This window comes from Henckelia pumila, chromosome 1 (assembly GCF_033568475.1).
Source record: "Henckelia pumila isolate YLH828 chromosome 1, ASM3356847v2, whole genome shotgun sequence".
Classification (NCBI taxonomy): domain Eukaryota; kingdom Viridiplantae; phylum Streptophyta; class Magnoliopsida; order Lamiales; family Gesneriaceae; genus Henckelia; species Henckelia pumila.
In genome coordinates, this window is record NC_133120.1 from 74554087 (window position 1) to 74626175 (window position 72089).

At 36.6% G+C, this 72089-nt stretch overlaps 4 protein-coding genes across 7 annotated transcripts; 3 read left to right on the forward strand and 1 right to left on the reverse strand.

Moving 5' to 3' along the window:
- The first annotated feature begins 20583 nt into the window (after nucleotides 1–20583).
- On the forward strand, nucleotides 20584–26931 carry LOC140892905 (sucrose transport protein SUC4). 3 transcript variants are annotated; one of them, XR_012152972.1, is made up of 7 exons: nucleotides 20584–21296; nucleotides 22257–22996; nucleotides 23405–23468; nucleotides 23541–23584; nucleotides 24074–24233; nucleotides 25259–25386; nucleotides 26170–26931. XR_012152972.1 is itself a non-coding variant. In XM_073302018.1 (6 exons), exons 1-5 carry the CDS (start codon nucleotides 20765–20767, stop codon nucleotides 24230–24232), a joined length of 1539 nt encoding a protein of 512 aa, XP_073158119.1. In that variant the 5' UTR covers nucleotides 20584–20764; the 3' UTR covers nucleotide 24233; nucleotides 25259–25743. The 3 variants fall into 3 exon arrangements, 1 of the variants encoding a protein (XP_073158119.1); XR_012152943.1 differs by lacking the exon at nucleotides 26170–26931 and adding an exon at nucleotides 25750–26163; XM_073302018.1 differs by lacking the exon at nucleotides 26170–26931 and having other exon boundaries at nucleotides 25259–25743.
- Nucleotides 26932–27067: 136 nt separating this feature from the next.
- On the reverse strand, nucleotides 27068–53706 carry LOC140892768 (uncharacterized). 2 transcript variants are annotated; one of them, XM_073301793.1, is made up of 27 exons: nucleotides 53355–53706; nucleotides 48566–48725; nucleotides 48053–48145; nucleotides 47515–47617; nucleotides 47182–47353; nucleotides 40990–41164; nucleotides 40443–40571; nucleotides 39732–40325; nucleotides 38985–39626; nucleotides 37647–37712; nucleotides 36460–36564; nucleotides 36152–36388; nucleotides 35379–35426; nucleotides 35090–35239; nucleotides 34104–34268; nucleotides 33948–34010; nucleotides 32225–32335; nucleotides 32055–32138; nucleotides 31930–31977; nucleotides 31058–31132; nucleotides 30531–30626; nucleotides 30079–30159; nucleotides 29933–30004; nucleotides 28787–28831; nucleotides 28577–28660; nucleotides 28384–28487; nucleotides 27068–27798 (listed from the first exon to the last, which is right to left on the reverse strand). In XM_073301793.1, exons 1-27 carry the CDS (start codon nucleotides 53558–53560, stop codon nucleotides 27705–27707), a joined length of 4002 nt encoding a protein of 1333 aa, XP_073157894.1. In that variant the 5' UTR covers nucleotides 53561–53706; the 3' UTR covers nucleotides 27068–27704. The 2 variants fall into 2 exon arrangements, with proteins under 2 accessions (XP_073157894.1, XP_073157969.1); XM_073301868.1 differs by lacking the exon at nucleotides 53355–53706 and having other exon boundaries at nucleotides 48053–48126; nucleotides 48566–48703.
- A 9188-nt stretch (nucleotides 53707–62894) lies between these two features.
- LOC140865318 (uncharacterized) lies at nucleotides 62895–63380 on the forward strand. The gene has a single exon (XM_073269920.1). The coding sequence runs from the start codon at nucleotides 62895–62897 to the stop codon at nucleotides 63378–63380; it is 486 nt and encodes a 161-aa protein (XP_073126021.1).
- A 7824-nt stretch (nucleotides 63381–71204) lies between these two features.
- LOC140865324 (uncharacterized) lies at nucleotides 71205–72059 on the forward strand. Its single transcript, XM_073269933.1, has one exon. The coding sequence runs from the start codon at nucleotides 71205–71207 to the stop codon at nucleotides 72057–72059; it is 855 nt and encodes a 284-aa protein (XP_073126034.1).
- The last annotated feature ends 30 nt before the right edge of the window (nucleotides 72060–72089 follow it).

Below are 72089 nucleotides of genomic sequence, written 5' to 3' on the forward strand. Positions count from 1 at the left end.
TGGTCCGCCGTCGCCTGTCCGTCGCTCCGCCGCCGTCTGTCAGCCGCCGCCCATTGGTCCATCGCAGCCGCCTGGACAGCCCGTCGTCGCCGCTGATTCGTGGGATCGAAACTCTAAGTAAGGGAGTTTCGCGCTGGTATATTGGCTTGACCTTGAACAAATTTTATTGCTTAGTAGTAGGCGCTGGCCGCGGATTTAGGTGCTGGGATTACGTGCTGATATAAACCTAGGACTTACGTGTTTGCTAGTTGCTTCCGGTGTGTTGGCTGAAATTTGTGTGTTTGCTGCCTGCTGGTCTTGATTTATAAGATTTCTGTGTGAAAATCTTTTCTGTGTTTTACTGTTTTTATGTGTGAAAAATTTGTTGGTTTTTCCCTTTGTTATTTTTCTGTGTGAAAAGATGCCTTTGAATGGATATAATCTCGTACCTTTTAATGGTAAAACAGATTTTTCAATATGGCAACAAAATTAAAGGAATTTTGATTCAACAAAAAGTTTTCAAAGCAATAAATTTTTTATATTCTGCCATTGAAACTGATGAGAAAAAAGCCAAAACAGATGAATTTGCTTATTTTTCGATAATCTTGAATTTATCTGACTCTGTGTTAAGGAAAGTTGGCAAACTAAAATTGGCTAAAAGAGCTTTGGAAAAAATTGGAAGAACTTTATACTGAGACCTCGTTGCCTAGTAATTTATTTTTGCTTGAAAAATTTTTCCGGTTCAAACTTGATTTGAATAAAGACATAAATGAAAATCTGGATGTGTTTACCAAACTTGTTCAAGATATTAAGCAAACTAAAGATGAGCATATTGATGATTATACCCCTATTGTTCTTTTAAATTCTATTTTCGATTCTTACCATGATGTGAAATCTGCCATTAAGTATGGAAGAGATAAGATTTCTTTAGAAACTGTTGTAAATGGTTTAAAAATTAAAGAGATAGATTTAAAAATTAATAAGGGTGATAATAATTTGGGTGAGGTTATGCATGTGAGAGGAAGGTCCACAAATCGTTTTCAAAGATCTTCAGACAATCATAACCAATTTTCTGTTGAAAATCGAGGTAAAAGTAAGTCAAGATACCAGTCGAGGTTTAGAAAATGTTATAATTGTGGTGAAATTGGTCATTTCATTAGAGATTGTTCTAGGCCTATGCAAAACCAAAAACAAGATTTGAAAAATCAGCATGATGATAATGCTAACATGGCTTCTTGTAGTGAAAATTTGGGTGATGTTTTTACGGTGACTGAGATATGTGATGTGAACTCTGTGCATTCTATTTCTTTGAGTGAAAATGAATGAGTTGTCGATTCTGCATGCACGTTCCATATGTCTCCTTTTAAAAACATATTTTCTAATTATCAAGAAGTGAACCATGGGTCAGTTTGTATGGCGAATGATAAATCATGTCAAGTTGTTGGTCTTGGTGACGTCTCTTTGAAATTTGATTTTGATTATGTGTTAACCTTGAAAAATGTGAGACATGTGTCTGATTTATGCCATAATATGATTTTTTTGCTGCATTAGAAGAAGATGGTTTGCATGGTAAATGAGGTAGTGGAGTGATGAAAATATTGAAAGGATGTTTAATAATTTTCAAAGCCTACAAAATGAGATACTTATATGTTTGCCATGCTGAATTTGATTCTCGTGTTCTTGGTAGACAATCTAGAGTTAAGTTTCTCAATTCCCCCATTCTCGTACCTGCCGCTGATCCAAGCAAGGTGAAGCACTTGTCTGGTTTATGTTTTAATTCTGAAAATGTTCAGAATGTGCCTAGTGTGGATGAAGTGCCTGAAAATCTGTGTGAAAATGCTATTGATAATTCTGATGTACATGAGGACATTGTTGAAAATGTGCCAAAAAATGATCTTTGTGATCTAAATGATTGTCAATTAGCTAGGGAGAGAGATAGACAGAATGTTAGGCAATCACAACTGGCTGAAATATTTTCTCCTATCATAATGTTTACTATTATGAGTATTATGCATGCATTTATGCTTCAGATTGATTGGGAGATGAAATATTTTGATGTTAGATTGCAGTATCTTCTTGACGTTGTTGAAAAAGGTATGATTTATATTGAAAAATTCTTTTCTTATATAAGAACTGTGTGCTCTTATCATAAGTTGAGATTCTGTTGGGAAATTTGTGAACTTTGTGTTGTAGCTTGTAGCTTACTTTGTGTTTGCTACATGTCTTGATGCGTACTAACTTTATGTTCTGTTGTGGGGCGATGATGATGCTTTAGGTGATTTCCCAAAACCAGTGAACCGATGTTGGGCCAAAAGGTGGAGATTGGTTGGGCTTTGACCCAACTTATGTTATTTCTCAGCCCATATCTTAAGCCCTTATATTTATTCCCTCTTGCCCTTGTCTTATGTGAGTGAGCCGCCAGAGCGTTCCCTTTTCTTCTGCTGCCGAGAGATCGAGAGAGTGAGAGATTGAGAGAGAGCTTGTGAGCGAGAGGATGAGGGCGTATGCTGAGTGTCTATTCTTCTCCTAGCTTTGTGCTATTCTTTGGGCTGCTTCTCTTTTCTCTTCTTTTTCGTTGGGCAGGGATTTCTCTACTGTGTAGGAGACTTGGGGCAGTGATCGTGAGTTTGAGCGTGGGAATCTTTTCTGGTCTTCGTCGTGGATTGCTAGTGTTATTGGAGAGATCGTAGCGTCTGAGCCCCGAAAATATCCATCTCGTTATTGTTCTTCTTCTTTGGTTTTTTCTGTTTCTTTGTCTTTGGTTGTGCAGGTTCAGATTAGATCCAAGAAATATTGAAGAATGTCGGATCGTGGTTGGACGACGGATTCCTAAAAAGATCTACCCTAAATAATAATACTTTTCACATAAAAAATAATATTTTTCATGAGACTGTTTCACAAGAGTTCGTGTTTGTGCGTAGAAAATTATATTTTTTATGGGTGTACCAAATAAGGTATGTGTCTTACAAAATTGACCCATAAACCGTTTTTACAGGAGTTTTTGTGAAAAATATTTTAAGACCATAACTTTTTTTATTATTATAATGTACTACATTGTCGTTTACACGATATAATTTGACAAGAAAAGAAAACCTCGTAATTTTCCATATTTACTAGTTATCATGTGCATGCGATGCGTACTGACATAGTTGGAACTTGGAATAATTATATTTGTATTTGCATTTTTTTTGTTATGAATGATATATAAAAAAAATAGTGTTAGATAAAGATAAATAAGCACTTTTACAAATTTAAAAGATATTTGAAAGTAGATAATATATTATATCAAAGACATCACAGTTAGTTTTTTTTTTTTTTTTTGAGAAGCACAGTTGGCTAATTTTAAGGCTTTAAAGCTCTCATGTTTTATAATCAATTAGTGTATTGGTGCATGCGATACGTGCTTATACATTATTTTTTATTAAGGTGATGTAAAAATTATCGATAGATTAAATTACAATTATAAAAATTATCGAGTGACTAAAATGCGATTTAAAATATTGAAATTTAAAAAAATAATAGAGAAAGAGCAATTTTGGTAAAATAAAAGATGGTGTCAAAAGAAAAGATTCTTTATATATAGGAAAATATTAATAATACACGCACGCAACTTTTGCGTACATAAATAATTTATATTACATCTAAAATAAATAATATTTTTTATATTTTAAAATTGAGAAAATAAAGTTGAAAGATTGTAGTTTTAAGTAGGGGTGGTTCGGTACGATATACCGCGGTATTGAACGAATACCGCATACCGTACTGAAAATTTTGGTACCGAAATTTTCGATAACGATACTGTACCGAAAATTTCGATATACCGACATGATTTTAATATGACATAAATCCATATCGATACTCGTGTATACCGATTTTTTAAACTGTTTTTTTTAAAAAAAATGTCGATATACGCGGTATCATACCGATACCATGTATACCGACTTTCTTTCGGTATACCGAAATACCGAAAATTTGAAAATCCTATATCGATACCGATACCGAAATTTTCGGTACGGTATATACGATTTTTTTTCGGTACGATATAGACGGTATTGGTTATTCTGAGGTATTCATGCATTATTATATAGTATAAAATATAATATATAGTATATATAGTATAGTCTTATAATTAATATAGTATTGTATATATCATAATAACTAGTATGTGTGTGCACACATTGCGCGCATATCTAGTCAATTTTCTTTTATATGTAGTTACTTTGTTAAAAATTTTGAAATTTAAATTAAATTTTATAGATTTTTTTTCATAAATTTAATTTTTCGTTCACAATATATATATATTTGTATCCATTTAAATTTAAAATTTTCACACGAAATTAATTAATTCGCTCCATTATAAAGATCTATATTTAATATATTGATTTAAGAATTATATTTTTCGAATAATGAACTCGAAATTATATTTAATATATTCGTAAAAAATATATACAATTTTTTGAAAATGTAAAACTTATATTTTACCAATAGATACTTGTAACATCTAAATTTATTTGTAGTTTAGCCTTTTAGGCTTCGGTTCTCTCTTTCGCTATTTGTCAACTGTTAGGATATTATTGCTCATAAAAATGTAACTTTATTCTGATTTCTGACCTAGTTACTAATATTTAATTTGAAATTGATTTTTTAATAGGCAAGCTCAACATTTCAAAAGTCAACATCGGAATTTTTTTTCCGGATAAATGTAATTTATGCCGCTATTAGACTATAACCTTATGTTTAAATTTTTAGGTTAGACTCAGATGAATATCAAATAAACAAGTACCTAGTATCTAAAAATGAAGATTGTTATTATTAAATGATACCCACGAGTGGGTCCATCAAATGCTTGAACCCAATGGAAGCCCATAAACCAATTAGGACTAAAGTTTGAATGTCACGCTAAGGGATAGGGTCGGTCCATGGAGGTAAAGGCTAAAGAAGTTGGCTCTCAAGCCTGAAGGAGAGCCTCATCAAGTTGGGCCCTAGCCACGGGGGTCTGTAGGTGAGTCAAGAGCTTATGCCAATATGTAATAGATATGTGAAATTAGATGTGGGGAGTGTAGAGGAAAGAAGTGGAAGAGGAGATCGACCAAGGTGGGCAACTCCTAGGGTGGATGAGCACTAAGAAGATAAGCTTGACTTTGTGTCTTGGGTTATCTTGGGAGGGCGAGTCCTAAAGGAGAGGCGCGTGAACGATATGCTCGTGGTCCTCTAAAAAGTGTTTGTGGTACCCTATCTTGCCTCCTATAAATACGGGTTTACTCTCTTTATTTGGAGCTCATTCACTTTTATTTTGAGGGGCGCCCAAGCTCTTCCTTCTTTTATTCGTTTACGTATCTGACTTGAGAGTCGGAGAGGCTACGCCGAGACACCCTCCTGACCCCCTTCTTACACTCTTTGTTTGATTTCAGGTTCATCTCTGGACTTAAAGCTTTGGGCTTGAATTGGATCCGAACCATTAAATTTTAGTGAGTATCATTAAAGGAGCAATTCTTTTATAATATAGTATCACACATTTGAAATGTGAGACGATGAGAGCTTTTGTGTTAACGAAATTGGATACTTAAATTAAAGAATAATAGATGGAGGCTCTCCATTAACTATGCCAAAGATCTAATGGTGGTGGTGGTGGTCGTCGATAAACGGTATTCACAATTCATTTTTTTGTTAAATACACTTAATCATTAATTTTTATATAATAAATTGATAATGTTGTTATTCAGTTAATTGTTATTTATATTTAGTAAATCATGCAATAATCTCAAATTCTTAAAATAAGTTATCTAAAAGTTTAATTACTCAAAAATTGTGAGAATTACATTTTTCGTCATGTTATTTGCAATTTTTTCCCTTTTTTGTCATGTTAAATGTGAATTTGTATTTTCATCCCAGTAACGTGCATGTTTTTTTTTTTCATTTTTGGTTTTATTACGATGAATTTTCATTTTTAGTCTTGTAACAGTGTAACTTGATTCATTATAAAATTCTTATCAGAGTATAAGTGTTGTAATCGTTTTAAAGAAGAGCCTTATTTTAGAAGTCTTTCGAGTTGTCAAGTCTTTGTAAGTTCTAGAAGTTTCAGTAGACAGTAGATAAGCTCTACTGAAATGGGTTTGTACTAGAGTGAGTGTATAAATCAAATCTTTCAGTGATACATTCTAGAAACAAAAGAAGGAGAGACGTAGAAGGTGTTATCCTTCGAACTTTCATAAACAAATCTGTTTTCAATATTCGATTTATTTTTGGAGCTTCAACAAACTCAGTAGTCTGTTTTCGCACTACTTCAGTAGACTACTGCTTTGTCATTGAGAACGAGATTCGCCTGCATTGCTGCTAGCACCAGTACCGATCCATTATCAAAAGAAATTTTGGGAGTGTTCATTCACCCTCCCCCCTCTAAAAACTCCTCATTGATCCTAACAAGTGGTATCTGTAGTAACCCGTATCCAGAATTAATGATTAATGAATAATTAATCATGTAATAATGTTTGGATTAAGTTAAACATGATTAAGAAAATTTCAAATGGATTAACGGAGTCCAGAAATGGATCCAGGACACTCAAAAATGGTGGGTAAGGTTCGGGTGGTTCGGACGATCCGAACGTGAACGGAGCCAAGGTTCGGAGGCCCGAGGAGTTCGGACGATCCGAAGTCTGATCGGACGGTCCGAACAGTAGCCAGCCAGCTGTCATGAAATATTACGTCATGGGTGATGTCACTGATGGGACTTCGAAGGATCCAAAGTCAGGATCGGAGGCTCCGAAGTCAAGAACGGAGGATCCGAAGTCGAGTTCAGAGGCTCCGAACTTTGGCTATAAATAGGAGGTCCGAGAGCTCATTTCACTCGCACCTCTCCTCTCTTCTCTCTCTATTCCTAGATCGACAGGAGCGTGTTTTTAGTGTGGTCAGGAGGGGCACATAAAGAGAGATTTTCCTACTCTTTTGGGAGCAGCTGGTGGCTCTGAAGGATCCCAGGCGTCAGTGCAGCAGCCGCAGCAGCAGTATCAACAGCCTTCTCATCAGCAGGGCCAGCAGTCACAGCCGTCACAGCGACAGACTTCTTCTCAGGGTCATTTTTCCTTACGGTCACGTGTTCAGGGGCAGGTCTTTGCACTGAACCAGGAGCAGGCGGAGGCAGACAGTGACCGGATGATTGCAGGTACCTGTAGTTTGTGTGATATTTCTGCTTATGTTTTGATTGACACTGGTGCGTCACACTCATTTATTTCGGCACGATTTGCTAAGATGCATAGTCTACCCTACATTCCATTAGGCGTATTGCTAGTTGTTTCGACTCCTATGAGTCAAGAGGTTTTAGCTAAGCGTCTAATTATGGATTGCATTCTGGATTTCAAGGGACATCAACTTAGTGCTAACCTGATGGTTTTAGCCATGAAGGATTTTGATTGTATCATTGGTATAGATCTTCTGACTACCTATAGAGCGATAGTGGATTGCTATCAGAGGTTTGTACAGTTTCATCCGGAGGATGGCGATACGTGGTACTTCTATGGTGAGGAAGCACGACCCCCGATGCCAGTGGTTTCTGCTCTGAAAGCCCGACGCTACGCCATTGATGCATCCTTGGAGGGGCCAGACATTCAGGAGATACCAGTGGTCCGTGATTTTTCCGATGTGTTTTTAGAGGAGATTCCAGGCTTACCCCCCCCCCCCCCCCCAGTTAGGGAGATCGAGTTTGGCATTGAGTTACTGTCAGGGACATCACCGATTTCCAGAGCTCCTTACCGATTAGCTCCTTCAGAGATGAAGGAATTGCAGAAGCAGCTTCAGGATCTTCTTGAAAAGAGCTACATTCGGCCGAGTGTTTCGCCATGGGGAGCCCCAGTCCTTTTTGTTAAGAAGAAAGATGGATCGATGCGTCTTTGCATAGACTATCGACAGCTTAACCAAGCGATGGTGAAGAATAAATATCCTCTTCCGCGGATAGATGATCTGTTCGATCAGTTACAGGGTACTTCTGTTTATTCGAAAATTGATCTGCGGTCGGGATATCATCAGTTGAGGGTTAGAGAGGAGGATATCTCCAAGACAGCATTTCGTACACGGTATGGTCACTACGAGTTCTTAGTTATGCTTTTTGGTTTGACGAATGCTCCAGCAGTCTTCATGGATTTTATGAACAGAGTGTTCCGCGACTTTCTAGACAAGTTCGTGGTGGTGTTCATCGACGACATCCTTGTATATTCTCGCAGTGTCGACGAGCATGTTTTCCATCTCCGCACAATATTGCAGATACTGAGAGAGAGACAATTGTATGCTAAGTTGAGCAAGTGTGACTTCTGGATTGACCGAGTTATTTTCCTTGGTCATGTGATTTCACGAGACGGTGTTTCCGTTGATCCTAGTAAGACAGAAGCCATTTTGATTGGTCGCGTCCGTAGACGATTTCAGAGATTCGTAGTTTTCTTGTGATGGCGGGCTACTACCAAAGATTCGTGGAGAATTTTTCTCAGATTGCTAAGCCTTTGACGTAGCTGACGAGGAAGGATGTGCCTTTTGTTTGTACGTCAGAGTGTGAGGAGAGTTTTCACGAGTTACAATGCCGTCTGACTACAGCTCCAGTGTTGGATCTACCGTCTGGATCAGGTGGCTTTCTAGTTCACACCGATGCTTCTCTCCAGAGGTTGGGATGTGTGTTATCGTAGAGAGGTCATGTGATTGCCTATGCCTTTAGGCAATTGAAGACTCACGAGGAGAACTATCCCGTACACGATCTAGAGCTTGCGGTCATTGTCTTTGCACTTAAGATATGACGTCATTATTTGTACGGTGAGAGGTTCGAGATCTTCACTGACCATAAGAGTTTGAAATACTTGTTCACTCGGGCTGAGTTGAACATGAGACAGCGTCGTTGGATGGATTTGCTGAAGGACTACGATTGTGAGATCAATTATCATCCAGACACTTCTAATCCAGTTGCGGATGCTCTTAGCCGCCAAGTGTATGTGAGTTCGCTTCGTACCAGCTCGGTTGCACGAGTGGTAGAGGAGTGTTGTTCCTTGGGTTTAAATTTTTGACACAAGAAGAAACAGCAGGGAGTTCGCGTTTCATCAGTGCTTGCCGAACCAGCCTTGTATACTCGTATACGTGAGTCGCAGACCGTTGATCTGAAGACGCAGAAGTTAGCTCATTTGACTCAGGATGGGAATACTTCTGGTTTTCATCTGCAAAATGATGGTCTGTTGTGTCTCTCTGGACGTGTGGTAGTTCCTAATGATTCCACACTACGAGATGAGATTCTGTCACAAGCTCATCGTAGTAGAATTTCTGTACATCCAGACAGCATAAAAATTTATAAGGATCTACGTACTATGTTCTGGTGGAAAGGGATGAAGCGCAGTGTTTACCAGTTTGTATCTCGATGCCTTGTTTGCCAGAAGGTCAAGGCAGAATTTCGATGACCCGGTGGATTGCTCCAGAGTTTAGAGATTTCTGAGTAAAAGTGAGAGCATGTGACGATGGATTTTGTCACCCACTTGCCTATGTCTTCCAGGAATTGTGATACTATTTGGGTTGTTGTTGATTGATTGTCGAAGTCCGTGCATTTTTTGCCTTACAATCGGGACTTTACTTTCGACAGGATGGCACGTCTGTACGTGCAAGAGGTTGTTCATTTGCATGGAATTTCGTTGAGTATTTTCAGCGACAGATATCCGAGGTTTACCTCTAGGTTTTGGGGTAGCTTCCAGCGAGCTATTGGCAATACTCTGAGTTTGAGTCAGCTTACCACCCGGAGACCGACGGGCAGAGTGAGAGAACTATTCGTACCCTCGAGGATATGCTTTGAGCGACATTCATGAATTTGGACCAGCGTGGCATAACCATTTGGCGTTGGTGGAGTTTGCTTATAACAATAGTTACCACAACAGTATTGGCATGGCACCATTCGAGGCCTTATACGGACGCCGATGTCGTTCGCCTTTGTTTTGGGACGAAGTTGGCGAACCAAGTCGAAGGTCCATAGATGATTCAGCAGATGATGGACGCAGTGGATATGATCCGTAAGAGGACTAAGACAGCCCAGGATCGGCAGGCAAGCTACATCAACACTCACCGTAGGCCGCTACACTTTGAGGTAGGAGAGCATGTGTTCCTGCGAGTGTCACCTTTCCGGAAGGTGATGAGGTTTGGAATCAAGGGCAAGTTGTCGCCGAGATTTATCGGTCCGTTCGAGATTCTTGAGAAAGTTGGAGATGTGGCTTATCATTTAGCTTTGCCACCGTATCTTTCCAGTATCCATGATGTGTTTCACGTGCCCTTGCTGAGACAGTACGTGGAGGATGAGTCGCACATCTTGCGTCCGACTCAGGTGCAATTGGATCAGGATTTGTCCTACATGGAGAGACCTCTCAGGATTCTTGACAGGAAGGACAAGATACTTTGCAACAAGATCATACCTCTAGTAATGGTGCAGTGGCAGCGTAGAGGAACTGAAGAAGCAACTTGGGAGTTGGAGAGCCGGATGCGAGCCGAGCATCCATAGTTGTTTTGATGTTTTGTATTTTTCTTGTAAGGAAGATTTGTACCTTATAATTTTCAGTTGTAATAAAGAACATTTGGTTGACTATCCGTGTTTTTCCTCTAGGCTTAAATTTCGAGGACGAAATTTCTTAATTGGGGGAGAATGTAGTAACCCGTATCCAGAATTAATGATTAATGAATAATTAATCATGTAATCATGTTTGGATTAAGTTAAACATGATTAAGAAAATTTCAAATGGATTAACGGAGTCCAGAAATGGATCCAGGACACTAAAAAATGATGCGTAAGGTTCGGGGGGTTCGGACGATCCGAACTGAGTTCGGAGGATCCGAACGTGAACGAAGCCAAGGTTCGGAGGCCCGAGGAGTTCGGAGGATCCAAAGTCTGATCGGACGGTTCGAACAGTAGCCAGCCAGTTGTTCTGAAATATTACCTCATGGGTGACGTCACTGATGGGACTTCGGAGGATCCGAAGTCAGGATCGGAGGCTCCGAAGTCAAAAACGGAGGATCCGAACCGGATCGGAGGATCCGAAGTCGAGTTCGGAGGCTCCGAACTTCGGCTATAAATAGGAGGTCCGAGAGCTCATTTTACTCGCATCTCTCCTCTCTTTTCTCTCGATTTCTAGGCCTTCTAACTCAGATCTAGGGAGATCTAGGCGTCCTATGGGGAATTCGAAAGCGGCATAACGATCCAGGTAGACCTGGCCACGGGCCGGGTCCGGTTCGGCAATAGGACGACCCTTAACCGGCCCGCCCGTGGCCGGTTCCGGTTCGGGTCTCGAAACTGCCGGTTCCTGTCCAGGTCCGGGTTCGGTTAACCGGCGGTTCCGGGTCTAGGTCGACCCTTATTTTTTAAAAAAAAAAATTGTACAATTGAACTTTAAAAACTCTATCAAATATTTTCTTATCTCAATAAAAAAGCTATTACATTTATTAAATAAAAAATATATTATATTTCAACTTTTAACATCTTATAATATTACATTTATTCAAGAAAAAATAAATGGCATTTCAAATTTCAACATTGTATATTAAAAACTCTATTTAGTTCAATAAAAAATATTATATTTATTAAATAAAAAATATATTACATTTCAACTTTTCACATGTTATATTAAAAATTATATGTATATCAATAAAAAAATTATTATATTTATTCAATAAAATTATATATTATATTTCAACATCTTATATTAAAAACTCTATTTATCTCAATAAAAAATATATTACATTTCAATTTCAAACATCTTGTATAAAAAATATTATTACATTTAATTATATTCAATCACATTTAAGTAGCAAATTAACACTTGGCCTAGTGGCAAGAATGAGGTCCTAAAATCATTTGGTTTTGAGTTCAAATCTCACTCATGTGTGGGTATCAAATATATAGTATTATTTAAAATTTAAAATAATATTTTAAAAAGATAAACCCGTTGTGTCAACCCGGCAAACCCGCTGGGTCGGCGGTTTTCCAAAGGAAAAATCGGGGTCCGGTCCCGGTTTCGGGTTGGACCCGTTGACCCGGTTAACCGGCCCGTTGACCACGGGCCGATTTCGGGCCCAACCCGGCCTTTGGCCAGGTCTAGATCCAGGCGTCGTAGTGAAGCTGTGGCCTAGTTTTGAGGCAAGTGGCAGCAAAAGGCTGACAACGGACGCAGGTATAGCTTTGACCTCCTAAAAATATTTAGGAGTATGAAATAGCTTAGTTAAAGCTTTTAGAGCTTATTTAATGATGCATGGATGTTTGCATTGTAAACACCTTAGTGTGGACTTGTAGGCATGAGATCTAGACCAGTGGTGCTAGGATTTGCCTGCAGTGTTAGAGGTACGTAAGTACTGACCGAGATAGCCGACATGATATATATTCTTATTTGTTGCATTAGTATGTGCTATGTGTTTTACCATGTTTTACGATTTTAGCACATGCATGTTTTTACGGTAGACTGCATCTGGTATGATGTGAGTCATGACAGTTTCCATCGGTGATGAGTTACTCCTTATGGATTTGTGTCTGGGGAGACTCAACTCCTGGTTTTGCTATCACTAGGAGCGACCACGACAGTGGAGTAGATGTTATAGTGGATAGGGGAATACACGAGTACCCCACGGAGTCGCTCTCTTAGCACGGTACTGTGTATTCATGGCGCCCTGAGCAGACTGTTTTACCCAGTGTTTTAAAGTCAATTGCTTGCTGCATATTAGTTTATATATCATTGCTTTCATATTGAGCGTTGTCGCTCACGCCCCTGTGTTTGGTATTTTTTTGGTACCTTGTGGCGTGGTAGGTTTGAGGCTAGATAGTCCAGGAGGCTCGCACCAGGAGTGAGGCTGGTGTCGGAGGCAGCGAGAGTTAGTGGTAGGGTTATGACCCTAAGACTTTTGATATGGTTGTATAAGAGTATTTATACATAATTCTATCGTCGGTTGTATTCTGCCGATTGGATTTGTTGTATTTTGAATATTCCGCTTTTCACGCTTTTAATTATTATTGCATGCGCTTCATTAACTCAGATTAGGTAGTGGATCCGGGTAGGGTCGCTACAGTATTAGATCGGTTTTATCTCGTCTCTGAGAAGCTCTTACTGCTGACTCATGGCATGCTTCAGCAAAATTCCTATATTCTCAAGAAAAGAATTCGATGATTGGAAAATCAGAATGCAATCTCACCTTGTTGCACAAGATGACGAAATGTGGTACGTTGTCATGGAGGGCCCAATCAAAATCATGAAACCCAATACTGCAATTGCTATCACCGATGGTTCACCACAGATGATCAAGAAACATAGAAGGTAATGGACACATGGGGATAAGAAAAAGGCAAACCTCGACAACATAGCCAAAGACATTTGTACAAGACATTGAACAAAAACACCTTCAGCAAGATAAAGATTTGCAGCACAACCAAATAGATATGAGAAAAACTGATCCAACTCTGCGAGAGAAATGAGAAAACAAAAAGAACAAACTTTCCGTTGTTGTGCAGAAGTTTGAAAGCATCAAGATGAATGCTGGAGAATCTATGAGTGACTCTGAAGAAAGATTCAGTAGCACGGTGAATAAACTATCAGCTCTGGGAAAAGAGTACAATAATCGAGAAATGACTCTCAAAGTGATGAGAGCACTGCTAAAAGAATGAGACGTTAAGACTATAGCCATGCGAAAAGCCAAAAACATGAATAAAATAGAAATCCGTGACCTCATTGCGGATCTTAAGGCGTATGAGTTCGAACTGTAGATAAGAATTTGAGAAGCTGCAGCCTCAGAACCTCGTGTCAAAGCACTGGATGTTTACTACTTCTCATGCGACTACTAGCATCAGCTCCATACATAGCTAAGATTCTTGCTGATAAGCTTGTTGAGTGCTTTTTGGATTGGAATATTGATCGCAAATTTTCAACAATCACGGTTGATAAGTGCACCACCAACGGCATCATGAGTCGATTTCTCTTGGAAAAGATCCCAAGAAAATATTTGTCACTGCATGGAAAGGTACTTCATATGCGTTATTGTGCTCATATTTTGAATCTGATTGTGAAAGATGAATTTGAACTAAAAAGTGATTCAATTGAGAAAATACGTGATAATATCATATATTGCAGTTCTTCACTTGTAAGATTAGAAAAATTTGAGAAATTTGCATGTCAATTGTCAATTCATTGCACAAAAAAATTATCACTTGACTGAAAAAATTATTGGAATTTTATTATTTTATGTTAGAAACTGCAATAATTTATCGTGATGTGTTTCACGATTGAAATATTGAGAGAAACAATACAAGAGTAATCCAACTGACGAAGATGGGGAGAATGCAACTGAGATTTGTGATAAGTTTAAAATATTTTATGAGGTGACTGAATTGTTCTCTGGTACACTTTACCCCACATCTAATTTTTATTTTTCAAATATTTGTGATATCAAATTACAATTAGGTACTATTTGATACGTGAGATGTGATGAAAGAGTGATAGTTTATATTTGGGATTGTGAAAGAAAATATGTAGACAATTAATATACTGGTATGATTTATATAGTGTTTGAGTGAATTTTATTGTGAATGATTAATAATGTACATTTGACTTCATTTTCCAAAAATAACCCTGCACACAGGGGTACCGTTTCACGTATCTCAGGGTTTCTTTCAAGTCTTTTTTTTATTTCCATCCAATCCACATTCCATGGGAGCATAATCAAATTCCACCATTCATGCTCACCTCACGCCACCATCCAAGAGCTTGAATTGTATGGTTTTCTTCGCTTCTGCAATTAGTACTTATCATCTCAGTTGGTGAGGCAACCCAACTCCACTAATATCGGTAAACCCATGTTCTATTTCTTCGTCTATGTGGTAAGTGACCTAATTAAAATTGGAGATTATGATAAAACTGTGCGTCGCCGCTTCCTCTTCTTCACAAAGCTTTGAAAAGTTAGAAAATCGCCTATGTTGTTTTCAACGCTTGAAAACGTCGTTCCTGCCATATTTTTTACTCCGGTGTGTGAAAAACCTTTTCAGGGACATACATTGTTTGAACGAAGAGTTTGATGATCTTTATCTTGTGTGAACCGATCTCGTTCTCTACATTTTCTACATATGAAGCTTTACGCGTGTTTTGTACTAGTAGTGAATCATATCTGAAATGGTGAGCTTCTATATTTTCATATATTAAAATGATGGTAATATAGTAAAATCTGGTGGCAATAATGTCACTATTGGATGATGTGAGAAATAATCACACACCCAGACTGGGAGTCTTGGACATCTTCTACCTATTTTCGAAGTAGTAATATCGGGCCCATAGACTAAACAAAAGATATAAAAAAAATGAAAGAAACGTTGGATGGTCCATGATTAAAAACCCAATCAAGCTACATCAAGTGAGTCAAACGGTACCTTACATAACTGGGTGAATAGTTCAAAGTTGATGATTCAATGCATGGCGACGAAGATGTTAGAAAAATATGAAAATATTGGATTCTTGCCATATTATGTTGGGGTTGCTGTTGTTCTAGATCCTAGGTATAAAATGAAACTTGTTGAATTTTACTTTACACAAATTTATGGTGAAATATCTCAATTCAAGGTATGAGATTAGACAAAACTGTTGTAATTTATTGGTGGATTACCAATCAAAGACTGGAAGTAGGGAAAATAACATGAGTGCAAGAAGTTCAATGGATGTTGGATCATCATCTTGTGTTTCTGGTCATGGTGTGAATACCACTTTACAAAAATATGACCGATTTGTGGCTTTAAGCTCAAATCCTATTTCTTCGATATCCAAAACTTCAAAGTTGGATATATTTAGGAGATAATGTTTTGCCAAGAACTGAAAATTTTGACATTTTAAGTTGGTGGAAGAAAAATGGAGTTAAATATCCGAAATTAAAAAAATGGCAAGAGACATTTTGGCCATCTCGATTTCAACAGTTGTGTCTGAGTCAGCTTTTAGTAACGGTGGAAGATTGGTTAGTCCTCATCAAAGTAGGCTTCATCCAGCTACTTTGACAGCATTGATGTATGTTTCGTTGGTTGTGGAATAATATAAAAGGTATTTTGTTAAATATATTATATTATTTATATTGATAAGGAATTTAGTTTTGGTTATAAGAACCAGTAACAGTAGAGAAGATAAAATCAGTAGTAATAGAAAGTACACGTAAAATAGAAACCAGTAGGCTAAGACCGATAAACTAGCAATATCAGTAGCCTGCAGAATCAGTAGAAACTCTATCTATGTTTTTTTACGTGAAACAATAGACAGTATCAGTAGGCTTAAAACAAGTAATCGGAGTCAAATGATTTTCAATTGTCACCTCATTTATTAGTCGTTGTGTTTTCAATATTACATCTCATTTAATGTCTCGTACTAGAATTTATGACACATTTATTGCACACTCTTTTTTAGCATGAAAAATATGACATACTAAGAACACATTCCTCTTTTATAGGTATAATTAATAGAAGAGTAAATAGAGTTATTTCCTAACGTTTGAACCAAATGCTATATAAGCTCATTGGCTCATGAGAGAGAGAGAGAGAGAGAGAGAGAGAGAGAGAGAGAGAAAGAGAGAGAGAGAGACATACAAGAAAAAGATAAGTCCACGATCAAGTCAAATTCAGTCTCAAACACTCTGCACTCGAAAAAAAAAACTCTTGCATACTCAACATTGATATATCAGATCTGTTAAGATCATTTGTGAAAATCAATTTGTTGTATCATTTCAGTAGATACATTTTGTAAACTTTTGAAAGATGTTCTTTCAAAAGTGTGTGAGTTGTAAAAGAGTTTAAGTACTAGGAGTTTCAGTAGACAGTAGATAAGCCCTACTGAAATGAGTTTGTACTAGAGTGAGTGTATAAATCAAATCTTTTAGTGATACATTCTAGAAATAGAAGAATGCGAGACGTAGAAAGTGCTATCCTTCGAACTTTCATAAACAAATCTGGTGTTACTAATGCTTTATTTGTATCTCTCGAGCTTCAACAATGTTTCAGTAGCATGTTTTCGTACTTTTCAAGTAGACTATTGCTTTGCTATTCAGAACGAGGTTCGCATGCAAAGCTGTTAATTCAGTTCCAGGCCCAGAAGAAAAGAAATTTTGGGAGTGTTCATTCAACCCCCCTTGATCGAGCAAATACTACCACTGAAAATCAACTCAAATATATATATATCAATTAAGCTCGAATAAATCGCAAGTGCACGAGTCAAGTAATAATATAGTGTACAAAGTACGAGTATCGTCCCACAGAGATTGATTTGTGACAAAATTACTCAAGTATTATTTTTTAGTTAATAAAGATAAGAGAATAAATTAATAAACTAAAATAAAATACTGAAACAAAAGATAAATAACAAAATAAATTTCAGAAAATAAATAAATGATTCTTGGGATCTCGGTTCACCTACCCCTTTTTCTTCTCTAATGATTGAATTTCAATTCTCAAGTCATGCTTCTGACGAAATTTCCTAAACTATCAATATACTATGTCGAGCTATATTAATCTAATTAATAAAATTATAATAACCAAGTGTCCTTGTGTTATTTAACATTTGCAATTGCATTAACGATTTGTGGAATCCTCTAGCTTTCGACCTATTGGACTATGACTATCAACATGTATCCAACCTCATATGTCTATGAAAGTTGTAGATCCATGGATTATATTACTCTATCATGTTATAAAATCTCCTTTCAGTATCTTATAACACATAAAATCAATTCGAAGTTGATCAATCTCCAAATAATCAATAAACAAAATAATATAATCAAGAATGCATAAAAACCAAATTCAATCTTCAATAAGAAATCAAAACAAAGTTTTGGGGGTAGGATCCCCTAAATCCCAATAAAAATAAAAGGGAAAAGAGAAAACTAGTGTTGACGGTTCTTGAGTTTTTCAAGTTCTCTTCCTCTTCACGCCCTTCGTTCCTTGTCTTGATGGCCGCCTCTCTCCCTCCTTTTTTTCTCCTTTCTCACGTCTTATATGTCCCTTTTATATGTGGTAGAAAGCCCATCAAATAAAGCCCGCGAATCAAGACTTTTAAAAAGTCAAAAATTCGGATTTTTTTCAGTCCGCGTCGCGCCTAGGCGGGATTTTCTGCAGTGCGCGATAATTTTCAAAAAATCATATATCACAATCTAACCCTCGGATTTATCTGAAATTTAAACCGAAACTTCAAAATATCTTAAAATTCAATCTGAATGGTGGAGATCTGATTTCAATATCTCAATCATTAAAAATGAATTTTTGACCATTGCTGCTCCGTAATTAATTCTTGTGACTCTACCCTTGTTCAAACTCTTTATTTTCTCCATCTTTTGCCTACAACCAATCAAAAATCATGAGGAGTGATCCGAATGCAATAAATACTCGATAACTAAACATGAATGACATCAACAATATAAAAAAACATGCAAAACAAATGCAAAATAATGCAATAAAACACATAAAAACAACACCTATCACCCCTCCTCTAAACACTCCGACCGATCTTAACATATATATTGTTATGTATAAAAATTTAAGCAGTTTCTTGTTTATTCTTGTAGGTACTTCAACTATCAATGATTTATCAAATTGTCCAACAATTTTTTACGAGGAAGAAGATGATGGTGAGGAACATATTCTTGTTGATGACTAAAAACATTGTCCGATTGATTTTGTTGTACTTGGTTTTTTCTTTAGATTTGAAGTAATGTTTTTTTTTTTATTATGATTCGATGATGAGGTGTGTATGATGTGAAAACTAGTACTCACAACTTTTCTTTTATTAGGATGCTTAAATTATGTTTAATTTGCATGAATTCTTGAATTATGATTATAATTTAGTATTATTCTCAATATGGTGGTCTGAATTCTATTTCTCCATCTTGTCTCATGCTGGCAGGTTGGTGGGTCCAACCCGCATTGGACCTGTCGAATTTATAAGGTGGGCGGGATGGGTCCCGATTTTATCCAAACACGTCCCGTTGCATTCCTTAGTACTTTCATACCTCTATGAATTGTGGGCCTAGGTGCACTGAGTCTAATGTCCAAGCCTATTATCAAGAAAATACCATATAACTATTATCAATCTAAAAACCTTGATTAAACTAACGGACACTCCCAAATATTTATAGAGTTTTCGGACTATACATGTGTTTTTCATTAGCCCATTGATGTCGAAGGCTTCGAACTTGAGGCACAGCTCCGGTATAACTCCGGTAGCATCTTGCTATCGCCCGATCCTCGATTATAAGACTAGAAACATTCAAATCTAACCTAAGAACGAGATGGGAAATGTGTAAATGTCACAAGAATTCTAAATTTCGGATATCCTATTTATAAGCAGAGTTCGAAAACTCCGAACTCGGGATCGATAGCTCCGATCTTGCATGCATGAACATGTCTCAGACACATATCTTCGGAAGCTCCAAACTTGACTTTGGAAGGTCCTCTCCTAGACTTCGGAGGGTCCGATCTTACATGCGGACCAAAGTATCAAAATCCTTGACACCACATCCTGCTAGCACTTCGAACGCTCAGATCTCCTCTTAGGTGTGTCGGAACTCGCCACACGTCTAACTCAAATTGACAACACATCGGACACCAAGCTGCTGGAGTTCAGAAGCTCAAATCTAGGATTCGAAAACGATTCGAACTCCATGCTTCGGAGATGGTTTGTTGGATCCGAACTCTTCGGGTCTGATGATTATCCGAACCATTTCAAATATCCTAAAGTTGATTTTTGAGTTATTTTTCCCGTATAATGACCCCTTCATCGTGTTTTATTTATTTATTTAATATTAATAATACGAAACTCGGATCACTACATCACATCTCAACTTTTTCATTTTTAGTGATATAATCTTCTATTCATATCATTCAAAGGATTTATTTCACATGTTCTTTAATCATATTAATAAAATTTCAATTATATGCATCCAGATCCGAAAAATTACCACCCAAGATCAAATCGAAACTCTTTTAACACAACTTAAGGAAATCCTATGTTACGCCTAGAGAAAATCTCCCCCCTTTTTTCTTTTTTCTCACTTGAAAACAAAACACACGAAGCAGCTCATCAGTACAGATGGTACCATCTTCTTTGAAAATAAAAGCCGAGAATGTTTCTCGAAAAAGTAGAATAGATTTGATGGAAAAAAAAAAAAGAATAGAATAGAAAAAAGTAGAATAGAATAGATTCTCCCGGCAATTTATTGTATTACATGTTTGACACGTACGTTTTATACACACAAATTGGAGTCAAAACAGTAAACTAGGGGGTAACTATTCATTTTTGGAACGTGTGGCGTTTCACGGATAAAAAGTGTCAATAAATAATAATGCATTGGGGATTACTTAGGCATCGTTTGGTGTAAAAGATAACACATTAATTGAATAATAATTATTGTTTTGTTCAATATTTAGCTCAAGTTTTTCCAAGAATTAGTATGATGTATCATTGTCTAATCTAAATATATTAATTTAAAATTTTTTATTATTAATCCATAATGATTCAATTCTGAATCAAACAGTGCTTTACTTGATCGTCTTTTTATATATAATCTCTCTTGGGATTGTAAAAGACTCCTGTCATGCAACGTGTGCAATGACATCCCATTCTCTACTTTTTTGTTCCGCCGTACGCGTATGCTATTGCTAGCTGCTCCACCCGCCGCTTAACTATATATACTCCGCCGCCACCACCTTCAGCTTCATTTTTCTCTGGCCTGGGTGGGTGAACGTTCCCAAAATATAGCAGCCACCACCATAACTGTTTGAATCGTTTCGAGCATGGCGGTTCCTGAACTCGAGAAGCGTGACCCGACGCTTCACAAGCAGCAGATCCAACACCGAGGGCCTCGACACGGGCCCGGTCCATCGCCGAGGTCCAACCGGGTGAAGCTCCGAACTCTGCTCCGCGTGTCTTCGGTGGCGTGCGGAATCCAATTCGGTTGGGCTCTTCAGCTGTCTCTGTTAACCCCATACGTGCAAGAGCTCGGCATTCCACACGCATGGGCCAGCATAATATGGCTCTGCGGCCCGCTTTCGGGGCTACTGGTCCAACCCTTGGTTGGCCACGTGAGCGACCGATGCACCAGTCGGTTCGGGCGGCGCCGCCCGTTCATAATCGCCGGAGCCGCCTCCATCGTCGTCGCTGTCCTTATTATCGGTCACTCTGCAGACATCGGATGGATTCTCGGCGACCACGGCCAGAAGAAGAAAACACGAGCTGTGGTGGTGTTTGTTATCGGGTTCTGGCTTCTCGATGTGGCCAACAACGTCACTCAGGGGCCTTGTCGGGCTCTACTCGCCGATCTAACAGGTAATTAAAATGACTGGCGAGCGAATGCTGAAATATTTTCACTGTTTTTCACGCTAATTTTTTGTGTCTTAGTTTGTGTTCCACGATTTGTTAACTAAATAAACTTGAGAGCCTTTTATATTTGCTCCCCTCTTGATTCTTGAGCAATTTTTGATGTCTTAGTTTGTGTTCCACAATTGGTTAACTAAATAAATTTGAGAGCCTTTTATATTTGCTCCCCTCTTGATTCTTGAGCAATTTTTGGTGTCTTAGTTTGTGTTTCACAATTGGTTAACTAAATAAACTTGAGAGCCTTTTATATTTGCTCCCCTCTTTGTTTGAGTGAGTGAGTTAGGTACAAATCAATTTCTAATATAGTATCATAGTCCAGATTCCACCATTTTGTGTTGAAAATACCCATAAATGAAATTAATTTTTCATGTTGAAATTCTAATCTTCATGCAAATATATCCAGTCTACTTTGATTAACTTAGTGGTCATTCCCCGTTCCTTGGGTTTAGATGGTGGTTTGAGACTATATTTCTATAGGAATGAAAATGACTTTTTACGATATAAGTTCAAATGTCTTAAATAAAGGAAAAGTCAAAATCTTTTGAATTATCTATAATTTAATTTCAATAAATTTATGAATAGCTGTTTCTTGATTCAATTCAAAGGCAGACTCGAAAGCAGAGTTAATGATTCATGACTTTGAGTTCCACAAAAAAGTATATAGGATTTTGACTTTTATACTCGGACAATGCAGTAAAATATAATTTACAAAATAAACTGTGTCTCTACAGGGATATCTCTTAAAATAAATTGAGTTAATGATGGGTCTTCTTCTGGAAAAAAAATGCTTCTTTCAAACATCATTGTGCTCCTTATATCAGGATCATGCCTGTAGAAATATATTGATTACTTTGAACATGGCTTGCAAATGTTTTACGTGATCTTTTGCAATATTTTGATTTGTGTCAGGGAAAGAACATAGACGAACGCGAGTAGCGAACGCATATTTCTCTCTATTTATGGCTGTTGGTAATGTCCTTGGCTTTGCAACTGGATCCTTCAGTATGTGGTACAAGATTTTTCCCTTCACGCGGACGTCTGCTTGTGACATTAACTGCGCAAATCTGAAGGCGGCATTCATGATTGACATTGTTTTCATACTAGCGACCACCTATTTAAGCCTCTCGGCATCCAGTGAGCAATCCTTTAGTTCCAGTCACAGTTCTCATCGTTTTAGTGAAGAAATGTCTGAAGATTCTCCAGAGCATGAAGCTTTTCTCTGGGAACTTTTGGGAACTTTTAGATCTCTCCCTGGCTCTGTTTGGATGATTCTTCTTGTCACCGTATTGACCTGGATTGGCTGGTTTCCGTTTTTTCTTTTTGATACTGATTGGATGGGTCGTGAAATATATGGTGGAAAGCCAAATGAAGGGAGCAATTATGGCACGGGAGTGAGAATGGGTTCATTGGGTCTGATGTTAAATTCAGTTATACTTGGAATTACCTCAGTGTTTATGGAGAAGCTCTGTCGGAAATTGGGTGCCGGATTTATATGGGGACTTTCAAATATTCTTATGTCTCTCGGCTTCTTGGCAATGCTCATTATTACTGCCTGCAAGAACAATTTGACCATTGACGGCCATCTCCCTCCAGATGGGGTTGTTGCGGCTGCTCTAATAGTATTTGCATTTCTTGGCATTCCATTAGCTGTAAGTTGCTCAATTTTTTTTACCTTCAAACATAAAATTTCAGTAAAAAAACTGTAATGAAGAAAGAAGCCATTATCTGCCAAAAATTTCCCCTCCCTTATTTGTCTATGCACGTTACATGCAACAAAAAATGAGATTATTGGATTAAGCACTGAAACAAAATTCACCAACCTGCATCAATGCAATATGGATCTCCCATCATCTCATAAGAGTAATCTTTCTGGTGTACGGAATTCATGAAACCAGGTTGTCATATTAGTATTGGGGTTGCTTGTGTTGTTGGTCAAATATTTTTACTACAAAAGGTTGGAATGGATCTGTGTATATGCTAATTTTCTTGTCTGCGTACTGCTCAACCACTTAAATTTCCTCAGTCAACCTCTCACCTGGGTTATTGAATCTTTGCAGATAACCTATAGTGTCCCATATGCATTGGTCGCTACTCGTGTTGAAGGTTTAGGCTTGGGCCAAGGTTGGTTGGAATGTGCATTTAAATTCATAATAATTTGTAGGCTGGAGGTATATAATTAATCCAATCTTGCAGGGTTGTCCATGGGGGTTCTGAATCTGGCAATTGTCATTCCACAGGTATGATTTACTCCACATTTTTCTTTGGATTAACTTTGCTTTATCTGCCTGCTGCCATCTCTGATGGATGTTGGATTTATTGGGCGAATTTACATTAAAAAGTTTTAATTAAGCCGATGTAATGTATTGTTTATTTGTGAACTTGCATATGATTGAGGCTTTAATAAGTTAACCATGTGTCTTTTATACCTTCATCGCATTCGTGTACAGCTTCATGATCCTGACAAGATGTGCTAACGTTTGGGACTTTTGTCCCCCATAAGAATCCTATTTTCCTTATTTCTTGAAGTTCTGTCTCAACATCATTACAGTTAATCTCAAACATATGGCATGAAGTAACTTCACACGTTCTGGTATCTGGAATATCTTTTTTCCTCCTCAAATGTAACCTGTAATGGGTACCAGTGAGGATTGCAAGGTTTCTATTCGAAATATATCGACGCTTGCCAAGTTTTAGAAACTTATAATTTTTGTTTATTTTGAAAATAGGTTATTGTATCGATTGGAGCTGGACCATGGGATCAACTATTTGGTGGTGGCAACTCTCCAGCTTTTGCTGTTGCTTCGATTTCTTCATTTGCTGGTGGGATTGTAGCCATCATAGCTATTCCTAGAACAAGGGTAGAAAAGTCTAGGATCCACCATTAAGGTACTGGATATTCTTAATTGGGAAATGAGGATATGCTATATTCCTATGTTGGCTAAAAGGAAATTCAGGATTATCTAAATTCTGGAGTAGCATATGATATCATGGGTATTAGTGTATTACTAGCATAAGTACAAGATCTAAGATGGATGCTTAAGGCTGCAGGTGCATTTAGAATAAGTCATCATGTCAACCATTTATGAAATGTATGAAAAATGTTAATATGCAAGGCTTCTTTCTTAGCCACCATCGGACTGGTATGAATGTCCTAAACAGTCATTCCTGTGAATAAGGTTTTGTAGAAAATGGTTGTGGCATTTTGTCGCCCTTTTAAGACCCACGTTGTAACATTGCCATTGTTTCTTTCAATGTAAAGAGCACTAGAATCTTGACCTTTGCGGCATATTTAAAGGTAGATATGCATCTGTATAAAATGCAGAGGTTGAGATTCTGTGATTGTCCCTAATATTTTCTCTCCTGGCATTGCTCTTCATTCTGAGTACTGATCTCACAGAAATTCCTTGTGAACCACAAAAAATTAAAAGATGTGCCGAAAATTTTATTGATTTATCAGTTTGGCTTCTCGGCTCTTTCAGAGCATTGGAACTCAGGCTATTCAAGTTATACTGCTTCTATCCTTCTTGTGTGAAGGAAGACGACACATATGTCATATTTATAGGATTGTTTGCCAATGTTTTCACATTGATGATTTCGTAGGCACAACTGCCAACACGTGCTGGTGACCTTTACATTTAGATTGTGACCTAAGGATCTCAAGTAATCTTAAATTTGGAAATTACCTCATTTTACCGGATAAATTTTGCTAATGACATGAGAGACACTAGTTTATGTTAATGACAATCATTTTTATGAAATTATGTTTGATGTTAATTCCAACAAAACTTCAATTTGTTGCAATTAGGTGTTCTGTGGTGAGTCAGTTGCACTTGCATTCAAATGATTCGTTCTCAGTAATTTAATATGGGTGTATGAAGGCAATGAATCTTTTTACTTTTTTCTCCAAACAGATTCTTGCTGGTCAGTGGTTCCATCTAGAAATTAATGACACCCATCGATTCGTTTACAGCATTGCTACCACACTTGTTGTCCATCTGACTAATCTGAAGCTGAATGTTACATGTGGAGCTACTTTGAGGTGCTTGTTATTAGTTTCATATAAGTTTGGAAAATTGGTTATTTGTATGTGTTGTAAGCACCATTTTTACCGATCATACATACTGATCGGTGCCCGTAAAATACTACAATTACTGATCGGTGCCCGTAAAATACTACAATTAAAGGTGGTTCGTGATCATCATTTTGGATAATAACACTACTTGAAGAAATTCTACTTGGGCGTCTAGTAAATTTTAGTTTCATTTATGTGTGACACTACTACAACCATTTTTCCAGTTTCATATTCTGCTTTCATGTTACATTTAATCATTTATATCACTTAACCTTCCTTCTCTGGCAGTTAGTTAATCTTGAAATATTTTGGATTCATGGTTCTTGTCAGGACTCTTATTGGACTACTAACAGACAAAGGCAATGATAGTGATGATAGGACAATTCATGAGTGGACCATTGTTCCCAGTCTACAATTTCTATAAATTTTGCATCATCGCAAATGAGAATCTCATTCAAGAGGGTTGTATTTTATTACTTTCTGTTCGTAATTAACGTTTCTAGAAGAAGCTGCAATATTTGTGATGGTTAATTGGAGTTTTGAGCATCTAAAGAGAGTTACAACTTATTAGTTAGGATGGTGAAACACAGGAAGAACTTCGGTTAAAAACAATGTGCGGTTTTGTTCTTCCTTGCTGTTTTTGATGCATTCCCCTTTACTGTTCAACCTCTGTTAGGAAATGGGTGAAGTAAGTGCTGTAAAGATCTTCTTATAGCCGTCAATTATGTGATATATCGATAATCCTTACAGGCCACCGGAACTAAAAGTTCTTTGAAGGTTAGATGCTATATTGGTCGGAGAAGTCGGTTGTGCCTTGCTATTGAGGATGATAAGGTTAAAGAATCAGTGGCCATCTTCTGTGACATATCGTATAAGTTAACCTTATGACTAAGCTTAAAATAAAATAGCATCAAAGGAAGGTTGGGATTTATTCCTGGAAAACAGATGGAATTAATTTAGGAAGTTTAAAGACCTTTATTGATGTAACAATTATGCATGGAAATCTCTTGCAATTTGTGCCTGGGCTGGTAGATTTCTGTAATATGATCTCTGAATACTTTCTTCCGTTGTATATCTAGTTTTCGCTTTCTTGGTATCTCGTGAAAGAAGTACTCATCTGCTTTTGAGTTCAGGTTCATAATACGTTAGAATTTCGTAAGCCTGCGTCGACCTGAGCCCTCGAAGGTTTTTTTCGTTCATGAGATTTTTCGAAAACAAACGGTTATCAACTCAATTATGATCCAAACATAAAAGGGAATATGAGTCGACAGTCGGAAACTTTGATTACACGACTTCTTGTTTTGGGTTATTGTTGAATAGAGGGATTCTAGTATATTTCATTGAAACAAGTTGGTAAGTTACAGCATTTCCGAACCGCGCTTACATTTGGATTTTTTTTCCCAGAATATTTTTATACAAAAGAACAAAAAATCTGTCCCCAAAATGAAAATGGTTTAAAGCCATTGTTTTGCGACCTCTCCGTGAACCAAGTTACTCACGCTCTATTCTCACATTTTACATGGAGTTAGGTTGATCTGGTACAGTTACTTTCCTATTTTTCTTTTTCTTTTTCTTTGGTTTGTTGAAAGATTCCTTAAATCATTTGCTGCGTGAATGAAACCCATGTTCGAACTATTAATACAACTTACAAGCTTGCCCCATTTAGATATACCATTGGAAAGATTCACAAACAAAATTATATGTGAGATAGTTTTAGTAGATCTCCAAGTAGCAATTATAACATATCAAACTTGATACTTTGAGGGTGGACCACTAAAAATCCCCAGCTGTTTCAAAGTTAGCGAAAGTAACGGATCAGTCAATGAGGTTGGTGATAGTAAAACTAGAATTTTATTTCCTCTTGTGCATTTTGCGCATCATAATTCTTTATGTGAAGGGAACAAATAAAGATATTGACTATATGCAAATTACTCCAAAAAGATAACTCCAGCTACATAAAATTGAATACAGCCCCCGACTGAGATTACCAACTCGCCAACCCCCACACTGACCCTCCTCTTCTATCTGAAACCCCCCACATCTTCACACCCACCAAATGCAGATAAATACTGCCAAATGAAGATTTGAGACCTTCCTATCTAAATAAGCTCCCTCCAGAGCTCCTGCATAGGATCATGAACCAAAAACCGAGGATATTTCCTAGTGTTGGCATTCAAATGCTGACTTGGGGCGGCCGAAGCACGTATATTCTGTTTTTACAGAAGAGTAAGGCAACCTCCAAATTAGCAGTCACGTAATATTTGGTTTCTTCCTCGATTCTCATTTCATGAATTTGGATCCAAGCCTCGCAAAGATGATGTGATATGCGGTTGTTGCACTTGTGCTTCACTCTCGAGGCCAAGAAGCAGTAATGTTGTCCTGTCACAGTTGTGAACTTGTAATTAGCTTCGAAAGGAAGATATCAGAAATCTCGACAACCAGGTCATTCGATTCAAATGTCTCACATTAATCAGCGTACAGGGCAAGAATAAGAATCCATAAAGCATCATAGTTTCAAAATGAGAACATTTCCAGCAGACTTGAACATGCAATATCAGTAAACCTGTTAATAGATCCGATCTTTATGGCCAGGGAACTCATTCCCAACAATTAAAACTCTATGCTTAATATCTTTTGGCTTTTCCCTGACCAGCACTACAGGTTCTCTCAAAGAAATGCCACAAGCAAATAACAAATTTTAGAAATTTCAAACCAACGCTTAACAGTCCTCCATGAACCATAAGATAGCATCGCTAAGACTTGAGGTCTTTTGAGTTCTACGCATGATTTCTATTATTCTTTCTACTTGCACACTTACTCACACGATATTTCCAATTTCTACAGGTTTTGAACAGAATCATTTTATGATATTAATGAGAGCGAATCGAGCTTCTACAAGTCAAGGCTAACGACCGAAACACAGAAGTCTGGGATACAAAAAAAAAAATGATCAAAGTCAATTACCTAGATACAGAGTTTCTAACACTGGATTGATTCGCAAAAGAAGTCAGGGGACCACGGAGATTTGCATGTTTATTCAGAGCACTTTCAAGCTGAGGCGTGGGTAGCTGCAAGCAAGTTTTATAGAGTTGGCAAGAAAACCAGACGACGGGAAAAAGGAGAGACAATTTACATAAGCAAATTAACCAGATAATACCTGTAATAATACACGGAACGAATGTGGCTGTGTTTGTGAGATGCATTTCAAGAATCCAACCCATAACTTCGGCATTCTCCATATCTGAGCCAATGAAATCATCAAATGAGAAAAGTCTTTTGTAGACTCCATATAATCCACAAAAAATAGATCCATCATCATACAGAGACGACAAATTTCATAGAAAAATCTAACTTCCACTTGAAGTACCTGCCGATGCACAAGTTTGGACAGAAGTTCCATGACAAAATCGACCTGGAATTGATTGAAATGGTTTATTTTCCGAACGATTTGCCCTCACCAAAGAGTATTATTTGGTTGATAACGAAATGCAATTTATAACCCAAAAAAGAACTTGGGCGAACTGGATCTGATCAAGATAATTAAAGCCATGACCAAATTCAAACATACTCAAATATGGCAAGCAGTGCAAAAGAAGCCATTTTAAATGTGATTCATTGACACGTCAAATATTGAATAAGTTGGAACCAACAAATAAAGTCAGGGTTTAAGATCGGACCCAGCAGTACGAACAGGAAATGACCCAAGAAAAGCACTTTAGCAACAGAAAGATGAGAATTTTGAGACACGTTAATATCACTGAATAAATGAAGACCAAGCAAATTTGACATTTCTAAAGCAGCATAGTTTTTGTAACTTAAGGCAAGTAACCATATCTTTGTTTCTTGTTTCTCTTTCGATGTTATTTTAGAGGGTTTAAATTCAAGTTTATACTGACGAAAAGAATGACAAATTGCAAACAGGACAACCATGACATTTTAGCAGCGCCATAAAAGGTAAAGGCTAGAATCACAAAAACATCTAAAACAAAGAAAATAATATGTAAAACTTCATAAATCAACTAACCAGAATAAACTCGAGCACAGGTAGTCCTATCTTTTTTTTTTATATAGGAACACAGGTAGTCATATTTTACATCCTTTATTTTCAAGAATTAGATCGGTTTTTAATATGTTCAAACTCCTAGCAGTACTTATTTTCTCACCATACTCCAAACTTTGTCAATATTATTATCGCTGTAAAATTCAGATGTTCTTATGCAAACTAGACATAAAACGATGATATGAAACACAATATCAGTTCTGCCACTGCAGATGCGTTCCTAAAGCACAAATATATGGTTTCACACCCAAGAAAGTGGCCTGATGCAGCCATCAATCAAAAGTTAAGTAACACTCAAAACACATCTCATCAAAATGGAAGTGTGACTTAAGCAAAATGCGTAAAATATCTCATGGCAGATTAAAAAATCTAGCATCGTCTATTGCAACTGAGTTCATTAGAAAATTAGATGATCACATAAGAAGTTGATTTAGTTGGTACAACTGCATATACCAGTGTTGGAAACGCATCAATTGCTTGGATTACAGTTCTCATGAAGAGCAAAGGAAGTGGAGTTTGATCAACCTAATCCAAAAAGATAAAGGTTAGTACAGTGCTGCACGAAATCTTCAGGTACATGTTAAGAACGTATGGCATACCATCTGGTTTAGGGCATTTGAAAGCACTTGTTGTGTAAAAACCGTCCGTTGCTCAAAACAAGCTGAGCATGCATCTGTAATCTGAAGACAACATATTCCATTACTTAGAACAGAACTCTAGAATGTGATCATGAACAAATGAATTTGCTCTTTATCAGAGATATGTCTAGGACTAACTGTCTGGTGATCATACTGGAAAATAGAACATAACACAGACAAAGGTGCACCAGAATATGCATAATAAAAACTTCTGTGACAAATCCACCAGCATATTATGCGTCTGTTTCTTATTTGTTATGCCCATATTGTCTAACTCGAGTTTAAAGCTAATGACCAGTGTATATGAAATTGTGCAGCCTCCAGAAAACAAGTGGCCCTAGGTATCAAACACAGGATATTTTCTGTTCTTTTTTTTTCCTGCTTATGAAAAGATAGTAGCACGTGATGAGCACCTTCTTCAGAGGGAGACCATCTCTCTCAGGAGAAATGTCATGGATTGCAACCAAGACTTCAGCAGGTGTCAAAGCAGGACCTGTATGGGCAGAACCCTGAAGACAGAAGTAAATAGAGCAATCTTAAAAAAAACATGAGAAAAAACATATAAACTGGTCAAAGTTCATCTAAACTTTTGTAAGTTTATAACTTCCCTATAAAATTTTCAAACACGTTTATGTCAAACAGCCAACAAGGTGGAAGATAAATACATTCTTTCACTGAGCATAACAGATCATCGATATGTTTTTCTTGACTTGAAAGTGGTGCTTATAGTAGGATACGTGAGAGTAAAAAAATTACAAAAAGAGGATTCATGTTCTTTACTTTAAAGTGTCCCAAGTAAAAATGGAGGTGTCATGATAACCTCTTCCTGTATTGTGACAAATTATATGAAATCAAAGCACCGAAACTTGAAACAAAAAAGGGGGGAAAACAGAAAAAAAAAACTGAGAAGATAGTGGTTCACAGATTCTACAGCCAATACCTGTAAAACATGAGCAAGTGCTGTTTGAAATGCTTCCATTGGAAGGTGAACAAGTCGAGGGAAAATAGGTAAAACCTGAATTCATACAAATAACAAACAAATTTACTTTTCGAATTCGTGGAGAGTAGTGATGTTTTTCGGTGAAAGAACGGGAAGGCTAACTAAAAGAATAGCAACAATAAGTTGAAACCATTTCGTCGCAGATATAATGCCAGGGGGACTTTTGCTTGCGTTGGAGACGGAGAAACACAAGGGGAAAATTAAGAATGAACTAGGTTTCTCAGTTTTGAGGAGTAAAAAGTCTAGCAGAATTCAAAAGTTGGTAGTTTCACATCAATCCTCAAAGTGAATGGATCTTTTCAACTCTCTTGGAATTATACCTTCAACTTTAGCAGGCGTTTTTTTTTTATATATATATTTTGGTATAGTCTTTTGTAGCAAGATTCTAGAATATTTATATTGAGTTATTATGAATCCTTCAATTTATGTCAGGATTGTAGCTTGATTATTTTCCTCGTAGAGTTCTACATATACCAAGGATAGCATCTCTCATTGTTGACTACAGTCACCGTCAACATTTTTCACATCCAACAACCTATAATCTTCCACATCATCTGATCCCATTCATTTTGCAAAACTGAGCAGAGCAAAACTCCAATTTCCTGTTCACAAGTCTAGTTAATCATGTTTTGGGGCATAATATTTTAATATCCTACAAACTAGTAAAACTCCACTGGTTCTGCCAAGTAATCCATACTTCCGTATCCAAAATATATAGGTAGTGTTGCGGATTCACGCACTTTTTGGAAGCAATCCCAAATACTACCATAATAGACAAATAATGGACTTATAAACAGAGTAAAAGAAAAAACCTCATCTCTTGAAAAAGCTGATAGTATTGGTATAAGAATTGTGGCATCCTGCAAAGAACAACACCATGAGGACCAAAACATCAAGAATGAGCAACACAAGTAGGCACAAATTGCTGGAATACTACCTTTAGTCTAGTCTCATATAAGTGTTTGACAATTGCAACTAAATCTGGAGAAGGTATTGTCCCTTCTGACAATATATGAATCACCTTCATGTAGAACCAAAATAACGGTCAGCATTTTACGAAAGAAATTCAAGAAAAAATTGATGTGAGTGAGTAGAATGGGATAAAACCAGTGTCAGTAAATCTTCACTTCCTTGGGGTGGGTTAGATATTATCTGAAGCAATTCAGAATATGGTGAGTCAAGAGCCCTTATAAGAATAGGAACATGACGATGCACCGCCTGCATAAGTGGACAAAATTTAGAGTGACTCTCAGAACAAGACAGTTCAGCTACTGGAAATGAGCTGAAGATAAGCAATGAAAAATTCACACAATCTCTAGGCAAGGAAAGTAACAAACATGGGTCATAAGGTTCTGATTGACTACTTTCTAATCACAACACGAGCTTCTTTGTACAATCCAAAATCACTAGGCCTTTTTTAATTCATGGATCGGTAATTTTAGCACTTTTCGTTTGATTGTAATGCCAGAGATGAAGATTGACAGACAAATGGAAAAAACAGTTTGAGAAAGGGGCTCAAGCAGTGTTAGATTGATCAAAAGACTTGAAACCACCGACAGCTGGCTTCCTGATCAGTTTATATGTGATGCATGACCTAAAAGTACAAGAGAAGATGCACAGCATAGAAATTTGTCAAACTGCTAAATACTTCAGATCACTGGTACAATTGCAAATTAAAGAAATGGAGGAGAATAACCAAAAAATGGTTGTGGCGTCTCATGCAATTGAGCATTCGGTATACCATTATGATGATTTGGATCCTGCTACGGCCCTTCTGAGATTGAACAGATACAGGTGTATTACTACTCTTTTGTAAACGCGCTTCTGTTACACGGATTAGTACTAGAAAGAACAGGTCTACTACTACTTTTTAGGAAACGCGCTTCTTTACACGGATCAGTAATGCTGACTAGATATCGAGCCAGGAAGTACCATGACTCAGTGAAAGTCTTTAGGTTATGTAATTTCTCTTTTTTTGTATGTCCCTTCTGCCGAGAGGTTTTAGTCTAGTCTCCTATGCATGTTTTTGTTTTTTTTTGTTTCAATAACATCAAGCATCGTGTGGTCGTTATAAAAAAATTGCAAATGTATATTCAGTTACCACTATGTAAAAAACCAAAAAATTAGGTTGTGAGTGATTCCTGACTCCATTAATATAACCAAACACCATCATCTTATTTTTATATGTTTCTCAAAAATAGATTTTTATACACTTCATATCCCCCAACATTACAACTTTTAATAAAGTTGTATCTCATTCGAATTTTTTGTTATGTTCTATTCTGTTCTAATATATTGTGCGTTAAGATTTTAAGATAACCTATGAAGTTAAAATATAGTAATATACTAACTCTGAAAAAATCTTATATGACATATGACATCCAAAATTAAAAAATATAATATAATTGCATACACACATTTTCCAACAGAATGGCCAAGCATATATTTACAGAAAACAAACCCAAAAATACTGAAAATAAAACTGAACACCACCTTAGGGATTTCAAAACCAAGTGACATATTCACAGCTCCTTTTATTTGTGTTCATCCATTGACATCAACGAGTAAATAGATTACTTAGACTAATAAATTAGCAAACCAGAACTGGTTTTGCAAACAAATTAGATAAAAAGAAGAGCATGATCAAAAATCCAAACATGAAACAGAAAGCGAGAGATCATGCCACAAATTGGAATAAAAAACAGACACATCTTTATCTTATCCACTGTCACAAAAATTCAACGAATTCAATAACTATGCTCTCCAGAGCACTTACAGCCTCGTAAGAAAAGTTACTTAATGCCACCATAAAAAAATAACAGACATAGACCTGCTTAACAGCCTTGGGGGAGTGTGCATAATTGTCGAACACCAGTTGAAGAAGACTTGGTTTCTGTGAGGAAACAGAAGCAATGGAGTTAAGAAACATGAAGACTAAATAACAAGAAAATGTCATTCTCTTCAATTATTGAAGCAACCAACAAACCTTTGAGCATAAAGCAAAAAACAGAGAAATGTGGCTCTGTGCTTGAGAAAAAGAGATTGAAGAATCATTAGTAAACTGGTCCTGTGAGACCTTAACAGAGTCATTTTGAGAACTTCCAGCCTCTGAAACTTGAGAACCACTTATGAATGTATCTTGGTTTTCCACCTAATATTGAAATAGCATCAATGATGGAATGATAAAATGTGCAACTTTAGCCATACACACTACAAACACTAAAGAAAATACAGTTCATTTATGGAATGCCCACACAAATACTTTCTATTCAAATGTCAAAATATAAAAGGAATCAACCCACAAGTGTCTCTCTTCCTCCTTACACTGCCCACACCACTGCCAGCCGTCGCCACCTACAGCCCACTGGGTTAGTTTTTGTATACTATATTTATAATATCTTGTTCTAATTTTTTTTTTACAGTTTGATTTATATATATTTATTTCCAATTTATATAAATTATATTATAGTTTATTTATGCTAAGCCATCATTTAATTCTGCATATATTGTATGATTATACATAATTATATATACAAACTAGTAAAAAAAATCCAACTGCCGAAGCGAATGGCTGACCGCCTAGCCACCGCCTACCGTCATTTACAACACTGAGAGCATTAGTATATTTTCAAGTACACTAGCAGAAGTAAATTTCCTAAAATGTCTAAGATATTTGACAAAAAGCAATTCCAAATTTAAAGTGTATTATATTTGGTGAGGAAATGAAATTCCACACAAACTGCCGCAAAGGCAATCCTTAATTTCATGTGATTTTCCTTATTGTTTAGATCGACCAGACCAAATTGAAACATAGATATGAAAGTACCTATGTGTGATATGATGTCAGTAAGAGATACAAAATTGTAAATACTCAGAATACACAAAAAATAAACATCAAAATGACATCACTTTGCTAGAAGAATAATTACAAGAGGGCAAAATACAGGAGTTACAGAGATAAAATCGAATAACCTGTATTTCAATTTGTTTTTCAGGTACTGAAGCAGATTTAGAAATCCCTGCATCAGAAACCCGCTCATCTACAGCTGCCAGGAACATTTGGGTTGCAAAATGCTCAATGTTTCCAGAGATGTAGCTAATTGCATAAAGTTTGTTGGCCACCTGACACGATGAAGTCACACATTAAATCAGATATAACACCTTCAATCCATTTTTTTTTCTATGGACTACAAGTCCTTAGTGGTCAACCCAACACCAGTTGTCACCGTGCCCTTGAAAAGAAAGTGGTAATTTGCATTACCAGGCGAATGGCTTTTGCACGAACATCATCCTTCGAATGAACAGCACTCTGCACCTCACAATAAGAGAAGTTGGAATTGGCACAACTTTTCACAGATACAAAGTTAATGTATTCCAGGAACTGCAAATGCACATGTAACGGACAAGCATGCTATAACGCACACGGGATAGAGGCAAGTAAACAAAATAATGAAACAGCTGAACATAAGTAAGATTCATTTCATTAAAAAAAAAAATTTGCCAATAAAAAGAAAACCACCACAAATTTGAGACAGAATCAAGACTTGTTCTAAGAAATTGTGTAATAAAAAAAACAAACATTTTGACCAAATCACATAATTAACAAGATCTGCATAAAAACAGCAATTCTTTTGAATCATTAAATTTTATTTTGCATCCCCACAGGTTACGGATAGTTGGGAGTATAATCTAAATGGTTATTGCCCAACTAACTTCTACCCTTCCAATTATTACAAACTCCTCCACATAGCATCATCCACAATTTTGTGATGATAGCCAGTTACAGCAATTTTAATTACATTCCATCCAGAAGCAGATAGTTGAACAGGATAAACCAGTTGTAGGATGAATGCTCTATATGAAATGTAAGCCAACAATTCCAGTTGAAAGACAGTTTTATCCAGGACTACCAAACAAATCAAACAAGAAAAAAGAACGATAAAAAAATCTCATCCGAAAGAACGCCATTGAAATAAAATATCAAAAAATAGCTTGATAATCTCTGATAGCTTGATAATCTCACACTCAGAGTACCTTCAAAGCTATGTCCAAGCATGTTTGACGATTGGATGGGCGCACCAAGATTAAGCTCCATGCTGCGCCAAGACCCTGAGTGACATGATCACCATCACGACCATCTACCTCAGAATGACTTTCGGTGCATAGATCTTCCAGCAGCCTCAATACAGAATCAGGTATGGAAGGAACTTCACCAAGAAGTCGGCTAAAAGACTTGTCAGATGCTGGTAAATTAGCTATTAAAGATTTCGCCTGTAATTTAAGTTCAAATATTACTACTTTGTACACTGTAGCAACAGTTAAAAGCTAAGAAACTTTCGTACCAATCCCAGAAGAAATTTCTCATATACGTTGGCAGCAGATGATGCCGAATCTGAGATCACAAGAGCGTGCAGATGGTAAAGAATATGCATAACTAACTCGTGTCCCTGAGAAAGGAAACCAAAGTGAGAAAGATAAGGCAATAAAAACGAATAAGGTGAAACTAAAGACTTTTAACACGTTTATCCTTTATTTCAAGAAATCGCGACTGTAAGGCGAGAGGTCATTCGAGTAATCAAACAATAATTTGGAAAACAAGGTAGCTGGAATTTCTTGAAGTGTGAAAGAAACGATACCTCAGAAAATGTCATAATAAAGCCAAATTTCAGTTCGGTTATTATGGGATGAATCTCAAAGATTAACATATGTGAGCCTTTCATGACCAACATGCCAGCTAGTTAACAAATATATCCAACACAACATTTAGGCGATTAAGATGTATGATCAATAGAGGTATCATAAAATAAAAGGCTGTGACCCATATTTTTAGAGAGATCCTCACGCTACTTGCACTGCTTAACTGAGAATTGAAATTACTTTAGATATGCTTCCTTATCCATCTTAGGTCTGGTTTAGGTAGCTCCAAGGTCAACAAGGGACTTATTTGATGATGATCTTGGACGTTACCTTATTGGGAAGGGTAGAATTTTTTGGACGGTGGCAGTTCATAATTCATTGTATGTGCAGGGCAGCTTGGTTGGAGAGAAATAGAAGGATTTTTGACAATCTAGCAGAGTCGGGTGAAGAGTGTTGAGACAAGGTTAATATTCAGGCATCTACATGGATAAGGATTCGTAAGGAGTTTAAGACATTTTTGGTTTCAGATTTATCATCAACGTGCAATAACATCTTACGTGTCATCTATGATCATGCCAAATAATGAATTATTCTGACATGTTAATAAAAATAAAACAAAATGTGATGTATGGGTAACGAAAATAAGTTCAGAAGTCAGAAAGTTTATGCATCGTTGTAAAACAGATAATTATACATTACAGCATAAGTAATGGCTTAACATGCTTATCTATCATGAAGTTTAAGGCAAGGACACTAACAACTATCATTTGGAAAGGAAACTGCAGTTGGCCCATATCTCAAACGAAAAGGAAGACGCAGATGGATAAGACTGCATATATCATTTAATTTATGGCTTATACCAATAACACCACTTGCAGAGGAAGAAAGAGACCTTTTGTCTTTCATAATCTGACATAATATGTTTCTGCACCATTCCAATGATATCATCGACTTCAGTCTACAGAATCAAGATAAAGAAAAATCAGAATAGACAATGGGAAACAGCCCTGCACTGGTGCACAATATACAACATTACGTGATGAGTTTATTTTATTGGTAATTTTATTTCATCTCATCTCTTTCTTCAAGGTTCATAATTGGATTCTGACCTATTTTACATGATTGAAGTGATATCCATATTTGAACTGTATTGAATACATCCACCATTAACCTAAATTTCATTTGGATTCACGACCCCATTTCAATCGTATTTCTCATGTTGAAACAGTTTTTCTTCATTGATATTGTAAGGGAATCCCACGTTCTCTATTTTATTCAACATGAGCAATAATTTTTCTATAGACACACCTTAATGTTTTCACCTTTTAGGTGACCGGTTTGGCATAAACCACCACCATCTTAGAACGTATGCATCTATATAAGAGTGGATGCATTATTTATGTTAGCTGAGTGCATTGTTTTCACCATTTCCACACATAAAATAAAAACAGAAATATCCTTCATATGAAAGATAAAGAAACATGATTCTTGGTTCACTAATCAGCATACATTACAAATAAAAAGAGATGGCTAAATCCAACTGAAACCAACGTTTATAGAGGAACCTAGATTGAATCCCCCGTGTTTAGAATGGTAGCTCATTGTATTTGTTGGATGGTTTGGATGAAGAGACGAGAGAATTTTTTATAACAGGGAAGAATCCGTTGGCGGTTGCTAGAACAAGGTAAAATTCACGATTCCGTTTTGGATTTCAAAGAGTTCATAAACTTTTCGGTTACGGATTTCTATAGGGATTGGAGTATTATATTATGCTAAGGTGACTTCGGTTTTTATCTCCTTTTTTGTGGACCTCTGGTCCACTTTTTGTAATTATCTTTTATATTTTTATGAATATATTTTGTTTCCTATCAAAATAAAAAGAATGGTAGCTCATGCCCCTCAGGAATTCAAGGTAGGCTTGAAAGAATACAATGATTGCTCCTAAGTTTGGTCTTTAGCTAATGATGAAAACGAGTTCCTATCCAAGGCATCAGTGTACATTAAAAAAAGATGAAAGAATAAAGGAAAAACTCTAATTACCCACATCTCGAAGCATAAAATCAAAACAAACTCCATCATTGAACAAATATAAAAGCACAAAATCAAAACAAATTTCATCATTGGGAAAAAAAGGTGTATCTCTGCAAACATTCGCCTTCTGCACAACTCATTAGGCTTTGTTAAAAATCTTGCGACAAAGAAAAGCAAATGAAAGGATCTTAAACCCTACCTGGGCAAACAATCGGGCAACCAATGCCATTTGTGTATGCTTAGAATCCATTCTCTCCAAACTAGGGTACAGATTAATTATCCGTTCCAGTGCCACTTTCTTCACATCTCTTTGCTGCTCTTCAGTTAGCTCAATATATTGGGGAAGCACAGGCAACGGTGTAGATGTAATTTCAGATGTTTCAGCATTCGAAATATTGGGTGGAAGCTGGTCAGTGTCTTGTGATGATGGGGAATAAGTGCCATCTGGAGGATCAAAATCCAGTGATTCACCCCCAAGAGTGTCATCAATTTTGCTGGTACAGGATGGAAAAAGATGTGAAGCATTTATTATTTCACCACTCACAACAAATTCATTGGCTTCCATATCTGGAACTTCATCTTTCAAAACTGATCTATTAGCTTCTGATGTTGAAGGGGTTTCAGATGGATTTGAGATGGTTTCAACTTTGGGAACCAGAGAGAGAGAAATACTTTCAGAATTAGAGGGAGGTATCAATGACGGTGGACAAGAGGAGCTAGAAACATCTAAATCAGACTGTACAAAATGATGATGGATAGGATTAACATTATCTTCCATATGAGATGATGGTGTCACATCAACAGGTACCATCGTGCGTCGTGGATCAAGGCGACGAGGATCCTGGACCATTATCAAATATTAAATTTAATCTGGGAACAAACATGCAGTAATGAAGAAAACATGAAGAGAAAAATCGCCCAAACAGTTCTACTTTTAAAAACTTACCCTTCGAGGATCACGTTTGGAATCTGTAGAAAGATTGGTGGAAGTGGACATATCCGAAAATGGCAAGCTAATTGTGTTTGATAGAGATGCAGGTACTTCTGAAGAGCTTAAAGTTGGTAAAGAAGTTGTGAAACCATTTGATGGAGATAACTGAGATGGATCACTTGAAGTATCGTTAAAACTGTGAGACAAGTCGCTGAATCGAGACAAGGGAAGCGGAATTTTTGGCAAGTGCTTCATATTCATTATGACAATATCCGAGAGTAAATCCGGGTGTATGTTGGATATAAGAATATCCAGAGAGTCAACCCCTCTTTCACCTTCTGCAATTAAAGCACTAATCACAGCAATCATTTGTTCAACAGGACTCAGATTCTCATCCATCACAGAAAGTTTAGGGGAGATCCCATCGACAGGGTCCTGCCCAGCATCGTTGAGAACAGCATTAGCTGCTGCAGCTGTATTACGAGGACCATATCGAATCCTCTTAGAAGAAACATCCTGGCAATTATTTTGATCATCATTCTCCATCGGCGCCAACCTCTTCTTTGTCACATCTCCAGTACTATGTGACTGATTGGGTTGTTGATCGTCCTGAGAAAAAGTCCAGATTACCACCAAAACCACAAACAAATAGATAGAACCTGTAATTCATCAGTCAACAGATAAGAGTCATAAGACCCAAGATTCAATTTATTCAACAGATATAACCTTATTCAATCTCAAATCCCGTGATGCGCGCTCATTGTTTTTCATTAGTTTTTCTGTCTGTCGGATAACTTGATCAGCAGCTTCTCCAGCATTCATAGTTCGCAAAGCCTTCAGCAACATTTCCCTTGACTGTTACAAAATTATACATTCAATGTAAGGATGACATAACAGGTAAGTACTTGTGTAATATCATTTTTGTATAGATCGATGAGGCATAGAGGCATTAAATTCTGGACACAAATTTATTCTCCAGGGTTGGTTGAAACAGAAAAGTTCCCACGTTTTAAAATGGATTTCCTGATACATATGTACCCACTCACGACTATAAACAGGCAACAGTATAGAGAACTAATTACATTTCTACTTCCTGTATGTTGTTGAATATAAAATAAAAGCGTAAATGTAATGGTTGATAATCTGGCTTCATTAAATAAAATTAATCCATTAAGGATTTACAGACGAAAATGTCACAAAACTTTATAGACCATTATTGTCAAACATGATAGAATACAAATTTACTGTAGCCACTGGAGCAGTAATATTTTACCTCTACAATGATTGGATGTGTACACCTCAAAAATCCTAAAAATGCAGTTCTCAAAGAAAACTGAATGCTGACAGTATGGCGACCCTTCACCATCTCCCGGTTTAGATCAAAATCAAGCAGCGCAGTAAGGATAGAATTGTAGTACAAAGGCCTCTTCCGTGCAATTGCTGCAAGACTGAAAACAAAGATCTACAGTTAGATCAAGTATGGAGCTAAAGAACATGCAACAAATCCAAAAGTATAAAATTTTCTAAGACTTAGCCAACAGAATAAGAATCACCGCGAGTAAATAAAAACACTGAAAGAATCCGCCAAATTAAAATTATAACACTCATTGAAGCACAAAGAAGAAATACAAAAACATTAGATTAGATCCAAATGAGAAAAATTGAAGATGATACATATACAGAAATCACTAGGTCAATGAGTCAAGATGGAAGATAGACCATGACACAAAAAAACAAAAAGATAGACCATGAACCAAAAAAATAAAAGAGCCATATTTTTAATAAGCATAAAGTACTAGCAACTAAACGCAGAGAAGCAGAAACTATCTGCAGTGTTTATTCAATTCAGTAAAATTTCACAACATATCTTTGTTTGTTTACAAAGAACTCTCTTCTTCTACTCAAGCTCCACTTTGACAATTAACTCCAGTTCACAAAACAGACAGCACGTGACATCATATTTTTATGTTTACTGAACTTAAAAGAAAAAAAGTGTAAGAACCTAAAATTTAAAAAGTAAGAAAGCCTATTGCAAAGAAACACGGCAGAAGCTCAACTAGCTCATAAAAAGTGATTTTTACCAAACAAAATAAAGAAGCAAATTTCGAGTCTCGCGACTGAAATGCAACCCAAAAAAAATCATGCCCTATTCATATTTCTCTCTCAGAAAAATTGATGATTCAAGAATATGAAAAGGACTGATCAACGTGACTTGTAATATTTTCCAAAATGATTTAAATAAAATTTTGAACAATCCAATAAAGTGTTTCACAAATAACATGTGAAACATACAAGTATCTCCCAACAAAGAACACCAGATATACTCTCTTGGATGGCAGAAAACTGGAATATCACCTAACAGGTTTCTACTTAAGATATCACAACCACATCAATTCATGTAAATGACAATTTCACTTATTTTAGATGTTTGTAGAAATCAATAATGTAAAGAAGACAAAAAGTAATAATCTCAATGGAAAGGCAAATGCATACACATAAGATCAAATGGATAAAGAAAGTAACACATCACTTTTGTCACTGGTCAATTGACGACCTAGATGATCAGCATGACCCCATGGCACCTGATAAATCACCAGACTGGTTACCATGAGACTTCAACAACCACATGCACTATCAGGAAAAAAAAGAAAAAGAAAAAACCACTAGATAAGAAGCAAACGTAGTAATCGCTGAGTTTTCATCTTAATCCAACCAAAAAAATTTTAGAAGAATTTTTTACTATTTTGGAAATGAAATTCGTCCACAGATTTTAAAAGTTGTTATAATATTCAATTAAGTGATGATGTCTAAACGAGTATATGAAAAAGCACAGAAGGTAAAATAATGGTTGAAAGAGGCATAAAATCGAATCTGAATATGTAAATGGTTTTTGAACAATGCCGTGTCACTTAAACTAATCGATTGTAAAGCCCAACTGGAAAGGCCAATGCTTTATTATGCCTTTATCCTCGCAAACTGGACGACAAACATATTTTATTTTGCGAAAATTGTTGATGCTGGGTGCGTACACTAACCACCACCTTCAGCAAATGAGGTCTCGAGAGAGCTTAAACAACAGGCAGACCTTTAGACGGTTAATATTAAGTGGTTTCATCCCATGTGGTAGAATCATCCTCATGATTACTCCACAAAAGAAATTCCACCTATGCCGTGAGTCCGTGACCAACTCCTCAAAGGGACTTGTCATGAACTCCTTCCACTTTAAGCCAACACACAACATTTGCATCTTATCTCTCTTTCTACCAGACCAAGTGCAATATCATCAACCTTCCCTATTGACATGACCATCAAATTCTATGGTGTAACATACAAACCATTTTTTTTTTTAATTTACTTGACCAGAATGTCGGTTACTTTTAGGCTTATAACGTTATTTGATTTAATTATTAGACACGACAAGCCTTCATAGAACACATTGTGCACGACATTAACTAAGAAAAAACCCACAAAAACTGGAAACGAGCAGCAGATAACACTAAGTTGCTTCTTATACTTGAGTAAGAAATAGAAACTAAATAAATGATAAAACCACTACATCTAGCCAGATGGCCAAATTAGAAGAACATTGCAGTGGAATACTACCTTACCGACCACAACTAATTTGTCAGGAGTTAAATGCCAAAACATAGTTTGAAAAACTAAAACTGTCCCAAACCACGTGAACTAAGACTAAAAAACGTAACACCATGCAAACATCACTAGTAAGATCCTTCCCTCGAAGATAAATCACAACTAGAAAAAAATGTACCAAACTCGCCTCATTATTTTTTAAAAAATAATTTTAAAAAATGGAATTGATGCCCCGAAACGAACAATAGTATAACAATCAAGTAAACAAAAAACCTCAATGACGAAGAACATCAAATAAGATCAACCACTACAAAGAGCATGCAATCCTAACTCAGAGAGAGTGTCACTAAATGCATGTAACAAAGAGCAAACATTAAATGACATGTAATTCCCTTCAACATGTGATGGGCTAATAACAATGTACCAAGACAAAAACTAATACGGATTCACAAAAGCAGATAAGTTGCTTGCCCATTCATCTAATATGCTTACAATAGCACAGACAACCTGAAGTTGGATACTAAACTTCCATCAATATCATAGCCCAAGTCACCAAGTGTAAAGTGAAATGTCCAGTACTCATGCAGCCAATAGACAAGGAAATGAATCACTTGACATTTTAAAGGAGTTATAAATCCCACAGTTATGTGAAAAAAGGTTGAGAAATGCACAAATTATCAGTGCCCTTAACATGAAATAAGTATTGTGATCACGGTTGCTGAACCTAAAGTTTGATGTTGAACTTCCATCAGATATAATAGAAACATGCCAAAGTAACCAAGTGGTATTCATGGAGCCAATACAGGAGGAAATAAACCCGCAATTCCAAAAAATTGTTCGGAACACAAATTATCAGCGTGATACTTCGTACGAATATTGTGACAACAAATGTCAACCCTATAATTGTGAACACACAGTATTGTAATGATTCAGTGAAAATGGGCAAATTAATTACTTTTTTTATAGGTAAAAATAATATATTAATAGAATAGATTAATTACGAAAAGTGAACCAGTGGTCCAAGCGTAAGTTAGGCTCAAAAGCTGCTAGCAAGATATAAATCTCCTACTCCTATACAGATCTGACATCAAAAATGATTTAAATTTTGTATTCTTCAAACTCCAACATGCAACTCTAAACTTGATCTGATCCCAACATTCTTCAAACGAGTCTTCGAGATCGTCAAAGATCCTCCTGTTACTTTCAAACCAAACCAACCAACATATGCAGTGAACAACCATAATCCAAAAGATACTACCCCTCCTCCCCAGACCGCTCCCAAAAGCCACTGATTTATGAGAATGTGACCACTTATAATTTACATCCTTCAAAATCAATGGCTACTGACTTATTAAATGTATCCAGACTTGTACCCGAGTCCGACTATGGAAACCATATTGGCTTAAATTTACAACTTCAAGAAGAAAAATTATCATAAACAAAATCAAAGTTATATGACGAAACAAAATTTTAAAGCAAATATTAATGGGTTTTAGATCCTCCATCAGTTCCAACCTTTTTCTTGATATGCAGCATTGAAAGTCTAATTAAAATGATGTGTCCTGAGTACAATCATGTCGTTTACATTTCCATTGTACTAATAACCCATTCAAGACACGCTCAACAATAACCTATATCTAACAACTTTTAGCATCAAGCCATCAGGTGTTCCACCTTTTCTTCAATTCCTTGAAGATAGAGCGGTCAATGCACTTAGTATTGATGTTCATCATTTTCGTGTATTGATGTTCATCATTTTCGTGTATTGATGTTCATCATTTTCGTTTCCACTTACTGTAGGCTTTTTAAATGGCACTGCTCACAAAAACTACTTCACTGCACTCCGGGCCCCACGTCACTGATCATCAAGGAGAGAAAAGAGGCTTTATGCACTTCACACGAAGAGCTCATCTTGCTCAATTTTGCAGTTTTGGGATATCATGCTGGCAATCCACATTAAGTAGATCACTTTCCAAATTAAAGTCGAGATAAAACCGTCATGGGTGTTCTTCCCAGAAAAAAGTAAACAGGCTCTAGCACACTGAATTTAAATAACAGTTCAAGATAACTCTTTATCCCAAGAACAAGTGCTAGTTCCACATGGATTAGATAAGGGATATAATATTGACAACAAAAGAAAGATAACATGCACGACAGTGCAAAACCTTATTGTAACAATAAAACAAATACTAGCCGAATGACTTATTATAAAATTCATGGCGCATTTAAATCATGTAAAGAGTATAGTATTTACAAGCATCACATGACGCAAGTGTATGTTCATACAAAAGTCAAGATAAAAAGGTGAGATGTTTTGTATAAAAACATTTACAAGAGCTTAATCGACCCTATCAACTGCAAATGATGTTGACATCGGCTAACTCCTACTTCTCTCATCTGAACCATCAATTCAGCAGTCTTTGGCAAACTGCTATTTAACTCCGTTGCTAAAACGCGGCACAGCATGCTGCAGTGATAGCACAATAGGCAGTAGAACTTTACCACAGAAGAATTTTCCAAGCTTCAGTGATCCCTCCAAAATCTCAATTAAATACATCTAAAAACAGGTCACTGTTTGGGAATTACCAAATAGCAGATTATCCCATAGCTTTAATTGCAAACAAAATTCTAAATAAACAAAGATTTATATTTCCTTTAGTATTCAATAAAAAAGCATGAACAACAAATAGCTTAAACTTTAGTGAGGTGTAAGCAAGGGTAGCAGGTTGAACAGTTTTCGCTGAATCTGCATTAGCACAATCACACAGTCAGCACATGTTAGACAAGAGTAACGAATCAATACTGGATTTTATCAAGAGTGTGCTATCAAAACAAATCTTCGATGCACACCACAACCCTTACGTTCAAAGTCATAGTAAATGTAATATGAATCGTAAAGAAATACAATACAAGCTGTGACACCCAGTTCAAAGCAACAGATTAGACAATACAGCCGTGAAAAATAAAAGCACGCAGAATTAGAGGTGAAATTGAACGTCATTAGGCCTAACAAGGTTGTAAAACTAACAGAAAACATGAAAGGGGATGATAAATAAACACCTTTGAAACTGTCCCCAAAGGAAACATGGGGATACACATGCAAACAATTTGGTGAGAGAATATTTAATAGCATAATCGGTGTCGTGGTATTCCAAGATCCAAAACAAACTTCGTCTCCTACTTTAATTACAGAGTTTGTTCCTTTCATATTTGTTGAGCAAGAAAACAAGGTTTCGAGTATAAACCAAAAACACTTGAGGAAAATAATTAAATCAAATTCAAATCAGGGGAATCGTGTGTTTATATTCCAGAGAATTTACTTCAACCATGCATACAGTTCAAAGCTTTCAACAAACCACAAATGCATATGATAACCTATGCAATAATTAATAAGTAGTCAAGTAAATATAGACAACAAATTTTTGTGGTTTCATTATCTTCAGCATCCAGAGTCACAAAACACTTTCTCAAAACCCAAACACTCCTTTCACAAACAAGCCACAATAAGCAATCTCCTAAAGGACAAGCTTTTCCAGTGGTAACCGTCATAGCACCAGATGAAACCAGCCAATATGTACTTATGTAGTCATGTTTATTACCAACAAACAATAAGTGTTATGGCACTCAAATCTGTCAAGGAATGCTCATAACCTCCAATTAACATAAACAGTCTCACTTCAGTTGGCAAGTTAAATATGTCCTTCAAAAGATAATCCAATTAAGGTGGCGTTTATATCTTTTAAAAAATAAAGATGATAATGAATAAAGAATAAAGAAGATATTTTAGAAGCCAAAGTTTCATAAAACTTTTCAAGGGAACTAAAGAACTATTTACAAAAGGAAAGGAAACTAAATAACTATTTGCAAAGCTCACCTATTGATGACAGCTATTGTCAGCGAACCGAGAAAATTACTAGCTGACCGCAGCATCTCCAGCAAGATGCCCAAATATCTAGTTGCATCTTTGACAAAAAATGACGGATCAACAACGGGATGACCATCAATGATCCATGAGATATTGAACTCACTTCCAGGCCTTATCATAACTACACGAAAAGAATCAATGGAAATATTATGGTTACTAACCAGATTCTTAAATGCATTTCGCATGATGGATTAAAACAGCCCCATTAAAAAGGTAACACAGCAATGAAGCTCAAAAAGTCCAAAACACTCATGCTTACAGTCATTGATTGAAATGGATTACCTTCTGGATTGTATGTTCCAGGATCATTTGAATCAAATGTGAAGTGTATAACATATTTCTCCATAAATTTTACCGCCAACAACTTTGGACCAATAGTGCCAACCTACAAACAAAATGCAAGAAATTTTTCATGTCAAGCAAGTGTTCAAGAACAATCCAACATGACAGGCAGGTTGCAGAACAATTCGTTTGCCATCAATGAAGGTGTGATACATTCTAATAATTTCCTCGCGAAAGGGTCAGATAAAACGAACAATATATAATGTGCATTTGCAAGTAAACCAGGGCTACGGCAATGTGAACCACCCTGAAATCATCACATGTATTAAGGTCCCCAAATACAATTCATCTCTATCATCCAACTCTAGATGTTACAATATCAAGAACCGTACTACCTTCAGATAATCTTAATCTTCGGCATGTTAAAAGCCCAATTATGCTCACACCCGAACAAATGAAGATGAGATATAAGCACTAGTTAAAGAAAGATGGTGATTATTGCATCATAAACTACACTGCACCTGGAACTTTATAATACCTCAAAAATAGTGTCCAAAACAGCATCCTTGAACTTCATCATCCAGGTCCACAGCTCTTCAAGCCACCTCTCAACTATACCATGCCGTTGAAACTATAATTTTTAAAATACAGTTTTAAAGTTTCATACATAAAAACAAAACTAATAATTCCCCGAAATAACAGTAAGACAAGGGAAACCACGGAAAGAAATGCAAGGATTAAAAGAAGAGGTCGGCCAAGTTCAATATTCAGTTCATACTGTATGCAATACACAAAATGAAATTTGCAGAGTCGCCTTCAAGTCAGATATATGCTCCTATGCTAACTCATATGAATGCGATCTTTGTACCAAAAGTTACTCACATGTCTCATAATCACAACAAACAGCACAAATTCAGAAGAAAAAGTAATGGATTTAGAATAAGAGAAGTCATGAGCTAAAATTACTGAAACAGTTGACATATAGGTCAAGCAGTAAGAGAGAAGCAGATGCAGCACAAATCAACATACTCCTTCACAGTGAGAAATAGACCTGAAATGCTAATTCCTCCAATGACCGATAAAAAAATTTTGTGCCGGCGATAATAGATTGCTTTGAAACCTTCGGATTATTATCTTTCAACAATGTTAATAACACAGGTAAAAATACGGACAGATGCTCCATTGTTTTTTCTCCAATCTCGTCAATTACCCTGTCAACCAAGCTCAACAATGTTAAGAATGCTGAGACACCTTTATTGACAATTACCAAGTAAGATTACATACTATTAAGTGTAACCTGCAAACAAACACGATTGAGCATCTTTAATGTGAACGGTAATATATAATATAAGACTCAGAAAATGTCCTCAAAAGGGAAATATTAGAAGACAATGATTGTTGCACCAACAAAACCTAGCCCACAAAATAAGATGATAAAATTTAAAAATTCAGGGGAAACAACAGATAATATTCCTTTAAAACCTCCACTACCTGATATATATCACTTAGTAAAGTTATTCGAATAAAATTTGATGAAAATCGCTACTGTTTAAACGAACACTCCAAAGACCAAATTTTCTCTACGGCAACAACAAACATAAAATTAACAAGGTAAGACGATAAGCATCCCAAACATACAGAGAGACTCACAAAATAATACCCTCGCCTATTTCCTACCTAAGAAAAGTCTCGTAACGAAAAAATAACTTCCTTCAGCATTTGAAATGGTTGGTGTCTGCTTTCCAAAGATTATCATAAAGTTTGTCAGCAATAATTAGATATTTAATATTCAACATCTTCCTCCATATACCAATTTGGAGTACCCTTCAAAAACACATTTGGGCCTCCAAAACAAAATGAAGTGAAGGGTGATTTTGTAAAATTCTCTACACTTTTTCCTCAATTGTAAGAGAAATCACATTATAAAAATCAAATTTGAAAATCTAACATAACCTTTAATAAACAAAACCAAATTCTATCTAACACAGAAGGATACAAAGGATGACTCCGAATATAAATTTCCGAAAAAAAATTCAGTTAAAAAACTTTAAAATAAAAGGTATAAATGGTGATTGTGGAAATAATTACTACATGAAATTTATCAACCAAAAAATGTGGGAAGTAGTTTTTGTCTATAAATTGGTGCAAATTTATCTTTAGCCAAAACAAAAATACGAACAGATAGAAATTGATGTTTAATTAGGCTCACACAACAGGCCATTAGCTCAGTGGTAGAGCACACCCCTGATAATTGCATCGTTGTGAATGGGATGTTAGGGCTCTTAGCCACATGCATGGTTCGATGTGTTCAGTGGGTGCTGCATGGAACATCCGAGGCTAATTAGCATGGGCCATGGTGTAGTCCTCCAGTTAGAATCCGTGTTTGAAAATAAACAATTCTATTCACAAAAATTGTGCATCATTGCTTGTACCAACATACACATTAACAGCCAGAGGCTTGTCCAACGCTACATAGACTTGTTTCTGGAGACATTAACTTCTTGTGCAAACTGCAAAGTCAGGTCCACAAGACGATACACTATGATTTAATATTCCAAACGAACAGTTGGTCCATATTTCCAACATAGGGTTAGGACTAATGAATAAACCTCAAACTAAACTTATATAAAGTTATAAACACACAAAGTCAGTCTCCTCTGAACATGTTCATGTTAGGTTTGTGGGTATTGGGTCAAAAACACAAGCCATGGCAAATTGGTGAACCAAAGTAACAAAAATAATTAATATCCGGGATCAGTTGAGATGTTTCGCCTCCACTGGAGGTGTCCCATAGGTCACGAACCCTATGGGTCTAAAATTTGGCCGAATTAAATGTGTTTTCATTTGGTTTTCAAGTTTCTTTGGTAAGTCCTACCTAGGAAGATGCATTGGCAATCAAAAGTACCTAACAGACCTCAAACACACTGATTCGCATATTATGCAATCACCTAAATAACTTTATGTGCGCTTCAAAATTATTATTTCAAAACTAACGGTAACAACATTACAAACATTCATGACAAGTAGTCATCGTTTTCTTGCTTGCACTCTTTCTTTGACTTCAGAATTTACATGTCAATAACAAGGGTGCTCAGAAACCAAACCAAATCACATGAGCTTTTTTTTTAATAAGAAACAATATTATATTAATTACAGGAAAACTATTAATTACAATAGGCGGATAAGTGATCCGCTAACAACAAAAGTCTAAGCATGACCCTACTCATATCAATCAACAATAGACAAAAGCTCAATCTCTTAATAAATCTGAGATTGAGACATTCTCAAACTCTACATGATACCCAATCCAAGTAGATATTTGAATTTTGATATTTTCCCAACACTCGTCAACCGACTCGTCAATGTTGTCTAAAATTCACCTATTCCTCTCCAACCACACGGACCAACATATGCCATGATTCCACCACTTGATGTCCAAGATCTGTAGCGAATAATTCTTACGTTGATCTTCGAACCACCCAAACCAACCTCATCTCTGCCAAAGCTTTAGCCCACAACCCACTCGTAAAAGTAAAATGAATCAACATGTGATTTTGCATCTCCCTCTCTTTCCGACACAGCACACACCAACTTTCGGGCACAGAGCACGTGGGCCACCTCTTTTGCATAATCTCCGAAGTCGGCAACTTTCTCAACACCACAGTCCACGAAAATACTTGGACCTTTGTCAGGACCGGAACCTTCCGGATAACATTGAAAAAGAGAAAACGGAAAAGCTACTACTCGGAAAGAATGACTCAAATAAGGACTTGACTGAAAAAAAACCTAAAGGATCCCCATCCCACACTCTAATATCGTCTACCCCTTCAATCAACTTTACCCTGTCTAATCCACCTAACAAAGCGCTCAACTCATCTAATCCCTCATCCCTCATAACACTTCAAAAATGCAAGTCCCATGAGAGGGAAGAAGAAGGGTTCTCGAACATAGCAAAATACGAAATAGGCATATTGTGGACCGATGAATCTGAATTAAAGACGGATACAGATCCCGAAAGGAAGAATCCCCCACCACCTATCCTCCCAAAACCTAACCTTGATACCCCTTTAACCACTGTCCTCACTAATTGGTGAAAAACCGAGTAAGATCTAGAAATAGATTTCCATGGACAACTGAAAATAACATTCCTTGCTAAACCAACATCCCTTCCATTCCTTGTAACCCGAGTTTACTCACTATGATCCTCTTCCACAACGGTTTGTTTCGACATAAAACCTCCACCACCGTTTCCATAACAATGCCCTATTCCTCAAACAGATGTTCTCAATTCCCAAACCACCCCCCCTATCTTTGGGCTTGAACACCTGCTCCCAAGCGACCAAATGACAATGTTTATCACCATCAGTCTCAACCCATAGGAAATCCCTCATAACCTTCTCCACCGCCTCCGCTATGCCCTTTGGTACCCGAAAAATAGACAAGAAATACATCGACAAAGCGTTCAAAACTACAGCAATCAATGTTAATCTCCCCCCTCTTGACAAAAATGTTTTCTTCCAACTTGCCTTCCAACTTGCCAACTTCTTTGCCATTAGTCAAAATCGGTTCCCAAAACGAAATTTTTAATGGATTCCCTTCTAATGGTACCCCAAATACTTAATGGGCCAATTCTCCCTGCTGCAACCAATTTGTCGGGCTAACTATTCCACTTCTTCCACTTCGCGGTCGATACACAACAACGCACTCTTCCACAAATTGATTCTTAAACCTGACATGTTACAAAACGATCTGACGTCTACCAAAAACCGCAAGTGGCCCTTTCTCTTGACAAAAAATAGTGTATCATCCGCAAACTGAATATGAGATATCATTGCGAATGAGATAGTGGAACCAAATCACATGGACTGAATCGGTTTTCAGTCAATCACGGTCTGGATCTACGGTTTAAATCAGTTTTCAGTCAATCACGGTTTGAATTGGTTTTTAAAAAAATCAACCAAACCGAAAAGATTGGTTTGATTCAAGTTTTAGACAGAACTAAACCGAACCAAACCAAACCAATTAAGTATATACCTTGTTACTTTAATATATGAGTTTTTGGGATATAAAAATATTTTATTTGATTTTTTTATGTTCTATTATTAGTAAAATTTGCAAATAGTCCAATTACATAAAGAATTTATTTGTTGCATATTTAGATCTAGATAAATATAATAATAAAACTAAAAGTTTTGGTCTTTCTTTTATAAATATAAATTGCACAAATATGTAACATGCATAAATATTTTAATTTATGATATCTTAGTTATAATCATTCTAATCTATAATAAAAAAATAAAAATATATAATGTGCACACCGCTTCTATCTAGTGTCAATTTCTACTTTTCCAAATAAACACCTCATGCCCTAATTAGTGCTAAAATTCGAAACTTAAAATTGATTATGCAAACCGAAATTCTTGGTTTGCATTGGTTTGGTCATCAATATTTTATGGTTTGGCTTGGATTTCATCTAATACCGAACCAAACTGTGATGAACACCACTAGTCAAATAGAAGCCATCTATGATTAAATTTAATAACTGAGAACTACAATCTCAATAAGTACTCGTAGTAGTAGGTTCCATGTAACATCAAATAGAAATGGTCACGTTCATAAAAATTTAGTATTTGACAGAAATCACGCCTGACCGATAATTACACTTGTAATTTACCTCCACAACGAGGAAACCATACTTCACTTCATGATAAAGGCTTATGTAATTGGAAAATTGTTTTTAAAAATTGCAGTGGAAAGAAGAAAACAGATATGAAAAGATTAAAGAATCAAATAGAACCAGATATTCGGAAGAAATTAACCGGTGTATAGCAACATCTTACTCAATGAGGTACTTTCTAACAAGGGTTTCGGGAGAAAACTGAAGCTCCAGCAAGAACGGATAAAGATCAGCGGCGTGAGACGGCTCGACGGACAACAGAATGTCTTTGGCCTGCTTCAAAGACGATATCTTTACAGCCAAATCCCCATGGTTATTCGCAGCCGCCAACAGTGGGAGGGCCTGCTCCCGCACCGGCGCCACAGCCATGTCACAATTGGGGGCTACGGGATATCAAGAGGAATTTCCCAGAATTTGGCAATTCGGGCTTCGATTGAATTGGGGGGGTTTTCTAGGGCTTTGAATTTGGGGTGTGAGGTTCTATTTTTGTTGTTTGGTAATAATGAGAACGTAGCTTTGTGGGCGTGGAGCATGGCGTGGGACTCGGAGGGTCTTATATGCTGCAATACACACACGTGTGTGGCCACAGCCCATTTTGTGTATTGTTCGTTCTCACGTGCGAACCCCATAAATAAATTTTGTAACTCTTTTTTTTCCTCTAAAATGTCACAAAATAAGGACCATTGGTTACGAACGGGGACGGCAAGGGGGATTTGGCTAAGCCCAAGATTCGTCCCGTTTTTCTTTGGATTCGTTCCATCTTGTGATTTGGTGAGTCTAATTTAAATTAGATCAATTGGACTCGTCATAAAATAAATAATTTTAAATTTATTAAATTAAAAAAATTTAAAAATTATCAAAAATCATTAAATTTAATTTCAAATATATATTGATAATATTAAAGACAAAAAAAATTTATTCTCAAATATTTATCAATTTGTAATTATTTAATAATTATTAGTCAAAAAATATTATAATGATACATTGTTATACTAAATCTGTCATAATAAAATAAATTTATTTCGATCCAATAATATTATACACTCAAATTGTGAATAAAATATTAATTATTTAATATAAAAATATAATTATATATTGTTAATATTACATATATATTTATATTTATATATACATGTGTATTTTAAATTTAATATATAGAGATACTTTGGCAAGGCGGGTTTGACCAAACCCAAGATCCGTCTCGAACCCTCTTGTGAACCCGTTTAATCGGATCTAGACCCGTCCCATCGACAAGTCTAAAATGAGTTTTTCATCTTGTCAATATTTACCATTATTATTCTTAAATGGAAATAACGTAACACATTTGTTGTTATGCACAATGACACAAATTATGATTATAAACTCATGAGGTGTTCATCCCAAAAAGTTTACATATTGGGTGAGTTACCTCAAGGGTTCACTCTTTGTTAGTTTATTATTCAATGTTGGCAATTGTAACATTGCCGACCCCCGTTGAGACGTTCGCGATGGTCCACTCTAGACGGCTTTCACTAACATTTTCTTTGATGGTAGCCCTTTTTTATGTCTTCCCTTTCGCTACGTCGGCTCTCAATGTGAGCAACAATGTTAGGTTATAAACCCGTAAGATGTTCATTCCAAGAGACTTGTCTATTGTGTGGTTTGCCTCAAAGGTTTATAACTCATTTTTTGTTAGTTTTGTTATTCAATGTGAGATGATTATAACACAAATACTTTCATTCCGTATGTGTATATTACTTTTCACATCAAATTTAACCCCTTCAAAAAGAAAAAAAATAGGTCCACCCTTGATCATGACCATTGTTAACTCATAGTTCACTAAGGGAACTTCAATTCTCCATCGGGTGGATCGTACTGCATAACTATTAAATTGATATGAGGTCTCACACCAAATGAACGATGGGCACTAAAGTACTGCATAACTATTAAATTGATATGAGGTCTCACACCAAATGAACGATGGGCACTAAACCAGGTGAAACACAATCCATGTGACAGGATTTCTTGTGCACGGAGGAGAAAAAATCTCACCCCTTGAATACAGTTCGACAAAATTCAAGATACTTGGTTTTAGTTTTTCAAATATTTGCCCTTGTATTTCATATAGGGCTTTTTTAAATAATTAATATAAAAAAAACAAATTATAAAAATATGCCATTTTATAAAACTTCATCAAAATATGGGTTGAGTAGATGCTACCCGCAAGGCACTGCGGGTGATGTGGCGGCTCATGATTGGTCAAAATTAGTGGGTCTCACGTCATCAAAATATGGGTTGAGTAGATGCTATCCGCAGGGTAGTGTCCTGCGGGTGATGTGGCGGCTCATGATTGGTCAAAATTTGTAACACCCGGTATTTTTAATTACATAAATCCGCCTGCATAGTTAGGATATTTAATTATTTAAAATTATGATTTATGGGTTAAATAATTATGTGAATTATTTATGCATGATTTAATTTATTTTTTAAGCATTTAACCCATAATTAGTGATTTTTATGATTTTTAGTATTTTTATTATTTAATCGCGTAGACGGGACCGTGGACGGACGAGATGACAACTTTTCACCCAAATTATTTTATGAGCCTTTTTAGAGCCTTAAAATATTATTTTGAGTTTTATTATCTCAAAATTTTAAGTATTTAATTTTATTTAATTTTAGGGGTCATTTTTATCCAAAATTAGTCAAGATAATGACTTTTAATCACTTTTAAAAATTCCCTTAATTTTAATTTCGGGATTTTCAATAATGTTTCAGATTTTTTTTAAAGATTTCTTTTAGAGTTTTAGTTAAGTTATATTTTATATATATTATATCCTTAATTATATATTTAATTATTTAACCTATATCTTAATTAATACAAAATAAAACCTAATCTACCCAAACCCTACTAGCCGATCCTTTCCTCCCCCATCAGCCGTCACCCTCCATCTCCTTCTTCACCGAACCAACCTCCAAGAAGACTCCATAGCCGGTTTTCAAGGTTCCAAGCAAGCCAAAGTCGTCCCGTCGTCCCGAAGTCCTTCCTACACGTGTTAAATCCATATCTACGGTGAAAGGCATGGTTTTCTTCTCGTTTTAACATTATATCAGTGTATACGTGTATGTAATTGTTGTGAATCAGAATTGTTTAAAGATTATTCAGAAAAATCGTTTGAAGGTTGTTGTTTGTGCATTATTCTTCGAATTTCATAGCATGCTCACGGTTTCTTTCCCTCCATGCATGGTTCGGCTGATGGCTAGGTCTCCGGGGGTGTGGGTACATGGTCTGGGCTCGAGTAGCTCGAGTGGTCCGAGCCAAACGAGCCCAGGTGGTCACCTTCTTCACTCAAGTGCTCGGCCGAGAGCAGATTAGGGTTTTGGGTTGCAGGGCTTCGGTTCAGTGGTTGGACGTGCATGGGGTCGGGGGCTTGGTGGAGTTCGAACCGGCAGGACCCTGGGGAGGTCCTGCCGGCGGCGCTCCGGCCGGTCGTGGCCGGAGCAGGGCGGCAGCAGGCGTTGAAGGCCTGCTGCCCAAGCCCTCGGCGGCCGAGAGGGTAGGAAGAGGAAGATTAGGGTTCGGGTTTTTGGGTGTTGGTGGATCCGGGTCGGGTCATGTGGTCCGGGTCGGGTCTAAAATAATATGGGTTAAGTTAGTTGGGTCCGGGTCCGGGTTATTTTAATTGGGCTCGGGTATTTTTATTTTTAAGTTTTTAAGTTAATTAGGAGTTAAATGGACTAATTAAATTCCCAAAAATTTAATTAGTACCATTTAATTTATTTGGGTTACATTAAATTATTTTGGGTTATTTTAATTATTTTTGGGCTTTTAATAATTTTTATTTAAATTTTTAAGTTGGCCAGAAATTTTTATGGGCTTGGGAGCCCATGAAAGTTATTGGGCCGTTAATGGGTTTTTGGGCCCATTGGGCCAGGGTCAGTGTTATTGGGCCTAATTTAGTCTTAATGGACCAAGTCTTAAGTTAAGTTATTGGGCATGAGTGTAGGGCCAGCAGTCCAGAACCATCCATGAGAAATTTCATGTGTCCTGAGTTTATATTTAATTATTTTATGCATGAAAAGTTATTTGAATATTATATGATATTAGAAAATAAATTAAATATAAATGAAGGACACACAATTTATTTAAGTACATGCATTCATGAAATCAATTTTTATGCTATGATTGAAATTCTATGGTTGAGCAAATAAAATATTTTAGGTGGAAATTGAAGTAGTGTGGCCATTTATGGGCAGTTTTCTGCCATTTATGTATGGGCAGTTTCTGCCATTTATGTATGGGTGGTTCGCCACCAGCCTCGTACGATGGTTTCTTAGACTGATCAGTCGCACTATAAGTATGGGTCACACTTACGGATAGGACCATTCGATGTTAAGAAAATAAATGCTCAACAACTCAAGTATGTATGTTATGTATTATGTATTTATGTTTATTTAAGTAAGTTATGTTATGTAATTTTTAAGCATGCTCATTCATGTATATGTATGTATTAGTATTAAATGGATTTAAATTATTTTAAACCCTTGTTAGTATGCATGTTGGGCCTCTAGGCTCACTACACTGATATGGTGCAGGTGAGTACGTAGAGGAGCAGGTTACTCCTACCGGTGGTGAGGATCTATGAGCAGCGCTGCAGTAGCCCCGTGACCGTGACAGCTTCTGAGTCACCGTGCATGATGTCATGTGAAACATTTTATTATATTTTCAGTGGTTGAGGTTTATGGGAATATTTTATTAAATAATTTAGTGCATGCACACTTTTTATTTATTTTATTTATGCAGTATATTTTGAATTATAGGGGTTGACTCAGATATTTATTTAATTCAAAGAATGCATTTTTTTTAAGTATTTAAATTGTTTATTTATTTAGTCATGAAATTATTTTAAGTATTTTAATTCAGTGCATATATGTATGGGCATATATGTACATATTTTATTTAGTAGTTTATAAAAAAAAAATTTCCGCATATTTATTTATTATAGAGTTAGGGCCGTTTCAGTTGGTATCAGAGCACGGTCCTTGGAGGGGTCACTACTGCTTTGCGAGCTCAGAAATCCACGCTACCGGTCTGTAAGTTTTAATGTTTATAGTATGATTTAATTTCTAGAATTTAAGTTAGCCTTAAATTTTAAACACTTAGTTATGCAAGGCGATTTACGTAAATAAATATGTGGTGGTGCAGAATGCCTCCCAGACAGGTGAATCGACGTGGGAGACCTCCACATCCACCTCCACCTCCACCGCCACCTCAGCAGCACCCCATGACAGCACTGGAGCAGGCCAGTGCCACGATGATGGCGGGTATTACTGCCTTGCGGGAGCAGCAGGCTGCCCGTCCCAGACTGTCCCACGAGGAGGACGTCGCAGAGAGGTTCCAGAAGAAGGGGCCTAAGGAGTTTGTGGGGACCACCGATCCATTGGTGGCTGAGGGATGGATTCGCTCTCTTGAGTCCATCTTCGATTATATGGGGATCACAGACACCGACAGGGTGAGCTGTGCTACGTATATGATGCGAGGCGATGCAGCCCTTTGGTGGGAGGGGGCAGTCAGAGGAGTCCATCTACCTACACTGACGTGGGCTGAGTTCAGGCATATTTTCTACGCCAAATATTTCACTGAGGATGTGCGCAGTCGCATGATCCGAGAGTTCATGAGTCTCCGACAGGGGGACAGATCTGTTGTGGAGTATGTGAGCCAGTTTGAGAGGGGCTGTCACTTTGTGCCCATGATTGCTGATAGTCCGCAGGAGAAGCTGCGACAGTTTGTGGAGGGCCTGAAGGCTGAGATCAGGCATGACGTACGTATGGCAGACGTCTTTACATATGAGTCTGCAGTCAGCAGGGCCTTGCGTTCCGAGGAGGGACGGAGGGAGATACAGAGAGAGCAACAGGGTAAGAGGCAGTTTGTGCAGACAGGGTATCAGCGACCATCTTCGCAGCCACCTGCGAAGAAACAGTCTACAGGGCCATCTAAGGGCCCGAATCAGCAGAGGCCTCAGGGGAAGCCACAGCAGCAGACTAGGGGCGGGGCCCCTACTCCAGGGAGATATCCAGTGTGTCCGAAGTGTCAGAAGATGCATTCCGGACAGTGTCTTATGGGAGCAGGAGTCTGCTATCGTTGCAAGGAGCCAGGGCATCAGATTGCCAACTGCCCGCAGAGGCAGAATGTCAGTGGGCGAGTTTATGTGATGCAGGCTGAGGAGGCAGACCCAGATACCTCCTTGATCACCGGTATACCTAACCCCTAGAACTCTTTCAATTCTTTGCTTTTGTTTAATTGCGATTATATCTGAATGCCTGTTACATGAGTTTAATTATCAGCATGCTAGAATAAGAATTTTGTTTCTTTGTGATTAGAATTAAGGATTTTAGTGTTTTAACCTTGGGAGCATAGTGGTGTGAATTGTTGGGAATCTTCTGCGTGCAGGAAGAATTCTAGTTGGAGGCAACTCCACGTTTGCGTTGCTAGATTCAGGAGCCACGCATTCGTTTATCTCCCGAGATTTTATCAGACGGATAGGCATTTCACCGGAGGTTGTAGACAGTGGTTACGATGTTACTATGCCATCCGGTCAGATTATCACTACCACTAGTGTCATCAGGGATCTGGCATTGGAGTTGCAGGGACACTCCATTCGAGCAGATCTAGTGGTTCTTCCTTTGACTGGGTTTGACTTGATTTTGGGTATGGACTGGCTATCAGTTAATGGAGCTTCGATTGATTTCCGACGTAGGACAGTGTCAGTAAAGCCGGCAGGAGGAGAGATGTTTACTTTCTTTGCATCTCAGTCTAGCAGTATTCCTCAGATGATATCACTTGTTCGTGCGAGGAAACTGTTGCGCAATGGATGTCAGGGTTTTCTTGCTAGTGTGGTCACTACCTCAGACGTTTCTAGCAGATCTTTATCAGATATAGAGGTGGTACGTGACTATCCAGATGTTTTTCCTGACGATGTTGCAGGAGTTCCACCAGTGAGAGAGGTGGAGTTCAGTATTGAGTTGTTGCCGGATACTGTGCCCATCTCTAAGGCACCGTATCGACTTGCTCCTACAGAGATGAGAGAGTTGAAGGAGCAGATTCAGGAGCTGTTGGAGAAGGGCTTTGTTCGTCCTAGCTTTTCTCCATGGGGAGCTCCAGTGTTGTTTGTGAAGAAGAAGGACGGCAGCATGAGATTGTGCATTGACTACCGAGAGCTCAACAGAGTCACAGTGAAGAATAAGTATCCGCTACCGAGGATAGAGGATTTATTCGATCAGTTGCAGGGAGCTTCGGTATTCTCCAAGATCGATCTGCGATCTGGTTACCATCAGTTGAGAGTCAGAGATTCAGACGTGTCTAAGACTGCCTTTAGGACACGATATGGGCACTATGAGTTCTTGGTGATGCCCTTTGGGTTGACCAATGCTCCAGCAGTTTTTATGGATCTCATGCATCGTGTTTTCCAGCCGTATCTAGATCAGTTTGTCATTGTATTCATTGATGACATATTGATCTACTCGAGGAGCATTGAGGAGCATACACAGCATTTGCATACAGCCTTGCAGACTTTGAGAGAGCATCGACTGTTTGCAAAGTTCAGTAAGTGTGAGTTTTGGTTGGAGCAGGTGGCGTTTCTAGGCCACATTATTTCTAGGGATGGGATTGCAGTGGATCAGTCCAAGGTGCAGGCAGTGAGGGATTGGGGGATTCCAAAGAATGCTTCGGAGATTCGTAGCTTCTTGGGTTTAGCAGGATACTATAGGAAGTTCATCAAGGGTTTTTCCTCTATTGCAGTACCCTTGACTTCCTTGACCAAGAAGAACGCGAAGTATAGTTGGAGTCCAGATTGTCAGAGGAGCTTTGATCAGCTGAAGGATGCACTTACTTCAGCACCGGTGTTAGCTATGACAGTGCCACATGAGGAGTTAGTGGTGTACACCGACGCGTCCAAGCTTGGTTTGGGCGCAGTACTTATGCAGAGTGGCAGAGTTATCGCATATGCGTCGCGACAGTTGAAGATTCATGAGCAGAACTATCCGACGCATGATTTGGAGCTTGCAGCAGTGGTATTTGCGTTGAAAATCTGGAGGCACTATCTTTACGGCGAGAAGTGCAAGATTTTCACCGACCACAAGAGCCTCAAGTACTTCTTCACCCAGAAGGAGTTGAACATGAGGCAGCGCAGATGGCTTGAGCTTGTTAAGGACTATGACTGTGACATTAGCTACCATCCGGGTAAGGCTAATGTAGTGGCAGATGCTTTGAGTCGGAAGTCGTCAGTGATATCATGTTTGACTGTACAGTTACCACTACAGACCGAGATTCAGAGATTTGGTTTGGAGTGCTATCCGAGTGGCCATGCACCGAGCTTGTCAGTGTTGACGGTGCAGCCAGTTCTGCGAGATCGGTTTAGAGAGGGACAGTCCACTGATGAGGAGCTACAGCGATGGAGACAGAGAGATGAGGCCAGAGGTAATCTCTTGTATACAGTGGAGGATGGCATCGTTCAGTACCGTGGGAGGATGTGGGTACCGAACGTTGATCAGTTGAGAGCCGAGATTCTAGCAGAGGCTCATGCGTCTCCGTACTCCATTCACCCCGGAAGTACGAAGATGTACCGAGACTTGCAGTTATTGTATTGGTGGCCTGGGATGAAGAGTGACATCGGGAGAGTGGTGTCAGAGTGCTTGACTTGTCAGCAAGTCAAAGCAGAGCATCAGCGTCCAGCAGGACTCCTTAGACCTCTTCCCATTTCGGAATGGAAATGGGAGAATATTACGATGGACTTTGTGGTTGGCTTGCCGAGGAGTGCCAGAGGTTGCACAGCGATTTGGGTGATTGTGGATAGACTCACCAAGTCAGCTCATTTCTTGCCGGTGAGGACTAACTATACTTTGACACAGTATGCAGAGCTTTACATTAGAGAGATTGTTAGTGTGACGCCCGGGGCTGAAGAGGCGGGGAGTGATCGCCGGTGCCAAGAGGTTGCACGGACAATGAGCGGCTCTTGAAAGGCTTCTAGGCGGAGGGAGACATGAATGAACCGATCCCGTGCCGGAATGAGAGGGGATTCTGAGACTGTGTAAGTATGGGACTACATAGTTGAGGAGGGATTAAAAGATTTCATATGTACTGCTCATATCAAGAAGGTGCATCTTCTTTTCGTGAGCTCATCACATAAGAACTCTAAAGTTAAGCGTGCTTGACTTGGGGCAATTATAGGATGGGTGACCCCCTGGGAAGTTTCTCAGGGTGCGTGTGAGTGAGGACATAAGCACGCTGAAAAGACCCGTCTTGATACAGTGGGATGTTACAGTTAGACTGCATGGCATACCAGTGTCTATTGTGTCAGACAGAGATCCGAGATTCACATCTGCGTTTTGGAAGAGTCTGCACACAGCTTTGGGGACTAGACTTTTGTTCAGTACAGCATTTCATCCCCAGACAGATGGACAGTCCGAGAGAGTGATCCAGGTTCTCGAGGATCTTTTGAGAGCTTGTGTCATCGATTTTCGAGGATCTTGGGAGACTAGACTGCCATTAGTGGAGTTTACCTATAACAACAGCTTTCAGTCGTCTATAGGTATGGCTCCATATGCAGCACTGTATGGGAGGAGATGCAGATCTCCGGTGCATTGGGATGAGGGTGGTGAGCGGATTTTGTTAGGTCCGGAGATTGTGCAGCAGACAGCTGACATCGTGACGCAGATTCGAGAGAGGATGAGGACTGCGCAGAGTCGGCAGAAGAGTTATGCAGATGCCAGACGACGCGATTTGGAGTTCGCAGTAGGTGATCACGTATTCTTGAAGGTGTCACCTATGAAGGGAGTAGCGCGTTTTGGACGGAGAGGCAAGCTTAATCCGAGATATATAGGGCCATTCGAGATCTTGGAGCGAGTTGGCACGTTGGCCTATCGTTTAGCTCTACCTCCAGGGCTAGCGGCAGTGCACAACGTTTTCCATGTATCCATGCTTCGGAGATATGTCTCCAACCCGTCGCATGTGTTGGATTTCGAGCCCTTACAGTTGCCACCAGATCTTGTATACGAGGAGAGACCAGTGCGGATCTTGGCTAGAGAGGAGCGGAGGCTTAGGACGCGGGTCATACCGATGGTCAGAGTCCAGTGGCTGAATCACTCGGAGGAGGAAGCTACTTGGGAGACCGAGGAGGATATGAGGACTCGCTACCCGGAGTTGTTCGGGTAAGTACTTTAATTTCGAGGACGAAATTCAATTTAAGGGGGGGAGAATTGTAACACCCGGTATTTTTAATTACATAAATCCGCCTGCATAGTTAGGATATTTAATTATTTAAAATTATGATTTATGGGTTAAATAATTATGTGAATTATTTATGCATGATTTAATTTATTTTTTAAGCATTTAACCCATAATTAGTGATTTTTATGATTTTTAGTATTTTTATTATTTAATCGCGTAGACGGGACCGTGGACGGACGAGATGACAACTTTTCACCCAAATTATTTTATGAGCCTTTTTAGAGCCTTAAAATATTATTTTGAGTTTTATTATCTCAAAATTTTAAGTATTTAATTTTATTTAATTTTAGGGGTCATTTTTATCCAAAATTAGTCAAGATAATGACTTTTAATCACTTTTAAAAATTCCCTTAATTTTAATTTCGGGATTTTCAATAATGTTTCAGATTTTTTTTAAAGATTTCTTTTAGAGTTTTAGTTAAGTTATATTTTATATATTATATCCTTAATTATATATTTAATTATTTAACCTATATCTTAATTAATACAAAATAAAACCTAATCTACCCAAACCCTACTAGCCGATCCTTTCCTCCCCCATCAGCCGTCACCCTCCATCTCCTTCTTCACCGAACCAACCTCCAAGAAGACTCCATAGCCGGTTTTCAAGGTTCCAAGCAAGCCAAAGTCGTCCCGTCGTCCCGAAGTCCTTCCTACACGTGTTAAATCCATATCTACGGTGAAAGGCATGGTTTTCTTCTCGTTTTGACATTATATCAGTGTATACGTGTATGTAATTGTTGTGAATCAGAATTGTTTAAAGATTATTCAGAAAAATCGTTTGAAGGTTGTTGTTTGTGCATTATTCTTCGAATTTCATAGCATGCTCACGGTTTCTTTCCCTCCATGCATGGTTCGGCTGATGGCTAGGTCTCCGGGGGTGTGGGTACATGGTCTGGGCTCGAGTAGCTCGAGTGGTCCGAGCCAAACGAGCCCAGGTGGTCACCTTCTTCACTCAAGTGCTCGGCCGAGAGCAGATTAGGGTTTTGGGTTGCAGGGCTTCGGTTCAGTGGTTGGACGTGCATGGGGTCGGGGGCTTGGTGGAGTTCGAACCGGCAGGACCCTGGGGAGGTCCTGCCGGCGGCGCTCCGGCCGGTCGTGGCCGGAGCAGGGCGGCAGCAGGCGTTGAAGGCCTGCTGCCCAAGCCCTCGGCGGCCGAGAGGGTAGGAAGAGGAAGATTAGGGTTCGGGTTTTTGGGTGTTGGTGGATCCGGGTCGGGTCATGTGGTCCGGGTCGGGTCTAAAATAATATGGGTTAAGTTAGTTGGGTCCGGGTCCGGGTTATTTTAATTGGGCTCGGGTATTTTTATTTTTAAGTTTTTAAGTTAATTAGGAGTTAAATGGACTAATTAAATTCCCAAAAATTTAATTAGTACCATTTAATTTATTTGGGTTACATTAAATTATTTTGGGTTATTTTAATTATTTTTGGGCTTTTAATAATTTTTATTTAAATTTTTAAGTTGGCCAGAAATTTTTATGGGCTTGGGAGCCCATGAAAGTTATTGGGCCGTTAATGGGTTTTTGGGCCCATTGGGCCAGGGTCAGTGTTATTGGGCCTAATTTAGTCTTAATGGACCAAGTCTTAAGTTAAGTTATTGGGCATGAGTGTAGGGCCAGCAGTCCAGAACCATCCATGAGAAATTTCATGTGTCCTGAGTTTATATTTAATTATTTTATGCATGAAAAGTTATTTGAATATTATATGATATTAGAAAATAAATTAAATATAAATGAAGGACACACAATTTATTTAAGTACATGCATTCATGAAATCAATTTTTATGCTATGATTGAAATTCTATGGTTGAGCAAATAAAATATTTTAGGTGGAAATTGAAGTAGTGTGGCCATTTATGGGCAGTTTTCTGCCATTTATGTATGGGCAGTTTCTGCCATTTATGTATGGGTGGTTCGCCACCAGCCTCGTACGATGGTTTCTTAGACTGATCAGTCGCACTATAAGTATGGGTCACACTTACGGATAGGACCATTCGATGTTAAGAAAATAAATGCTCAACAACTCAAGTATGTATGTTATGTATTATGTATTTATGTTTATTTAAGTAAATTATGTTATGTAATTTTTAAGCATGCTCATTCATGTATATGTATGTATTAGTATTAAATGGATTTAAATTATTTTAAACCCTTGTTAGTATGCATGTTGGGCCTCTAGGCTCACTACACTGATATGGTGCAGGTGAGTACGTAGAGGAGCAGGTTACTCCTACCGGTGGTGAGGATCTATGAGCAGCGCTGCAGTAGCCCCGTGACCGTGACAGCTTCTGAGTCACCGTGCATGATGTCATGTGAAACATTTTATTATATTTTCAGTGGTTGAGGTTTATGGGAATATTTTATTAAATAATTTAGTGCATGCACACTTTTTATTTATTTTATTTATGCAGTATATTTTGAATTATAGGGGTTGACTCAGATATTTATTTAATTCAAAGAATGCATTTTTTTTAAGTATTTAAATTGTTTATTTATTTAGTCATGAAATTATTTTAAGTATTTTAATTCAGTGCATATATGTATGGGCATATATGTACATATTTTATTTAGTAGTTTATAAAAAAAAAAATTTCCGCATATTTATTTATTATAGAGTTAGGGCCGTTTCAAAATTAGTGGATCCCACGTGGGATCCACTGGGGATCCACTGATTTTGACCAATCATGGGGTTACACATCACCCGCGGGGTGTGCCCTGCAGGCAGCATGCACTAAACCCAAAATATGATAATCCGGGACACTCTGTCCCGGATTTGGCAGGCTTCTGCCATCATGGCAGTGCTCATTTCTTTTCTTTTTTAAAAAAATTTGAAATTATTAAATAAATAGATAAAATTTAGTCAAAATATTAAATTAACAAATCAATGATTTTGAAGTCTGTTAAAATAATTACCATAAAATGAAATTCATACCATTTAATTAATTGTTCTTATGTTTCATAAATTAATTTAAGAACTAAATTTATAAAATAATTAGATTTAGTTTTATTAATTGCACAATTAATATAAATATTAAGTAATGTATTATCATTGCTATATGAGTATATAAAGTACAAAAAAATTACTGTTAGTCTTATTAATATTATTATGGTTTTTATTGATAATATTTTTGAATTAAAAATATTAAAAATTTTAACTTTAATTTTTCATAAAATATAATAATTAATTTAATTTCCGGATATTTTCTCCAAAAAATAGAGAAATTACTACACAAAGAACTAATTAAAATTTTAAATTTTTTTTGTCAGATTTCGGATAGAATAAGAAAACGAAAAAAAAACTTGTTCCTTAATCGAGTTAATTTACTAAATAAAATAATATGTATATAAAAGGTATTATAATAAAAGAAAATAAATATTTTGTGTATTAATAAAAATAATATTTAAATTTTAATATTAGTAGTTATTTTATTTAATATACCGTAATAGTTTGTTATTTTTAAATGTATACTTTTGTAAATGATAAACACTGTTAATATATAAGATTAATGTTAATATTAATCTTAAATAATTTTTTGCTTTTTTATATATTTTTTATCATAATAATTTTTAAATAAGTTTAGATTATAATCATATTTGTTCAATTTATTTTTCAATGGTTAAAAGGTAATATGTCATAATTAATTATTTTATTAATTGTATATTTCTTAACACTAATACATTTAATGTGTGTACAATTTTATTTGTAATATTCATAATTTTATTTAAAAAAACCGTAATTTACTTTCCATTATAGCTCTTGTGTAGATTATTCTCTATTTTTTGAGAAAATATTTGTGAATTAAATTAATTACTAGATCTTAAATTAATAAATTATCCATATTTTTTTCTAACATCCTTACATCTGTTTATCTATAACTTTTTTTCAAATTTAATCATTTATCAGTCTTTAATAAATTATCCACATAATTTTTTTTTTTGCTTATTCTATCTACTTTATATCAAAACTCTCATATTCTTTCACTATGATAATTTTTTAGATATTTTAAATATGATTAAATTATCAAACATGTGAAATCACGTACGACGGTTGTTAATTTATATTAATAGTGTAATTAATAAAACTAACTCTAATTATTTATAATCAAAAATTAATTTATGAAACATAATAATTAATTAAATGTTATGAATTTTATTTTATGATAATTATTTTAATAGACTTTAAAATCCTTGATTTTCTAATTAAATACATTGATTAGATTTTATATATTTATTAATAATTTGAAATTAAAAAAAAATAAAAGAAAATTGAATTCCGGGACACTTTGTCTCGGATTTGGCAGGAACTCTGCCATGCTTCTGCCATGGTGGCAGAAGCCTGCCAAATCCGGGACAGAGTGTCGGATTATCATACTTTGAGAAAGTTTTATAAAATGGTATATTTTTATAATTTGTTTTTATTTTATATGAATTATTTAAAAAAGCCTTTCGTATAGCATAACAAAAATCGTACGAATAAATATGTGGAATGATCCTCACTTAAAACGGGTTTTTTTATTAAATAATATAAAATAAATAAAAATGTATTAAAATATTGCATTTTATAAAAGGTTATCAAACTATACTAATCCGGGACAGTCTGTCCCGAATTCAGCAGAGATGTCAGATGACAGCTCTGACGCTTCTGCTGAATCCGAGACAGACTGTCCCGGATTCACCTTTAAAAAATAAAATAAAATAAGAAAATTTTGGGCCACAAAAAATCAGGCTGATTTTTGTTTTAAAAAATATATAATGAAGTTGTCTTGTCGCCAATAGTGGTCGACAAGACAACTTTTTGAATCCGGAGCAATAAGACACCAAATAATTGAATTATTGTGTATATTTTTTTTATTATTGAAACCAGTTATTGTGTAATTGAATTATTGTGTATTGTGTATTGAATTATTGTTTGAAATTATTATGTATTGAATTATTGTGTGGTTCACGGAAGAATTCAGCTTCTTCTTTCATTTTATTTCCGACTATATATATTTGATGTCGTGCTGCTCTCATTCTCATTCTCATTATATATATCCTATTGATTTTTGTTCTCGTTCTTATTGTTAATTTGTTCTTCACGGTTTCTTCATTTTCTTAAAGGTAAGCTTACTTAAATTTTATTTTTTACAATAATTTTTTTGTTACGATATTATTTTTTAATCGTTATATTGTGATGTAATATTTTTTTTAAACATTGTCATATTATAAATTTTTCGTGCTCCTACTCTGCTTGGATTTCTTCTCGTGTTATTTTCGTACTTGTTGAAGGTAAGCATCATCATCATCTATGTTTAATTTTTAGTTTGTTGTACTAAATTTTTTTAATGATGTTTTATTTAGTTTTATATTTTGTTATAATTTGTTTAAAAATAATGTCCGAGAATAAATTTTAAGTATGGATAAATCTTTTTTTTTTCTGTTAACACGTAATTATCTTAATTACTTTGCAACAAATTATATCATTTGCCAAATTTTTTGAGATTTAATATTTAAAATGAATTTAATTTATGTAAAAAAATTTGTTACGTATTGATTTATAGTTTTATGTAATTATTTTAGTAAAATGTAATTAATTAAGTTAATTTGTGAACATAAGTAAAATTAATAAAAGGATATTATTTTTAAAATTAAAAAAACTGAAAAAATTATAAAAATAGAACAACTTTGTAAATTTAACAAAAGTAATAGAACCTAGGATTCTCGTGTCTCGGATTCAAATATTGTTGATTAATTTTTTGGCAATTAAAAATTTTTTGGACTAAAAAATATTTTTTTACTTCAAAATTTGTCCCAAGTATTTCTATATAGCTACACATATACTCCACTTTCGTATATAAAATTTTTTGAAACAAATTAAGTAATTTTTGTGATAATACAAACAAAATTAATATTAATTTATTTAATAAAAATTGTATTATTTATTTTTTACATTAAGAATATCGATAAAATTAATATAACTATTTGAGAGATTGTTATAATTATTTTAAGAATTGAACCAATTAGTTAATTTGCTAAATATAAAAACCATTAATTAAAGGGTACAAGTGTGAATTGATCACGATCACAATTACGATTATATATGGTGTATACTTAATAAAAATGAAATTTAATTTAAATATTTCAATGTTAAAATTATAATTCTGATATTAGATATTATATTATTTATAGATTCCTATTGAAAGAACATAAAAATAAATGCTATTATTATTTTCCATTTCTAGCACCCAAATAAAAGACAACATGATTGAATAAATTTTGAAATGTAAATAATACTCTTCATATTTTATAAAATATATTTATTTATTAATTAATCATTTAATATTTCAACATACCAAAAAATTATTTATGTTTTTACTTTTATAGTCTATTGTTAAAAATATATTTATTAATTAATAATTTAATTATTTTTTACTATTTTCACCACAATTAAATAATATTAAATTTAATGAATTTTCAATTACTTAAATTATATAGTATTTAAAAAAAATTATCAAGTTTTTTGTTTATTTTTTTGTTCGTTGCTCTCTTCTAGTTTTCCTGTGTAGTATACTTAGAGCAGATATATTTTAAAAAATAAAAAAAATATTATTTTCTACATTTTTCTTGTAATATATTATCAATTAATTATATTATTATTGGTAAAATTTATTATCAATTTTCTTACCTAGAAAAAAAATTATTTTATATTGTGAACATCAACAATAATATATGTAATTTAATAATTAATTTTGATATTATATATTTTTTGTTGACCACAGAGATGAATGATGTGAGTGCATTATTGTACCTTGGTGGTCATGTTATTGTTCAAAACGAGAGGGTCGGATATAGCATACCAGCAACTAGGCCCATGAAAATCCGACGTTCTATTACATTTGCTCAGTTGGTGAATAAGGTGCACCGCCTCCTACAAATAGATCCATCACAATTCACTATTAAACTATCAACAAAATATTCTTATGAAGTTATGACTCATCATATCGAAGAGCATGTGTACATCACAGATGACGAGAGTCTACAATTCATGTTTGATTCGTCGCTACTACATTGTTTTTACCTGTATTTTGAATCATCTCCAGTATCTTATGAGGTAAGAAGCTGTGATAATGAGCCGTTCATGACAGGGATAACACAAGGTTTGAGTACAATGGATTTCAATGAGCATCCACAAACTTCTGCATGCCACAATGATGCCGCAGGTACAAAATTGTATTCTGGAACTGATACAGGCAATTGGGATCAACACACCATGGTTTCCACGGAGCAAGATCACGGATGGGTCCAAAACGAAACACTATCATGGGATTTATATTTACGGTATTGGAGTCATCATATCACGAATCCCACACAAGAATATATTCCTAGGGGGTTCAATACATCCAGAGTGTTGGATTTAAATTACGGGGATATAGGACCGAGTATCATGAACCCAAGATCTTTTCACAATGCGCAAAATATGGTTGATGACCATATCAGGGGAGCAAATATGCAAGAAGCAATTACAGGAAATATTACAGAGGCACATGATCCGTTTGCTGACAGTTCTCATAATGTAATGAGTAGTGATAGTGAGCCTGATGTAGCATCAAGTGATGGGGAAGAAGATGATCGTGCCAACACACTACGTGAAGTTGACGCCCAAATCATGGATGCAGGATAGAGCGCACGTCAGGATGAGGGCACATCATCGCATGTCCCAAACTATGGTGGGGAAACACTTGCACAGAACATTCCTCGTGAAGGTCCCGTCATGCGAGAAATTCCTCAATTTTTCAACACAGTGTATGATGAACAAATTCCAGATTCATTTGGGCTATCATCTAGATCACGGACTAAGTTCTATGACTCTGCAAGGCCTGAACTTTGTGCCAAAATGGTTTTCAAGAACAAAATTGAATTAAAGGCATCTGTGAAGGATTTTTCTGTTCGAATTGCAAGACGTGAATATGTTGTCGTCCAAAGTTCTCCAACAATATGGAAGATCAAGTGTAAGAACTTTTCTGCAGGTGACAATTGTGGTTGGGGACTTCGAGCATCATTCAAACAGAATATAGGTTTTTTCATGATCACGAAGTATGGTGGGGAGCATACATGCATTTCTAGCCAAGTGGGCATAGATCACCACAACCTTGACATAAATATGGTAGCAGACACACTTTTTGGAATTGTGCATTGTGATCCTGCATATGAGATCAAGTATGTCCGAGAGAGTATCAAAGGAAAATATGGGTATGAGATATCATATGATAAGGCATGGCAAGGTTTGAAGCGTGCAGTGGAGATCGTATATGATACGTGGGAAAGCTCTGTATCATTGCTTCCTAAATATATGGGTGCTCTATCAACGTATAATCCAGGAACTATTGTAGAGTGGAAGCACCTTCGGCAAAATGATCATCCCCAAAAAGTTTTGAACTTTGTATTCTGGGCTTTCAAGCCGTGTATAGATGGATTTCAGAATTGTCGCAGAATAATCAGTGTTGATGGCACACATCTATACACCAAATACAAGCACAAACTGCTCATTGCAGTGACTTTGGATGCTAATAACCAGTTGTTGCCTCTGGCATTTGCGCTAGTCGATGAAGAATCTTACGAGTCTTGACATTGGTTCTTAAGTAACATTGTACAACAT

What these genes read in the sequence shown, in the direction of transcription:
- LOC140892905 (XM_073302018.1), top strand. Translation starts at nt 20,765, where the DNA reads ATGGCGGTTCCTGAACTCGAGAAGCGTGACCCGACGCTTCACAAGCAG. An exon ending in AGGTTTAGGCTTGGGCCAAG is followed by an intron (nt 23,469 to 23,540) that starts GTTGGTTGGAAT and finishes CCAATCTTGCAG; the next exon opens with GGTTGTCCATGGGGGTTCTG. An exon ending in TGGCAATTGTCATTCCACAG is followed by an intron (nt 23,585 to 24,073) that starts GTATGATTTACT and finishes TTTTGAAAATAG; the next exon opens with GTTATTGTATCGATTGGAGC.
- LOC140892768 (XM_073301793.1), bottom strand. Translation starts at nt 53,560, where the DNA reads ATGGCTGTGGCGCCGGTGCGGGAGCAGGCCCTCCCACTGTTGGCGGCT. An exon ending in TTGCCCGATTGTTTGCCCAG is followed by an intron (nt 37,713 to 38,984) that starts GTAGGGTTTAAG and finishes TTGATTCTGTAG; the next exon opens with ACTGAAGTCGATGATATCAT. An exon ending in GTGCAAAAGCCATTCGCCTG is followed by an intron (nt 35,240 to 35,378) that starts GTAATGCAAATT and finishes TCATCGTGTCAG; the next exon opens with GTGGCCAACAAACTTTATGC.
- LOC140865318 (XM_073269920.1), top strand. Translation starts at nt 62,895, where the DNA reads ATGAGGACTGCGCAGAGTCGGCAGAAGAGTTATGCAGATGCCAGACGA.
- LOC140865324 (XM_073269933.1), top strand. Translation starts at nt 71,205, where the DNA reads ATGCGAGAAATTCCTCAATTTTTCAACACAGTGTATGATGAACAAATT.